At 48.4% G+C, this 70,855-nt stretch overlaps 3 protein-coding genes across 3 annotated transcripts; 1 reads left to right on the plus strand and 2 right to left on the minus strand.

The window, feature by feature from the left end:
• The first annotated feature begins 1,850 nt into the window (after positions 1-1,850).
• Positions 1,851-4,069, plus strand: APOC3 (apolipoprotein C3). The gene is made up of 3 exons (XM_065416900.1): positions 1,851-1,908; positions 2,752-2,878; positions 3,970-4,069. Exons 1-3 carry the CDS (start codon positions 1,851-1,853, stop codon positions 4,067-4,069), a joined length of 285 nt encoding a protein of 94 aa, XP_065272972.1.
• Positions 4,070-6,830: 2,761 nt separating this feature from the next.
• On the minus strand, positions 6,831-8,950 carry APOA1 (apolipoprotein A1). The gene is made up of 3 exons (XM_065417269.1): positions 8,911-8,950; positions 8,130-8,283; positions 6,831-7,425 (listed from the first exon to the last, which is right to left on the minus strand). Exons 1-3 carry the CDS (start codon positions 8,948-8,950, stop codon positions 6,831-6,833), a joined length of 789 nt encoding a protein of 262 aa, XP_065273341.1.
• A 4,307-nt stretch (positions 8,951-13,257) lies between these two features.
• On the minus strand, positions 13,258-60,546 carry SIK3 (SIK family kinase 3). Its single transcript, XM_065417082.1, has 22 exons — positions 60,393-60,546; positions 50,143-50,267; positions 49,004-49,127; positions 39,445-39,563; positions 38,871-38,981; positions 38,540-38,683; positions 37,526-37,603; positions 37,312-37,421; positions 36,283-36,436; positions 35,562-35,717; positions 34,214-34,284; positions 30,555-30,698; positions 26,617-26,767; positions 25,454-25,579; positions 25,067-25,152; positions 24,254-24,363; positions 23,370-23,721; positions 21,694-22,574; positions 16,350-16,513; positions 15,536-15,668; positions 14,479-14,648; positions 13,258-13,695 (listed from the first exon to the last, which is right to left on the minus strand). Exons 1-21 carry the CDS (start codon positions 60,529-60,531, stop codon positions 14,491-14,493), a joined length of 3,636 nt encoding a protein of 1,211 aa, XP_065273154.1. The 5' UTR covers positions 60,532-60,546; the 3' UTR covers positions 13,258-13,695; positions 14,479-14,490.
• Positions 60,547-70,855: the final 10,309 nt, after the last annotated feature.

Consider the following 70,855-nt stretch of genomic DNA (forward strand, 5'->3'; position numbering starts at 1 on the left):
GCACTGCCCCTTCTGCCAGCCAGGACAACGGGGGAGCAGCCAGGCCTCACAGGGCTCTTGGTGCCTTCAGGAGCCGCTGCGCTGAGCACAGGACCAGCGTGCCACCCAGCAGTGCAGTCCTGCCCCAGGCCCTCGAGGCAGCTAGCCCAGACACTGCCTGCCCCCAAAGCCAGAGCAAACCGGAGCTGGATTCAGTGCCCTGCCCACCGATGCAAGCTGGACGCAGGCCACTGGAGGTCACTCTTGTGCCATATACAGAGCTGCAGCCTCCCCTGGGCCCAGCGGATCAGGGAGCTCAGGACAGGCTGGGGTGTGGAGCATCTCTCCTGGCAGCACTCACCTGGGGCCCACCCCAGAGGAGGGGAGAGCCAGATAAGGAGGCAACTGCAGGGAGTTAGAGTCTCTGCAAAGCAGGGAAGGGATCCCTGTCACTGCTCTGCACTGACCACCGCAGGGTGCGTGTGTGTGTGTGTGTGTGTGTGTTACACACACAGCCTTGGCCCCGGTTTGCTGAGGGATTTCTCAACTCCCCGATGGCGCCCTGCAGCCTGACCCTGAGTATGTCTGGCAGCAAGAAAGTGAGCCATAAATGCAACCCCCCGCCTCGGTCCGGCCAAGCCACCCTGCTGACCTTTGCCCAAACGTCCCCTGGAGGCCGCTTGCTGGGGCAGGTATAAAAGCACGAAGCCGGGGCTCTAGCTGGTTAGCAAAGCCCAGGAAGCAACACAGCCCGGTAAGCCTGGCGTTTGACACGTTAGCTCCTGGGGCTGGGGGGGCATGGCTGGGGCTCGCGCCCACCTGGACGTGAGGCAGCTGCATTTCAAGCCGCAGAGCATCACTGCAAAGGAAAAGCAGTGCCCCCGGTGAACCAGCCTCCCGAGTCCCCGTAGGACGCCCTGGGAATGCTGCTCTGTGCACACCATGCGCAGCGGGCGCAGGCGGCTGCCTGGTCTGCCCTGGGCAGGGGCACTCTCCACCCCCGGGGGGGGGGTGCAGCTTAATGGCACGACCCCCCCCCCATCAAACCTTCCTGCATGTGTTCTGAGCCAGCCGCAAGGCGCTGCTCCGGGGCCTGCGCTCGTGGGCCAGGCTGAGGCTGGCAGCAGGGCAGGGGCGGTGAGAACAGCCCACATCACTGGCTCCGAGGCTGGGGAGAGCAGGACAGGACCCAATCTGCCTGAAGGGACTCTGTGTTCTGCCTGCTGTGGCTGGAGAGGACCTGGCCTGGCTGGGGCCGTCAGCCCTCTCTGCCTCTGCTGGGGAAGCTGCCAGACACGCACACGCTGCAGCCTGTGGAGCCAGAGAGCAGGGAGCTGCTGCAGGCGGAGACCCCAGGCCGCGTGCTAGCCCCAGCCCGGCTTAGCAGAGCCAGGGTGCATGTGGGGAGGCAGTGACCTTCCCCCAGCTTGGGGCTGGGGCACAAGTTGGGGGGACAGACGGGGATGCCTGTTTATTCTGAGCCCCCTTGTTTCCAAGCCGTGGAGCTGAACCCTGCCGCCCGCTCTGCCCCCATAGCTCACCTCGCGGGGGCCGCTCGCGTCCTGGCTCCCCACATGCCAGGCTGGAGCGGGGCTGGGGCGTGAGCGCTGGCCCTGACACCGTACAGCCCGCTGGGTTTGCAGCCGCTGGCTCCGGGAGCAGGCTGTGCCTACGTGTCCAGAGGGGCACAGCGAGAGGCCGGGGGGGCTCGGTGCACCACACCCAGCAGGGAGTTGGCTGGCTTTGGATCCAGAGGGCGGCTGGGGTGGGGGGCATGGGAGGGGGGTGCCATTACGCCGGGTGAGGGTGCTGTCACTGGGACGGCCCCTGCAGCCCTTCACCGCTCTGCTGCTCTCTCCTCAGCCCGCACCATGAAGGCCCTGCTCCTCCTCACGCTCCTCGGCCTGGCACTGCTCGCTGCCGTGGCACGTAAGAGCCGCCACCCCTCTGGGGGCGAGGGAAAGGGGGGCAGACTTGGGGGGGGGGAATGGGAGAGGAAGGAATCGGGTATAAGCAAGAGATGGGAAGGGTGGGGGGGGAGCAGGTTGGGGGGTGAGGTGGGGAGGAGGGAAGGGGAATCACGCAGCCATGAAAGTGCTGTTAGTTACGATGCAGCAGGAGGCAGAGAGGGATTCACAGAAATGTGGGGCGGGAAGGGACCTCGAGAGGCCACCTAGCCCATGTCCCTGCGCTGAGGCAGGACCAGAGAACCTGGACCATCCCTGACAGGTGTTTCTCCAACGTGTTCTTAAAAACCTCCAGTGCCGGAGACTCCACAGCCTCCCTTGGGAGCCTGGTCCAGACCTTAACTAGCCTTAGAGTTAGACATTTTTACCTATTCTCTACCCTAAATCTCTCCTGGCTGCAGATTAATCCCATTATTTCTTGTCCTGTCTTCAGTGAACATGGAGAACAACTGATCCCCGCCCTCTTTATAACAGCCCTTAACATATTTGAGGACTGGTGTCAGGTCCCCCGCCCCCCCCATCTTCTTTTCTCAAGACTAAACATTCTGGTTGCTAACCTTGCCTCGTAGATCAGGTTTTCTAAACCTTTGATCGTTTTTGTTGCTCTTCTCTGCACTCTCTCCAGTTTGTCCACATCTCTCCTGAAATGGGGCAGCCAGAACTGGACACAGGACTCTAGCTGAGCTCTCCCCAGTGCCGAGTAGAGCAGGACAGTTATCGCCCAGGGCTTACATACCACAGTCCTGTTAATACCCCCCAGAACCTCCCACCCCCCTTCCCCACACAGCTTGGTTTGTGCTTGCAGAGGCGGAGGCCCCCGGGGAGGAGGAAACCATTGTGAAGAAGGTGCAAGATTATGTCCAGCACGTGGCTCAGACGGCCAAGGACGCCTTAACTAAGGTCCAGGAATCCGAGGTGGCTCAGCAGGCCAGGTGCGCCCCCCCCCATCCCTTCTGGCCCAGGAGTCTCCCCCACCTCTCACCACAAGCCCTTCCCCTTCCCACGCCTGCCCAGGCACAGCCAGCATCCGGAGAACCCTGGCGACCAGGCTAGGGGCCGATACAGGGCTGGAGCTGCAGAGATCTGCCCCAGGGAGCAGCGAGCAGGAACCCTCAGCCCCCTGCTCACCAGTGTGGAACAAGCTGGGGTACAACCCTGGGCCCAGGAAGCCGGTGACAAAGCTCCTGTGACCTTGAGTGTCCCACAGCTGCAGGTGAGGGCCATGGGCGCTGCAGGGTCAGCACCCGAGTTGCACCCGTCCTGGCTGAGGCCCCCGAGCAGCTGGTCTGCTCCCAGTGCCTCTCCCGAGAGGCAAACACCTGGCTGGCTCGTACCCGGCTGCCTTTGCCAGGAGCTGGGGGTGCTCTGCTGGGAGAGGGAGAGGGAGCCGTCACACCTAGGCAATGGGGTGCAGCAAACCCCGAGCACTCTGACTGCCCCAGAATGCAAACTGGTTCATTCAGGGGCTTAGGCATGAGACAGAGCAGGGGGCTCAGTCCAGTCCCTCTGAGGACACAAAATACCCCATGAATCGGTCTTCTAATTGGCAGCTCAGTGCAAGGGCAGGGACTGAATGGGCCATGGACAGATGGTCCCTCTGTGACCCCAGGACAGGATGGGGGAAGCTGGCATTGCTACTACCCCTGCTGCACTTGTTCTGTGGCGAAGTGCACCAGTCCCATTAGTCCAGCACAATCCCCAGCCCACAGGGGGATGCCCTGTGGCCCAGGGGTTTCAAAGAGTTCCAGGCTAGGCAGCGTGATTATAAAAGCCATGCCCCACCCTGCAGCGACCCTGCACTGCTTATTAAAGCAGCATTTTATAGCACAGGGACAGCCCCAGACCCACAACACCCTGTATACGGTCCTTCCCTCTCTGCCCCCGCATGGGTGTAACTCACAGCTTGATTGCACTGAGTCATATTATTAAAGTGGCTCTCTTAGACCTTTGCAGATAGGGCCCCCCTTTTAATATAACCTCCTCCTCTGCTCCCCCTCCCCCTGATGTGTGTTTAATCCTTCAGGGACTGGGTCAATATGCGTGCTGAGGACGTACACCAGTTTTGGGATGTGCTAAAGGACAAGTTCTCTGCGCTCTGGGAGTATCAGCCGCCTGGGCAGTGAGCCCCACATCAGCAGCTCTGGTCGGGTTCTCAGCTGAGTGAGTGCAGGTGCAGGATGTGCAATGCAAATTGTAACCAAATTGACTCCCTGCTCTGGGCAGAGAGCCCAGCATCCTTCCAGCTAAGCGCTGTCCCACCTGCCTGCCTGTCTGTCCAGTAACTCAATCTCCACTCAGCGTGGCGTGTTCATACGCTACTTCCACTGGGGCCCAGGAGTTTTGGTACCAGCTGGTGTGTTGGTTTGGAGGGGCTGGGTTTTTTTTCCTTATAAAACATCATAACTCAAAGTTTGTCATGTATCTTGCAATAAAATTAAGTAAACTTGAGATGCATTTGGTGGCCTTTAATGAAGTGTTGCAGTGAGAGAGTGTACACAGCGCCCAGGAGCAAGCAGGACAGTGTTTGAGAAGCTGTTTGCATTCTCTGTGCAATACCCATCATTAGGTAAAGGCAGTGCTGGATTTTGGCAGTTCGTAGCCCAGGCACCTCTGGGCTTGCTGCATCAGTTATGAATGTAAACAAAATTGCTTGAGCCCCGGCACCTCTTTCATTACCACTTAAACTCTGGGTAAGGGAGAAAGACTCATCGGAACCAACTAGGATTCGGGAACAATTGCCCAGAATGGGATTTACTGGCCAATGAATCACCATCCCCCAGGCTAGGACTCACGTGCGTGCCCTGGCTCCCAGTCCAGCCCCAATCCTCCAGCTATGCAGGCGGACGCCCATGCTTGGCACATCCCAGCTCGCTGCATGGCAATGAATGAAGTCAGCATTAGGCCTTCCGTGCATCCCCCCCCACCACCCCTTGTGCCACCTGCTTCTCGGGTACCTAGGAACCGCAGCTGCGTTTCTAGTGGAAGGAGGACAGGGGAATGGGGTGCTGGTTACCTAGAGGAAGATGCTGCTTTAACAATGGCAGCCTAGAATATGCTTTGAAGTAGAGAACAAGGCCACTGCTGTGGTTGGGGGCTCCCCGCCCGAGACACCAGAAAGGGGGCTGGATTTTCAGAAATTGCTCAGGATCAGGCCCCTTCAGGGTGTCTGAAAATCTTGGGCCAGACCGCAGGGTGGCTGTTCTCCCGGCTAGCGTCAAGATGTGGATTTGGCAAAACCTACAGCCAGCATAGCCGGGTGGGTGGTTATTGTACGCAAACCCCAGAGCTGTGCAACACAGCTGCCCCCCCCACACACACACACCTTGTAGACACACACCTGCTGTGCGGCAGACCCCCACAGTGGGCTCATGGCCTGGCGCTGGCCCCAGCAGGTTGAAAGCAAACGGAAACAAGGCCTACAAGGCCTGTAGCTCAGGCTACAGCCAGCACTGCCGGGCTGCCAGATGCTGTCTCAACAGCAGTGACCAGAGAGCAGTGCACCGAGCCCTTCCGCTTTGCTATAGAGGGGGCAGCTGGCACCAGGGCCCGGCCGGACGCCCCATCTTGGTGTGATGCTGGGATGTGGGCTGGGTGTCACACACACACTAACCACCAAGATGGCTGCAGGAGCATGAGCAGCTGAGTTTGCAGGACCCAGCTCACGCCAAGCTAACCGTCCCACCCTGCTCGGCTCTGGTGAGGCCTCAGCTGGCAAATCAACCCTTTGTGCCTCACCCACTCTGGTCTTAGCCAGCTCCGCTAACGGCCCTCAGCTCTGACCGCTCTGCACCACCCCTGCGACCAGCCAGGACCACATCCTGCCCCCGAGCTGCCAGCCCCGGCCGGCTGCTGCTCCCCTCAGAAGCAGGTTTATAACAGCTCAGCTGAGCCACTCCATGCACAAGGGACACGGCTGAGTCTGAGGGGCTCATTCCCCTGGGGAGCTACAGTGGCCTCACCCCATGTCTGCTGCCCAGCGCCCCCCAGCCCCACATCCGCGTCTCCCTCGGGGCTCCCAGAGCTCTCAGATTGGGCTGGGCGTTGTGCACGGCCCTCTCAGCGGCTGAGTCCTGCAGGAAGGGGATTCCGATCAATGCCCCTTGGAAAGAGCCACCCTGGGGCAACCTCCCGCTCAGCTCAGGGTGCTCTGCAGGCCTGCACTGGGATTGCTAGAGCGTGGGAAAGGGGAGACCTGGGAGGGCTCCCCACAGGATCCCCTCGCCCCGTCGCCTGCAGACCATTCCTCTTCCTGCCCCCCAACCTCCCTCCTGCTGCACAGACACTCCCTTCCCTTCAGTAACCTGCAGCCCATGGACCCCCATGAGCCCCCACGGAGCTATGTCTTCCCTGCCCCACAGTGCCCTCAGCCTCCCATTTGGTGCTCCCTGCCCCGCACAGTGCGTTCCCGGCCCCCCGGGAAATCCCCTGCAAACACAAGCTCCCAGTAACTTAAATCACTTTTATTTGACAAAACAAAGAAACAAGAATGAAGAGTTCTGTGGGGGTGTGGGGAGGGTAGGTGGGGGCAGGTGGGAGCCCCGAGCCGGGGAGGGGGAGCTGGGAGCCCCGAGCCTGGAGCAGGCAGGAGAGCTCTGGGCAGGATGTTCCCAGCAGACTGGCCTTCGCCGTGTGCTGGTTTCCACCCCAGCCCCCGCCCCCCAGCAGAGGGACCCTCGTTCTACAGCGATCGATCAGTAAGTGACAGCCACAAAGGGCCGAGACACTTGGCCCAGCGCTGAGGGCGCCGGGAGGAGGAGGGAGGTGAGCACACCTGGTGCCTTCACCCAGACGCGCATTAGCAGCAGTGGAACGCAAGGCAGTGGCTGATCAATTGGGGGCTCATTGTGGCTAGGGGAGGGGGTGTCAGTCCCTGGCCCAGTGCCACTAGTTGGCCTGGGCCATGTTCTTTCGGAGGTTGTCCAGCAGGGTCAGGAAGCGGGTCTTGAGGCCCTCAGCATAGGGGGTCAGGCGCTCCTTGAAATCCTGCACGAGGGGCGTGACCTTCTCTCGGAAGGCGGTGAGGTGCTGGATCACCTTGGCCTGGTACTCGGCAGCCTGGGGGATGCCCTTCTCCCGAATCTCCTGCAGCTTCTGGGTCAGCTTCTGGCGCAGCTCGTCGCTGTAGGGGGTCAGGTTCTTGCGCAGCTCATCCACGTGCCCGCGCAGCCGGTCCCGGGCCTCCTCAGCCACGGGGGTCAGCTTCTGCTGCAGGACCTCCACCTTCTGCTTGGTCATCTCCTTCAGCTCCTCGCCGATGGGGGCCAGCTTCTGGCGATAGAGCTCCAGCTCCTCTGTCCACTTCTTGTAGAACTGCTCCAGGAAGGGCTGGATCTTCTGTTTCACCTCCTCCATTTCCTTGGTCAGCTCCTTCTTCAGGGCCTCGGTGTCCTTCACCCACAGCTCCCAGGTCTCCTTGTAGTCCTCCTGCAGTTTCTGCGCCGCCACCGTCAGGGAGTCCAGGTTGTCAGACAGCTTCAGGCTGCAGGAGAAGACAACGGGGCCAGGGTTACACACTGCTGCATGGCCTCTCTCCTGGCAAAGCCCAGGGAGGCCCTGGAGATGCAGCCTTGTTCCCAGAAGGGATGGGACGGTACAGCCGGGGCAGATGGGGACTAACTCCCGCGCTCTAATCCCAGCTCTAACACCGCCTCCCTCTGGCCAATCACCCCACCCCGCAGTTTCAGAAGGGTTCACACATTTTGGGTGCCCAGCTTGAGACGCCCGGGGCCTCAGAGTGGCTGACACCCCAGCTCTGGGTCAAGTCAATGGTAGATTTAACCTCTTCCATGCCTCAGTTTCCCCAGACAAAACTGGGGACGACAAGGCTCACTCAGTTTTCTGGTGGTGGAAGGAGGGAGAGTGCTAGATCCACCGCAAAGGTGAGGGGTGTCACAGCTGTCAGCTGCTGTGCAGTGTGGGCCACTGGGCACCCCACCGTGACAGCAGGGACAAAGCCCTCCTTAGCTCCAGGGGAAGGGCTTTGTGGTCACCTTTAGCTGCTGGGTCCTAGGGCCTGACACACAGTTGAGCAGTTCCCATTCCAACCAGCAGAGGGCAGTGGCGCCATGTGGGGGGTGGCTTCAGAACCGGGGGCATCACAGACTGCACGTGTAGGGCCCAAAGCTATAGGGCCTGGTGCTTGACCTCCTAACAGCCCGCTCCTCCCCAGAGTCAGCTACTTACTCAAGCTGTTTGCCAACTGCCGAGGTCTCAAACTGGGTAATGGCTTCCTTGCCACTGGCCTTGACAGTCTCCAGGTAGACCTGGACCATGTCCTTGAGGCGATCCAAGGGTGTCTGCGGGTCGTCATGCTGCCAGAAGTAGCGGGCCTGAGTCCCTGCAAGGAAAGCACAAGAGGGCTCAGGACCAGCTCCCCAGACCCCACTCCGGAGACACTCACCACCTCCTGCCCAGATCCGCCCCAGGGCTGGAGCTGGCAGCTGCTTGTGTTACCAGCCGCAGGCTTGGTGGACGGTGCCCGGCTGTCCCAGCCCCCTAGGCAGGAAGGGTTTCCTGGGGGAGCCTGGCTGATTTTACACATCTCTGGTTTGGAGAGGTTACAGGCTGGGTCCTGCAACTGCAGGCAGTGGGCTTACCTGGCCCAGCCAAGATTATAGCTCCGGAGCTCCTGGCTCCCAAGCCTCTGCCCGCTGGCCCACCCTGCCCCTCTCTCCAACCCGAGCGTGCCCCACGCTCTCCCGGCTGCACATAGCTCGTCTCTGCTCCCTGGCCCAGACAGGTGCTGGTTTACAGCAGGGTAGTCTCCAAACCGCTTTTAGAGTCACTCTAGGCTGGATGCCTTCTGCAGAGGCTGCCTGGGCCTGGCCCCTTGCACAGCAAGGCACACGGGCCTGCCCAGGGCTCTGACTTCTGGGGCATCACATGCTCTGGGCTGAACACAGCTCCTCCGCCCTCCCTGCTCAGGGGTGTCTGGTTCGAGACTCGTGCTGGTTTTTGGCCCTACCTGTGAGGAACAACAGGGCGAGGATCACAGCGGATCTCATCTTCGGCTGCGTCTCTCAACCTGGAGAAGGCAAAAGAGTTTGGGGCTCAAGTGAACAAATAGAAACTGCTTAACAGAGCGAGGAGATGCCAGTCGATGATGAATCACTGGAGGACGGTGACAATCTGGGACAAGCCTGGCTCCTTCTGCCATTATCCCCCCCCCCCCCCCCACTGTCCCCCAGGGGAGAGCCACTTACCCACCTGGCATTGCCCCATTCTGACCCTGCCCATTTAAAGCGTCTCAGGGCTCTGCACCAGCCTGACTGGCGAGACCATGTAACACAGGCCATTGGGTGCCTTTACACTGGGGCGAGCAAGCGCCCAGAGGGAGGCAATGGGCAGAGTAATGGGTCTAGGGCTCATGATCTTTCTGCTTCCCAGCCATGCTGCTGCGGATTTAGTTCTCCCAGGGTGGGGTGAGGATATCGCCTCCCCTCCATCACCTCTCACAGCAGTTACACTCGAGGGCAGGTTTAACCTCCCAGGACAGAGGGAGGCTCCCAGCGCGGCAGGGCCGCACAGAGCAGCACCAATGCCCCAAGACAGGGCAGGACTCCCCAGCTCTCCCCAGGAACGGTTCCCAGCAAATCACACTCCTAGAAGGATTGAGGCGCTTACCAGTTTCACTGCTTCCTGCTGCTGCTGCTGCTCCTCGAGTGTGGCTTGTGCGTCCCCAAGGCTGCTATTTATACCGGAGAGGGGATTTATCACGGAGATAAGCTCGGGAAAGCACTCCCAAGTTCTGATTATGTGGCGCGTAGAGTTCAAGGATCGAACACATCCCCGCTGTGGACGGGCGCGATCAAGGAGCAACTGCCTGGGAGGAGAGGCCAGAACAAACAGGCTCCTGCAGCGGGAGCCTCCAGGCCAGCTAGGCTGTTTACACTTTGGCTGACCCAGATTTTCCACCAGCCACATTGGGACCCCTCCCTACCCCCAGTCCTTCAGAAGCCCCTGAGATTCGATGGGAGCCAGTGGGCAAGATTTGCATCCTCAGGACACCTCAGGCCCCCGTCTGTTTCTTTTGAAACAATGAAACGTGCACTAGCCACCACGTAGTCCCCCCACACCCCAGCTCTAAAATAACCACTCGCAGGTCGCCTCGTGTGCCCAGCGCAGGCCAGGCCAGTGCTCAGGCAAATGGGAACCTGCCAGGCAGATAGCGCTGAGTCCTGTGTGCAATGGGTGGCGTAGGACCACTGGAATGGAGGTGGGGCTCAAAGTCTGCAATACCAAATGCTCTGGCCTCCCAGTACCCTGCCACGGCCTCTGACAAACTCCCTCAATTCCCAGGCTCAGCCCTGAGGACGACCTCCAGAGCCGAGACTATCCTAAACCAAGCCATCTACCTAAGCAATGTCCTGAGGAACAGGGGGCTCGCCCCATAGCACTTCCCCTTTGGCCTGTATGGGGCCAGGGGAAGAGGGCTCAGGCCAGGGAATCAACTCCTTTTTCTGGCCATTTAAATGGACAGGATTCTTCACAGCCATAGCAGGAGGCAGCCCTTCGCCGCCACCCAACCTGTGGAGTGCCCCATGGGCGGCACAACCCAGCGTTCAACTGGCTGCAGGCTGTGTGGTGTGAAGGGGGGATTAGATCGGCCCTGGGCAGCGACCTGGCAATTGGTGCAATCTGGTCCATTGCAAGGGAAACAATTTGCTCTTTGCAGACATGGGCATGAGCTGCTGGGATAATTCAGCAGCAGAGACAAGAGGGCAGAGAATTCACCCCAACTGCACCAAGGGGATCCGATCATGGGGCCAGCAAGGGCTCCTGCTGAAAGACGCCAGCATGCTCTGGATTTACTGCACCAGTTGCTTCATTATCACACGTGGCTGGTCCAGCTGGCTCCCGCCTTTCTGGCCTGGCTCAAAGAGAGAAACGGCACAGGGGTGGGGCGGATCTGGGGCACTCAGGGCAGGAGCTGCCCCAGACAGAGAATGAACAGGCACTACCAGAAGCCAGGGAGCTTCTTAAGTGAGGTCTGTGCTACCTTTAAAAACAATTGGCTGCATGTGGATCACAGTGAAGTCGATCCATTGACAGTCAGTGTATTAACGGTCATCTAGCCTAGGGAAGTGCTTGTCCATTTGGAAAGAACGGGCAAAGACCTCAAAGACCTTCCCACCCCCTGACACGTCCCTACGCCCAGCCCCTGACCACGCACCTTCCAGCAATGTGTTAGTACAGTGGTTTCCAACCTTTTTTCATGTGCAGACCCCTAACAAATGTTGAATGGAGGTGCGGAGCCCTTTGGAAATCTCAGGCATAGTCTGTGGACCAAAGGCTGAAAACCGCTGTGTTAGTAAGTTTCATCCTGAGGCGTTCAGCTCGGGTGGCGCTCAGCAGGTCGAGGGAGTCTGTTTCCACATGTTATGCAGGAGCCCCCATTCTGTCTAGTTCAGCTTTGGAAAGTCAGGAGATCACCACAAGGGAGATTTCATATGGCAGGTTGGATAACAGACTGAAACATGCAGCAACTGGAGAGCAGCCAACCCTGGCACACTGCAGGGACGCTATTCAGAGAATCCAAGTTGGGCTGGCTTCTCCTTTGCATCAGATATTGAGCAACACCACAAACAAGAGATCACAAGATCATAATCATGATTTTATTTGTCATGATCCCACTGTCCAACTAAGTTACTAGTTGCAAGTGACCCACAAAAAATGGACTAAAGATTTACTGAAAGTTGTTTGTTTTTAGTCCAGCATAAACGAGGAAGAAAAAATACTTCGGACATTTCCAAAAAACAGAAATAATAGCAAAGTATATTAATATACATTCAACATATACTGCGCGTATTGATTACTACAATACAAAGCAATGATAAAAAAGTGTGATACTGCGAAATGGCACGGTTAAGCAAGTCCCTGCTTTTCTTTTGGATGGCTACTGTAGGGCGGCTGTCAACTCTCCCAGAAATACAATGTCATGTAAACAAAAGGAAAACAAATCAAAGATACAGAGCAATGTCAAAAAGCCTTTCAGTGTTTCTTGGTACCTTCTCACTGAAGTCCGGCAAGCCCTGTCTGGGTCCCCCACCCCCACCCCAACACACACCGTCTATTTTACATGTTAAAGAAAATGTAACTTGACAACTACACACCAATAAAACCAGAGTGACATTAGGCTTTCTAGAAACATTGAGCTGGGAGGTATGTTTGTCAGTTGCAGATTTCTTCTCTCCCCTCCCCTCTCCTTTTCTTCTCATTGCAGGTCCATTGATGACAATTGCCAGGGGGGGCTTTGGGGAAGAGATGGTGATAGCAAATTAACCTTTGCCATGCTGGTCTCACACTTCCTTCTGTGCAAATTCAGAGGGTTGGATTGATTTTTCCTTTATTTAAAAAAAAAAATTCCAAAAAAGTGTCAATAATAGGAATTTTCAGTTGTAGCTTTTAAAGTTCCAAAGGCAATGATGACACAAAATACTCCCTTAGCCCCAACCACTGGAGGGGGCATTGGTTTCTATCAGTCAAGGAAAGAAATTAAAACGAATGAGAAAGAAGAGATCTATGCACATCTGAATTTGTATAAAGGAGAACACCACTTCTGCCACTGGCACAAGAGAAAAAACCAGTCACAATTACAATGTCATTAAAAAGAAATAAAATACTTTGAACAAAAGGTGCAAGTCACAATTCAAATAGAACAGAATCTAGTTAAAAATTTCTCTCAAACAGAAATTCCTTTTGTCTTTTATTAATAATAATTATAATAATAATAAAAACAACAACAACATTTACCATAAAACAATTCCTACATGATCAGGAGGAAAAGCTAGAAAAACAAAGAGAAACAACCTGTCTTTTTTACTTTAAACTGAGAGGTGGGGAACAAAACAAAACAAAAAATCGGTCGTACATGGGTTTGAAAGGAAAAGGTATTAAAAAAGGGGGGGGGGGGGAAAATGATCCTTTTAGCACAATGACCAAAAAAAAAAAAAAAAGGGAAAGAAAAGCAGACAAAGATGAGAGAGAGAAAGCGTATTGCACCACTGCCGGGTGTTGGAAGAACTAGTGGGGTGGGGGACGTAATCGGATGGGGGTGGGTTGGACAGGCTAGCATTGTGGTAAGGGAGACTGAGTTGCTCTTGCCCCAGAGTAGCTCTGGGCCCTACTATCAGTTCAGATGCAAAGGATATGGAAATAAAACTACAGCGTGGCCTTCTTCTGCCCTTGGAGCTGGGCTTGTGGGGCGTGGTGTGCGCTGGAACCCTGGAAAAACGACTCTGGTTTTGGACTTGGTTTAGAGGAGCTCTGCTTATTGCTTGCCAAAGGACAGAGCTTCAAATTCCCTCCCTACCCCTTGCTTCCCCTATTCAGGCAGGCTCCAGGAAGGCATTTGTCCCATGCTCTCCTCCTTGTCCCCAGAAAAAGAGGATGTTGGACAGGCCTTAAGAGCGGGGTTGGATGAAGGGGAGAACGCCTGAGTCTGCACCATCTGTGATTGCCTGGCCCTTCGCATTTAAAACCCCCTCCAAACCAAATGCAAAACTCAAGTTCCATCAATCCTTTCACACAGGGTGTAGGACTCAGGTTCTCTGGTTAGCTCTATGATAGCTGAAGTTACAGGCAAATATGGCAGAAACGAAAGAAACCAAAGGAACGACACACTGAGGAACTGATTATGGGGAAAGGAGCCATGATATTTCAGTGAGAAATACTATGGCGATTTGGTGCAATGCTGCTAGATACTGTTGGTTTAAAATGGACCTTTTCATTTCAAAGCTGTACACAAAACCTGGAAGAGAGAGAGGAGATGGAGGGGTGTTAAAGGCCAGGACAAGAGACAGACATTTCTCCTTGAACATCCCTCTGCCCGCCCCTTGCTCCAGCCTGACACGGCCAGCTACATGCCTCGAGCGCTCATGCTGCCAATGCCACAAGGGGCTTGAAAGAAAAGGGAAACGTGCACAAGGAGGGGCTGCGCGCCCCATGGAGGTGTGCCCACTGCTCCATGCAGCTAACAGGATCATGGCAGATCGACACACTACCATCTAGAGGTGCCGTGTCCTTCCACCAACAGCAGCAGCGGCTCCTGAAAGCTGCCCCTCCACAGAAAGGGGACGAGCTGAACAGACAGGCCTGAGTCACTGTCCAGCTGTTCAAAGCTGCCTCCTGGCAACCCCAGTGCGGAGCCCACTCTCCCCACACGTCCCAGGACAGACGGGAGATATTGCTGCATGTGCTTGTTCTTGCACAAATGACCGAGGCCTTCCCTCACCAATCCCAGCGCTCCCACCCAGAGACTACACAAAGCAGAAGTGCCGAGTGGCCACTGAAGGTCACCAACAGCAAGTCTATGAGGGCAGCACTGTCAGCAGTGCAAACGACTGAGCTCTGGAAGCTCGGCAATGACATCCTCTATCTTAAACTTCATTCTCAGACCCACAGCTAGGGAGGGGGGGGGGGGGGGAGGAGTTGTCTAGGGATATCTAGCCCCTGGGCTGCTGGTACTGGAGATCTACCCTAGAGGCAGAAAAGGGAAGATCTGAACTTACAGAAACAACAGAAAAATACTCACTCCCTCCTCCTGCTACACCCCAGCCTGCTCCATCCCAAAGGGCACCTCCGGGTGCTTGTAGCTCAGGAGGACGTCTGTAATACACGTAGATGGATAACAAGAGGTGTTTAAATGCTGGCTGACATCAGCTAGATTTGGGTGCTCTTGACCTTCCAAACTTTCCCCACAGTCTGCAAGACCAAAGAGTAACATCAGAGTTTGTAGGCGAAAGGGAGAAAACTCTCACTGCTACTTGGGACGGCTACCAAGGGCCAAGGAGAGCAAAGTTGATTGGAGCTTCTGGCAGAGGGCTCAGGCAGAGCCTGAGGTGCTGAGTGTGGGTCAGGGCTGGCATGCAGGGTTGTCCCTCGTTTTAACGGAAAGTCGTTGCAGTGAGCATGACACCAAACCCTTTGCCGATGTCACATCTACCTAAGAAGCACACTGCGCTCTATGTGCTACAGCCCAGCTGTCTCCCTGCTGCTCAGGGCATACGGGAGAGGAGATGATGACAGACCTTGAGAAGCATGTGTGGAAATTTACCTGGAAAGGACTCCAGCCAGTAGTGTGAGCTTCACAGGAATCCAAGACAAATGTCACTATACAGGGAAGCCACTATGTGCTTAAAACTGCAGCACAACCCAGAATGACAAGCGTCTGTAAGGCCTGCACCAGAAATAAGCACCAGCACACGCTCTGTGGGGAGTTTGGTACCAGTGCTTAGAGTCAATCAGTGCAAGCTTTCAACACATAAAAGGCCAATACACCTCAACTCTGACCTGCAACAACTCCTGATCTTTCACCCTCCACAGCTCTGCCAATGCAGATCTATTATTCCAGCTCTTGGCCACGCTTAAACAGGGAATGCCAATTGTACCATACTCTACAGTATTACAACATGCCTAGTACACTGCTGGCTCTATGCACAGGAATACCACCAAGGGAAGGGACTCTGGTGTGGACCCATATCTGATAGACGAGGATGGCACAAATCAGCGTCCCTTCTGACCCAAACCAGATTGCAGCAGAATTCAATCACCTCTGCAAGATGCCTTTTCAGCCCCAGGGAAGTCCTTACCCTCGCTCTCCCTGGCATGTAGCTGCTGGCTGGCCATGAGCGATGACTGGCTGAGTACTGCATCAGACATCCGAGCAGAGCTTAGTGCTTTTCCAGCCATTAAACTCATTCCAGGCAAGTTATCCAACTGGACCTGAGGAGACGGCAGAAGGAGACAGTCACACCCCAGTGCTCCCCCAGGACCGAAGGAGACAGTCACAAGCGCACATTTTCTTCCAGCACACTAGTAAGTTATAAGGAAAGTTACACCAGGCCTGGACTATGACAGAACTGCGTCCTAACCCCAAAGGGCTGATGTACACGGTACTCAGCACAGCTGTCCTTGCTCCTTTCTCTCAGTGGCTGAGACCGCACTGCTAGGTTGTTCTCCAATATTGCCTGGCTGGAAGTTTGGTTCTTTCGCAGATTATGAGACACTCTGGGCTGTATTCATCCCTGCTGCAACTCAAATGTTTTCCGCAGAGGCACCCTGCAGGAAAATCTCATATGGACTTGGGTATATGTGGGTAAACTAGGCAATACTTGGTTAGCCACAGGTGGGAGATTTCACTTTTGGGTTGGTCTTTGCTAAAAGCCCTTTAAATCCTGCCTGGTACACAACGGACATGCCGTTGAGATGTTCCAAAGGCAGAGGGGGAAGCATGTTATCGCATTGCTCTGCACAGCGCTGGATTCCAAGTTAGCCCCACAGGTTTATAAGCTAGTCTGTATTTGGCTAGTGAATGGCCTATTTGCTCAGCCCTAGAATGAACACTTCATAGAAAGTTTTACATGGTCTATAACGCCTGGCAGCCATGAACCTTCTCAAACCTACATAGGCATCATCGCTGTTCTGTATGGTGTGATGTCTCTGCAAAGTCCTGGGTCTGTGGTGTTCAATGGAAGCTGGTCTTGCAGAATAACCCAATCCATTATGATTGGGCATCTCCATAGCTTGTCCTGGAGAACTTCTGTCCATACAGTTCCCTACAATGGATTCTTGGAAGTTAGACAAAAGAGAAAGGGGATTAGTATAAAGAAGCCAGCGGTTTCCTGAGTGGTACATAACATGAAGTAACTGCCTTAATGAAGAACTCTGGTAGGATCCCAGAAGTCAGGGGGGATGAATTAACAATCCATTAGCCTGTGATGACTGTGCAAAAAGGATCAACTGGACATATACTTCTTGTTCCTGACTGAGGAGCCCAGATTTGTTTTTCCTTGACTCCAAAGACCATGGCTGGGCTGCTCTATTGAAGAGGATCTCACGACTGGCTTGACTACTGATCCCAGTCACAGCTAGCAGTCGACCGGAATCACGCCATGAGAACTCAGAGGGAAGAATGCACAACTTCTGTCTCAATCAGATACACAATATTTGAGGAGAAAGAAACGTTATCACAATGCCTGGAGACACCCACACAACCTCGTTCCTGTCCAGTACTAAGACGGCCTTTTGCTCCCACTTGTTTGAAGGGGTCAGACGTGCCGAAAAAGACCACTCCAGAAAGAGATGCTTATGATTTCCGTATAATGAAGGTCCCAGAAGGGCCATTCTGCATAACCTTGGAAAAGGGAGTTACCAAGACACTAAATCTGTATCAAACCACTGCTCCTTGCCCTTTGCAAACATGTTTGTAGGAAACTGAATATCTGTGCAAGTATCCTGCCTGGCAAAGTCCATCCATAACCTGCTGCAGGAGCTGCTGTGTCTGAGGGCAAGGGTTACGTTTCTATCAAGCAAAAACGAATGTTACTAAAGGTCGCATCGGACTCCGAATGAACGAGGAAACCTCTCCTCGCTCACTTCTGTCACACATTGAGCAGACTGTTCCACTAACCAGCCCTCTCTTTTTTTTCCAGGCAGGCAGAACAAGCCAGCTGCTCTTTACACAAGCTTTACAGCTCTAGGGGCCTGATACTTGGTGAAATCATGGGATCAGTGACATTGAAAGGGGAGCATCCACCTGTTAGATCATCAAGAGAATCTGCTGCAAAGGCAGGATACACAATCTCTGCTGGGGGCCTACCAGGCATTCAGCTGAATGCGTATCACAGCACCATGACGAGGCCCTGGTTCGGTTTTCCTGCTCTCCAGGCCACCAGGTGTTGGGAATACTCAGGGACAATGTGACCGCTCACGGGTCAGAGGAAAGGACCAAGCACAACTCTGGAGCTGCACTGAGTAGCTCCTCCATTTCTCCTTGGGCACAAGGACAGCTGCCTCAGGGCTACAGAGGTCCTACCTCCTTGACTGGGAAAAAAGGAGCTGCCTGGTGCAGTGAATGCAGAGGTGCTGCACTGCTTTGGAGAGGCCCTTTCCAAAGTCAATATTGGACATTCGGGGACAAATCGAACCTGGGTGTAACTCTATTGGTGCCTATGGAGTTATACCAGGGATAGCTGTGGTCTCTTTGCTTTGGCAAGATTTCATGCCTGGCATTTATCGTAAATGATCTATTCACTGTTTCAAGAATGACCCTGTTCCCAATGAAACTTTTAGCAGAACATCCATTCGTTTCAGTGCCATCTGGACTGGGCCCCAAACTGTGCTGCCCCAGGAAACTAACACAATTCAGGCATGCGGGGGGGGACCTGCACCTGTCCAAAGGAAGATACCACATTTTAGCAAAAGCAACAACATGGCCGCCCCATTCCCAGTAGAGAACATCCGTCTCTCACTCTGCAGCCAAACAGCACTTCAGAGTCTGGGATTCCTGCTCAGCGAATGGGTCTAGACTCCAGGTCGCTCTGCATTAACATGTCCTGGCTCGCACGGATGAGGTGTAGGTACAGAATCTGGGTTCAAATCTCCCTCCGCATGAAGAATGGGGTTTGGCAGCCTCTTGCGCCAGCGCTCCCTTTGCCCACAGTCCAATCCCATCTAAGTGGCGTTATCTGTGATCAAACCAGCTTGTGACTCAGCTGCCAGAGACAAGTGTTACATGTGGATCAACTTGACCGTCTCTCCGTACTATTCCTCAGCCGTGCCGGTGTCCCTAGCCCCTCCAGCGGATGGCCTCCCAGCCCACTTGCCAGCCCCAGTATTTTGGGGGGAAAGGAGGGAGTTGAAATGCACTGATCATGCTGCTTTAGATCACAATTACATGGTACTTCACCATGCTGTGGTGTTATGGGAGCAGATTTTGCAATAATACAAGACTGGGTCTTGGCTTTGCCTCCCTCTGCACGGCCACAAGGTTAAGTTCAGTTAAAAGTCTCACTTTCCTGGAAAAACAAAAGAAAACTTGAGTTACCCTGGAAAACAAACTGCTGGAAAGAGGCTGTGAGAAAGAACTGCCACCCACCCACGGCTCCGGCTGCTGCTCCAGCCGTGGGAGCGGTTGTCTGAGTGGGCAGCTCACAAGAGCCTGCAGCTATCAGCAACCGGCCGCCAAGTGCTGCACAAAGAACGTCAGTACAAACCTTGAGTGAGAGAGGCGCACAGTTAGCAGCTCCGGAAGCCCAGCAGCCTGCCTCCACTAGGGCAGCCCATACGCCTGAGGCTCCAGGGAAGGGAGGAGTTCCCTCCGGAACCTCTTGCTCTACACAAACAGCGCACGGAGCAAGAAAACCATTTAGCACGTGCAGCTACCACTGCTGTCAGCACTTCTCATGGTCAGGCCCAGGTTACGCAGAAGCTGGAAGGCTCACATTTGTATCCAGGTTTCATTGCAAACCCCAATCTGAATTCTTTCCTTCCCCCACCTGCTGCCTGAGCAGGGTAAAGCTCCACGGCGGGAGTCAGTTATCCACATCTGCGTAAGACAGACAGTTTGGTTCCCACTTCCCTGCATGGCTTCAACACAACAGATGTGAGACAGCAGTGATCTGTTCCTCCCCCACATTAGTGAGTAACCTCCAGGGCTACTAACGGTGTTTGGGGGCTGGAAACCTGGGCTGGGCAGCGTTTTCGAAGCTGTACGGCATCTGGAGCACAACGATGCCCCGTAAGCGAGTCACTGAAATCCAACCACAGCTGGTGGGAGCCTTCATCGGGATTTAGGTGACAGGCAGCAGTAAGTGGTGGCATGCCCCAAAACTCTACCTAACGTCCCAATACACAATCACACTTCTATGGGGCAAGTACGTGGACCAAAGTACTCACCAGGCATGCCAGAGAACTGTAACCAGGACCAGCATACTCCTCAGTGTATATACCGAAGTGCAAGTGACTGGGAAGTGGCTCATAATCTCTCAAGCGTAAATATCTGCTCTATTGTTTCCACAATACATTTTCCTCTTAAGGGAAATTACAATTTAAAAACCATTCAAACAACATTGTGAATGTAACTAGGGGAGCTCAAAGACAAGGCTGACAGTCTAACCTTTGTGGGAGAGGGGGGTGGGAGGGCAGAAAAATCATTCAAGAGAAACCATCACAGAGTTACACTTGTTTGGGTTAAATATCCCCCAGCAGTACTCCCCCAGTCGCTCTTCAGTGCACATGCACAGAGCTGCTGCTAACATTTGGATTGTTTTGTATGCAACAGAGTGGAAGTGAACTCTTTAGTGTTATTTACATGGAGGTTTTATTTCACTTAATTGTACACAAGTGTGCCTGGGTCGCTTAAATGTTAGCCCAATTGGAGCGGGAAGAGTGTAGGCTAGATTCCAACTGGGTTATTAAACACAAGGAGGAAAATAAAGGTCAGGGGAGCGCCACCTTTGAGTACAATCTACTATATTAACACTCCCAACAGCCACATGCGCACTCCCGCCTCTTTCAGAACGGCTTGCACAATTCCTGGTAAATGTTGACTTCTCTTTACTCATTTACAAAGTCTTGCAGTCTAAAGTCCTGCTCTCCTGTGTATCGTGATAGTAGCAGAGCAATTAGTGGGGCACGAGCATGGCTTTTGGCTTGTTTAGTCATTCGCACCATTTTACATGCAGTTTATTTAGCTGTGTCAATAATAAAAATGACCCAGGTCAGTAAAAAACAGGAACTCGGAAAAGAGGAGTTTCCAGAGCCTGCTTGCACTAGGACAGCGCTCTCCTTTCCCAGGGCCAGGCCTGGAAATTGAAGCCCAGCAGAAAAACTGGGGTCTGACAGGGCCAGCGCGCTAGTGATCTAAATCACCCAACGCACAGCGAATGAAGGCCACTCCTCGCCCTAGTCCTCGCTCTGAAGGATCCCATTCGTCTCACATGCACACCTGCTTGAACACACAACCTGACAAAATACCTGTGGTTATTGTCTCAACATTAAGCAGTGCTTCCTGAGTGGGCAAAGCACCAGTACAGCCAGGGGGTCAAGCGAAAGGTGGTGGCTTCAAATAAGATGCATCTCATTCCTACAGCAGATACAGATCTACCCTGCTCAGGCCTGCCAAGTGGTACTGCTCAGTGCCTTCGACCCTCTTGAATGGGTGGGCAGGAGATTAATTCTAAACACACGGGATGCACGGAACTACAATGCAGGGAGAACAGTCATTTAAAGAGACCGCATGTCATGCTGCTCTGTCTCCACAGTCACAGTGGGTGGGGAGACCAGGAAAGGGGAAAGTAGTTTCCACAGGACCAAAAACAGGCCCGAGCCACTCACTAGGAGCAAGTTTAACAACCAGTTTTCCTAAATCAGATCATTCAAGCTCGTTCTGGGGCTCCCAGTCAGTGCTCTCTGGTACGGTAGTGGAGGGCGCTGGCCCAGGAAAGGACACCGTGCACTACAGGGTACATTTCATTGACCCATGTAGCACTGCCTGGACTTGGGGGCTGCTGGTTAGCGAAGGAGGAACCAGTCACACTTTTGGGCTGTCGGGATAATTTAACACACACATACTCCCTTAATTTGGGACACTAGATTTTTTTTTTAATAAAAAAAACAGATAAACCACCCAACACTTTGCAGCTCATCTCTAAAGGCAAAGCAGGAATCCAGGGTCTTTTTTCATTACCTGCAGGTTATAATCATCAAATTCCAAGTCCTAGGAGTCTGGCAGTGTCCCTTTATTATTTAACAATTCTCCTCCTCGTTGTTTGGTACAAAGTCTGTACGAGTTCACAATTTACTTACAGCCTTAATAGCCAAAAGACTCCAGAAAATTCTGCCCTAAGTTGACTGTCACTGAAACTCCTAGTTCTGTCTGATATACACAGTCATCTCTGCTTGCATGTGGTGTGTATCTGACATTGGAAGAGGCTGTTTCATGTACACAAGTAGCACTAAGTCTTACCTCTGCTGGGCACCTTATTCCTACTGAATCCGGTAGCTGGCTGATGTCTGTAATGATGCGTCCCCAATTCCTGCCCCTGATTAACAGTTCCTAGCAGCGATTCTGGGTCCCCATGCCCTCCTGCATTTAAAAGCAGTGGGTTCTCATGGCCACCTTTGGTCAATGTATTTGAACTCTTAGTGTCCGGAAAGCTGTCCCTGGCACCCTCACATGCACAGTCCTCCTCCATGCTCTCCGAATGGATCAGAGCTGGCTGGTGTACATACCCATGTGGTGCCACTGCTGCAGATACCTGCTGGATACATTCTTGTGCCCTGATTTTTAAGAGATGTTGGGGGCTGTTGTGATGGTACGTGTCAGCATTCTGATAAGGCACAGACAACGACTGACGCTCTGAGAGGTTCTGTCCCATGCTGGTGCTCATATTCCCAGCATCTCCTTGGCTCATATGCCTGAACAACTCTTGAAATTCTTGCTGCTGCTGTTGCTGCTGCTGCTGCCGCCGCTTGATGAGCTGTGCAAATTCTGCTGGGGGCAGTCGCATGTCCGTGTGCCCCGTGAGCGAGTGCCGGGGGGAAAGCAGTCCCTGGAGGATATGCGGTACCTGCTGGTGTCGGCTGTAATCTGGCGGAGTTGGGGACAGCAGTGCCTGCTGTAGTGCCGATGCCGTGTAGTGCTGCGGCTGCTGCTGATGTGCGCTTTGAGGGAAGCTAGGGAACTGATCAAGTTGAGGGACCTTCAGGGCTTGCTGCGTTGTGGGGAATCCCACCCCTACTGATGGGCTGTAGTTGCTGGGGGATGCACGGGCCTGATCGGAGAACAGGTGGGGATGTAAGTGCACCTGGTCATAGTTAGCAGGGGGATACCTGTTCATGTTCAAGCTGCAAGGAAGAAACGACAGTCATTGTGTTGCAGCAACCAAGAGTAAACCCATGAATGCAGAGGAGGCCGCCAACACTCAGGCACTCTGCACAACCTCCCAATCAACTCCAACAGGCTGTACATGTTCAGGGTGGTGGCTTGAGCGCCTAGCTGGAGTGGAACAGAGGGGACCCAGGTTTGCCACCCAGCACCTCTTTCTGGGAGAGCTGAAGAGACCACACACTCCACTCAGACCCTGCAGAAGAGCACATGCCCCAGGTCATCGATGACTCCGCAGGGCCAGGTAAGAAGGAATGTTTCAAGTCTCTGGAGATAGCTGGGGGAGCGTAGATGGAGAAAAGGTGCTGTTAGAGGCAGAGCCCGCCTGTCGGAGCTCTTGAAGCTAGTGTAGGCTCCAGCCAGACCAGGCACGAAGGGGAATTAGTAACGGTCTCTGTACTTCTTTATTTCTCCCCTCTTATTAAAGCACAAGCCTCTACTTGAGCAGCGACCTGCATTCCTAGAGAGAAAGCTGGCTTCCTACCCCGCCTGGCTCAGGAGTTGTGCTGACTTCACACAATCCTCACCCCTCGGCTGTCAGACACCCATCCTACTAACAAAGCCCTGAAGTCTAACGCCCTAACGTGACCAGCGCATGGCTGCTGCTGGCAGCGAGTGCTGTGCTCAGGAGTCTGTAGCCAGCCTTGGCACACGGAGCCATGGTGGCGGTACTCTGACCGGCCCTGGTTCTTTTCTCCTCCCTTCCCCCCTCAACGCCTCCCCAGGTTAGCAGAACAGTTAGAGAATGGCCTTACCTGTGCGACTCTGCACTATCAGCACTGAGCTGCTTGGACAGTGGCCTGTGACCGTACGTGAGAGAAGCCATCAGGTTAGCGCGGTGCTGCATTTGGATCTGATTGGCACTCGGGTTGATAGACATGCCTCGTGGGTGAGGGGACATGCCCTGCCCTGCCACAGCTGCCCCTTGCAGAAGGTTGTTGCTGAGCATCTCTCCGGACTCTTGCACTTGGATGGTGACCGGCTGCGGCTGCTGCGCCATGCCCATGCATGTCAGTGCCACGTTCGGGGGAGGGGAACAGTTACCAGACTGCTGGAAGATCGCACTGTGGGAAGGCATCCCTTGGAACTGGGACTGAGAGGCCGCACCTACGAAGAACAATCCCTTTGAGTAACTGCACTGAGCTGCTGCAAGGCTTGAGAGCACGTTCTGTTTAACAGATACAGCGTCTGATGCTATCAGGGCCAAAGGTAAGATTTTCAGAACCAAGCTGCATTTCAGTGGGTGATGAGGCGTGCGCCTTTCCTGACTATTCAAAGCTAAAGTTTCATCGTACTACAGCCACAGCTAGAAATACTTGCAAGGTAAAAGAAACAATACCAGTATAAAGTTATTTGCATAATCAAAGAATAATATCCCTCCTCCCCGCCCCCAAAAATTATAAGCAAGGACTTCATGACACGTAACAACATATTCCAGCTGGCAAGATCCACTGCAAGTACTGCGATAACACCAGCCCCTTGTGCCAGATGGAGACTTGTTTACATCGGCTATCTGCGCCAGGCACTAGAATTTGGAGAAGACATGAACTGTTTTCCCAAGTGCTTTATAAAACCGTAAGGTTCTGACAAGCGGCCTGCACAATAGGAGGACAGATGGCTTGGTCCACTCAGTGCTTACCATGAGTCTGTAGCATGCTGCTATTCACAGGAGGGGGGCTGCTATTTGGCTGCCTGAAGAGATGATTATTAGGGTGGTTTGGGGGTGGACTAGATGGCTGAATCCGTAACCTACACAAGAAAATAAGCATCTTCGTAAATTGCTCTTCCTGATAAAGACGCTTGTTCAAGTTTTAGAACTGAACTCTAAGTGCTTTAAAAAAAAAAAACAAATAATATAAAAAACTCCTTTAGAATCTTAAAGGCTTTGCAACATAATTTCTATTTTATCTTCATTAGCTAGCTGGATAAGGGAGTATGGCCCAGTGGTTAGAGCACAAGTCAGGAATCCTGAGTTCTATTCCTGACTCACCATGACCTAGGGCAAGGCTCTCCCACTCTGCCTCAGTCTTCCTCATCTGTAAAATGGGATGATATTTGCTAGCCAACAGAGGGACTGGGGGGGAGGAGGAAGGGTCTAAAGAGTGTTTGTAAATGGCTTGGCATTCAAGGTGCTAGAGAAAGTGTTCATACTATTATTGAAACTCATTTGTTTTCAAGTTGGCCAACAAGCAGCAGTTCCATGTCAATTTAAAACAACGTTATGCCATCAGGTTACTTTCAAGGTTCTCTTGGACAGAAATGTTAAGAGCCTGATTGCCAGAGACTTGCTCCTACAGCTCCAGCTGCAGCCTGCACGTGCTTCTAGGAATGAGGCCCAGTTCTCTAAGGTTATATGCTCCCAGCTGGCTCTGGGACAGGCCAGAGTGCATCACTGAGTGACAGCTCCCCCCCTCCCCGCCCGCACTTTACCAAAGCAAACCCCTTTCTTTACCTCTGCAGCTGGTGGGTGAGCAAAGCTGGCTGGTTTTCACAAGGAGCTTGCAAGGGTGGAGATGGCTGAGGTGGGCGAATACAATCCTGAGCCAGGCACCAGAAAGAAGGGGAACAAAAAGTATTTGCAATTAGTCAGTTCCATCTCGATAGAGAGAGTTTGGACCAATAAATTAATCAACCTGAGACAGAAGCTGTCGCTATCCTACCAGCTGTGCATGCATTGCTTTTGAAAAGCCTTCCCCCTTGTTCCTCATTACAGCAGGTCGAGCAATCTAACTTGCCACATATACAGAAGTTTTCCTCCCTAGTCCCATGGGGCCATTCAACACCTCTACTGCAGGAAAACCTGGCTAGGATTCAGGGAGCATGGTCCCGGTTCCAGTACCTGAATCTGCTGATGGAGAATTTGATGATGCTGCTCCTGCTGGTACAACATGTGCTGCTGCTGTGTCTTTTCCAGGGTTCTCTCGTCCATATGCCCACCGTACATCTTCTGTAGTTGCTCACACTCCTGTAATGAATTCAATACACCCACAACATGATCTCTTCCTGTACAGCAACCCTGCTGAGCAAAAAAGGCTTTCACTCTGCAGTCTCCTTGGCAGAAAGAGCCAGAGAAAAAGAAGAAACTGCAGGACAGAAATCCTAATCCATGTAGTTAGCCGCATGTGTGCGCATAATACCAGGGTCATCGCAGCTCTCTCATACAGTGGGAAAGAAATAGATGCTCATGGAACTAAACTCATGGGCTATTTAGTCTCCTTACACTGCAATTGCAAGGAGTGCAAGTGAAAAGCATCAGACATGAAAACCCCAAGATTAAATTAGCATCTCGTGCTCCTGCTGTGCTGCACAGGGAAATTCCTCTCTTAGGGCCCAATCCAACTCCAACTGAAATCAACGACAAGACTCCCCCGGAGGTCAAAGAGAGGACTATGCAATTTATGCCACAGCAGAGCAAAATGGCCTTTCAATGACCGCTACGGCATGCGATGGGACTTCACTGCCATTAAACACTGGTGAAAGCACCAGTGGCTTTTAGCAGCCATGGCTAAGAGGATTTTCAAGAGTGTTCTTCAGTCTGGTTACTCTGTGCAACACCACGGATTGTTATTCAAACCAATCAAACAAGCAGGCCAGGCCCAAGAACCAACCATTTCAACTTTGAAATGGGATTCTGGGGACTGGTTTCACTGCGTGCGAGTCTTGGGAAGAAACTCAATGACAGTTTCTAGGGAGCACAGGTATCAGGGCCCACGTTCCTCACTTGAGCCTGACTTCTCGGACCTTACATGTGTTTCTACAGTGATATGTCAAGTCCCCAGAAAAGGGGAAGCCCCCAAGGTCCCCAGGCTGCAGCTGAGATGAAGAGGAGGATGGCAATTCTACAAAGCACACTCAAATACCCAGAAGGAGGGAGAGGCTATGCTCCCCAGCTGCAGCTCTGAAGAATGTTTACATCCAGGAGACAAAGCAGTAGGAAAGGTTTCCTCTACCAGTAAGTCAGTGACCTAAGCTAATTCATTGCATCCCTCTTCCTTCCTTTACCTGCTGAAGCTGTTTGATGCTGCTGTTATTGCCCATTTTCTCCAGGTGGGCTTTGAACGCCTGGATGCTGGCAGCACCGTCAGAAAAGCGGCGAACCGGGGAGAAGCGCTCAGTGGGGAGGTGCAGGGTGTTTGAGTCCTTGTAAACAGAGCTGAACACATGGGGAAGTGGGTTAGTGAGGCCAGCTGAAAAACAAACTCAGCTACAGAGACATTTCATTTACATCAGCTCTGCCAAGTTCTGCCTGCCCAGAAGTTCTGTTTCTGGGTGAGAAGTAAAGTGCCATTAGTTTATTCATCACCCGCATGGTACAGGGTTAGCAAGTCCATTTTGTGCTAGGGTAGGTACATTTTCTCTAAGATTTTGTCAGTCTGATTTATATCCTAACTAGATTATAAAAGGGACACCAGTCTGTAACTGGCCATACGACTTGGCCTGGCACTTGGTTCCACCGACCTGCAGAAACCATTCAACTGCTAAGAACTGAAAGGCGTTTCTCCATTTGAGAGCCTTTTTCATTCACCGTACTTCGGAGTTTACACAGTGACATTTTTGCTAAGCTGGAGCATCCCTATATTCCAGTGGGATGGGAATACTTTGTGCTGTGAAAAATTGTTGCATGTTCATCTATCTGAATTGGGGAAGTAGGAGCCAGTCAGGAGTGCTGCTGCCTTCGACGAGGTGATTCTGCTGCTGAGAACAGTTGTCTCTCTATGGCAAGGCCTGATCGCTAAAAGGAGACCCTAACAAGCACAGCTGGAGCTTGCCTGCTCAGTCTAATTCTAAAATACAGTCGGCCAGCACCTTAGGAATTCTAATTTAAACAAGCCCAGGAGCAGGACAGGACAGGACCAGCATAACAACCTCCCCCCCAGTCCTACCCCAGACGCTTTACTTGCAGGTACACCTAGAGAGAGACGTCACTGAGAGAAGAGCAATCCACGGGATTTCCAGGAAAGGAGGAAAACTGGAAAATACTCATTTGTGCATCAAAAGGGGCACCAGTAACCCTGACATCTGTGGGGAATGGAGGCTTCCCATTCGAATGCCAATAAAGCTTAGACCACCACCTAGCAGTAAGACCTGCCCTCTCTCAGCACACACACAGGCTTCCAGGATCTTCCATTTCCTAGATGACACATGCTGGTGAACCCATCAGACTGGTTTATTCCAAGCACTAACACACATCAGGCCTTGAAGATGAGGGAGTTTTAATCTGAACATGTTCTGCCAAATGTTGCATCTCATGTGACTACAGAGGGATGGACCTGGAGCAGGGGGGGGGGGGTGTCAAACAAGGAAGCTGCACTTGTAGGGGGCCCTCAAGACAAAACCAATAATGGCAAAACAAAAGTTTTAGAAACATTTCTAAGTCTCCAGTACGTGCAGATAAAAACAGCCGTGTCACAGCACCAGTGGATGGGGGTGGATAAGATTCACACCCCAAGGGTAGGAAAGACACTGCTGACTACAAGAGCTATCAGGTCTATCCTGCAGCCACTCTGAGACAGAGGAGAGGCTGGCATCCACGTTCAGAGAGGCACTAAACCCATTGTGGGGGGGGGATGTGATGACTGTTTCCAGGAACAAACTTCCCTTTCAATCTGGGTTCCCATATATGAGTCAAACCCAAGCACACTCATCCTCAAGACTACATCTTTAAGAGTATTACAAAGCACTGCTCTCTTTCCACCCACAAAGCAAACACTAACACATGAGCACCCAGTTAGTTTTCTGCCCAGACGGGTTTAGCTTTGTACCAATTCAATCCATACAGAAAACGAGTGGACAACAGTTTGGCTGCAGCAATGGTCTTTGTCTGTGAAAGGCCCTTAGGGAACAAGTCTTTAGAGCATCCCTGCGGATGGTTTGGTTGTAAAACAAACAGAAGATAATCGAGCTCCATATAGTAGTGCTTCAAACTGAATTACGTTAGACAGACAAATTGGTACTTTAAATATTTGATGTATGCACAGAGTTCTCTGCTGAAGCCTGCTCTGAAAGACCAAATGGAATCTCTGCGGGAGAAGCTACCCCTAGCAGCAGGAAAATTCTCATTCATGTTGTAACATTTCCGGGACGTCAGTTCCAGTTATTTTCACATATTCAGCCCTGCTTGGTAAAATGTATTTTAATTCATTACAATTTTAGATATGTTCCAGCTAAGGTTAGAGATGGCTGGCTGTCACGTTCCCTTTCTGCCAGTCAGCAAGCCGAATCTGTCCGTCTGACCTTCCAACTCGGTAACGGGCAGCAGCAGCAAGCGAGGAACGTGAGCATTGTGCATCAGGTTCCCAAGCATGCTAGGGTGATGCACAGTAACGCTGCCCCTGGCTCTCCAGACTGGCTTTCTAGACTAACAATTGTTGAGACCTTTTTAAGTACAAACCAGTTTCAAACAGACTAAATTAAACACCAGAATAAAAGCTGACAGCTGTTCAATAGCCAGTACTTTGTGGCTTTCTGCAGGTTTTGCCACACTACACGACACAGCCTTCCACTAGCTCTGTCTGAGGTGTACAGAGACTTCCAGGTGCTTGGTCTGGGGCCAGATGTGATTTTCAAGCTCCTCGCTTTTGATCTCATGCAGGTCTGTAGTCCCACAGGCTTACAGGCCTCTGCTGTGACATGTAAAATGCTCATCATTGTGAATCTGGAATGAGCCAATGCTCTCCTGTGCATGTGCAAACAGAGGAGCAGACACATGATGAGAGCTGAGAGCCAGTGGGGGCCGGGTAGGCTCATTCTAAAGCGCCTTACAACAATCTCTCAGTGGTTTCATTTAAACCTCCATTCTGAAGTGACCCTGGAAGCAGGACATACAGTATTTTCTGTTTATTTACTTTGCAACTGTTTTTCTTCTCTTCCTATAAAGCACTCGGTGACCCAAGAAATCTTACTCCTCCTCTCCTGCCTCCCTACAAGTGTTTCTACCCAGGAGTAACTCAGGGTTTATCTTTTGTCTTCCAGAGTTCCAGCGTGGCACCAATGCCGACTCAGTCTGCTCAGAGTTCACCTGATTACACCAGCGCTCAGCTCAGCAGGTATCTGGCTACAATAAAGAGTGCTTTCACAAGCTTGCCAGTGTGAGCTGGCTAGAGGATTTAACATGAGCACAAATCTGGTCTTCTCGGTAACTACTTTCTCAATTGTTCAGCAACTGAAATCAAAGAAATGAGCATGACAGTTTACACTTATGTTACACCCTCTGCTTTGGGGTCGGGGTGCAGTTTTTAAGCTGTCTCTGTGGCAGCAGGGTCTCCAATTTGCTGCAGCATCAAAGGACTCTGTAGAAATAATAGTTCTCAAAGTCAGGAGGGCCCTTCCTCCAGAATTTTAGCTCACTTGGATCCAGTTTTGCAGCAGTTCCCTCAGTCACAAAAGTTATAATTGTTCTCCCCCAAATTAGAAACAAAAAGACAAACAGGGAGCTTTGCACGGAGACTCTGCAGTGGAAACACACAACTCTGGTGCAGTGAGGTATCTAAACCTACGTATAGTTTACTCATGGTGCAGCCTCTCATACAGCATTCCACTACTGAATATTCCATAGCAGATTTACTACTCACTACAGGATTGAGCCTTCTAGTATATTAACAAAGCTTTCCACTAAACTGGATCGTTTAATCTTAATCCCAGCCCCGGGGCAAAGGCAGCCATCCTGGCAAATCATCTCCAGCCACAGAAGTGGGACTGGAGGGGAAGAGCCAACTGATCCCTGCCCGTGAGTGCACCATGCATTTAGCAGGTGAGGAGCCAATATCTGCTCAAAAATGAAGCATGTCCAACATGGCCAGCCAGCTTCTGCTTTGGGGGTCTGCTGCTTTCTTCTTTTAACCCCTTTATGCCAAGCTGGATTTTTTCTGCACTCCATTCAGACGACATCTGAGCGGGTTCCCTGGCACAGAGCTGCCCGAACGGCCGGTGCCATTACTCACCGGTGCTGATCGGGTACCAGGTGTGGAGCCCAAGCCCGGGATCGAAAAGACTGCTGTCCTAGCTGCCTCTGCAAGTCTGGAGGGATTTCAGCTGTAGGGTTGGTCATTGCCAGAGTGTGCCTTTTTGACCTATTTGCCAAGTATCTGCAACAAGCAGGAGCATATTTTATAAATGGAAGAGACTGACGGGAATACTCCAAAAGAAGGGAGCAGAAGCAGATAATCCAGAGTAATTAGGAAAGAAAAATGCTCGCTGCAGTGCTCAGAGCCTGCTGTGAGTTGTAGAACACCCATGAAAGAGCAAACCGTACTGCCAATGTCTGTCAGGTTAAAGGGATGTTAACTGCTTAGTGGAAGACTGAAGTCATAGCCAGCTTTATTCCAATGCCAACCTTGGTAAGAAACAGAATGACCATTCATCATCTCAGGAGAAAAGCCCTACTTCATCTCATGGGGAATTCTGAAGCACATTCATTTAGATCTAGTGACTAGTTAGTTTCTGTAGGGATTCTTTCTCCTAAAGTGGTGCTAGTCTGAAGGGTAATAGCACTGTCTGCCTTACATCATATGCACTATGCCCATGGGACTGTTTGCGTGAGTAATGCTTACAGCTCAGCACCGTGCAGACAGACGCTGTGCACGTTTCCCTGCGTGGCTCAGCCTGCGCACTTCAGTCCTCACCTGCAACGTGCTCAGTCTGGAGTCTGAGCAGAGAGCAGCACGCTGAATGGTCCCACATCAGATGATGGCATTTACGACATCGCTACCACCGCTGGAGATTAGGCTGCCCTTTGCACTGTGTGTGTGATCTAACCTGGATCTGAACGTAGGTTCAGAGAGAGGAACAGCGTGTGTGTAAAGTGCGCCATCTAGTCCCCACTCTTGGACACTTCGAGCAGAGCCTGGGAATCAGTGTATGGAGGCTGCACCAATGATGCCTAAAGCAAAAAGGGCAAGGGACAGTGAGGAGCTAATTCAGCCCATTCCCTTCCTGGAGCAGCAGCCCTCTGAGAGCTTCCACCTTCAGCTGTAGACAAGTTCAGGGCTGGTTTGGGGATTTTTAGCCCTATTGTTCCCTTTGTGTTTTTGTTGGATGCTAAGGCAGGAAGGGCCTGATTCAGTGAGATGGCAAAGGGTGCAGCTATCCTCGGATATTCTTCACTCTTGGGCAAGCACCAGGACAGCTCTCTCAGGTGCTAGCAATGGTGGAAACACTGACAAGGTTTGAGGACAGAGTGGAATCAATGCCTGTACCTGGACTAACCCTCCCATCATTGCTAACTCAAGTGAAGCTGCATTGGTGATGAGTTATGGCTACAAAGATTCCCGGCCCCCACAAAGCCAGAGGGTAAAATGGGAGTTTACAAATACTTCGATTTGATTTCTTTTTAATGTCTGTAACTAAAACCTGTACAGTAGGGGAAACAGCGGCACTTAAAACTATGGCTCTGCAAAAAGCATTATCCACTGACACAAAAAGCAGCCAGTTAACAGAATGACGAGTACTTAGTGGTGTGGTGACTTGCCAAAATCTGAGCCATTAAATGTTTGAGATCCATTAGATGGAGACAGGGAGAGTTTCCCAAAGAGCTTCACAATTGTGGTTTGCTACAATCACTTTATTTCATGGCTCCAGGGAACAATCCAATCATGAACTGCAAGTGTTTGGCTGAAAAAAAAAGTTTTGCAAGCTCCGAAGAGATGTGATTGTGCCCTGGGCACGGGGAATGGAATGCACACTATTTCAAGGTCAGGCAACCTAAAGCAAACAAGGGCAAAAGTTGCTCTGCGGTCATTGCAGAGGGCATTCAAACCAGTGTTCTGAAAAGATAAATATTAGCTCCTGTCCCTGGTGTTAATCCTGTTTACTCTTCTGCTGGTGATTAGTGGCATGTCACAGCGTAAGAGCGTGGGGAGATGGAGGGTTAATGTGCACCCATTAAGCACAGTTGAAGCCTGGTCCCGTCCAGCGGCTATGGAGAATGTGGCATAAGCGCACACAAGAAGGATTTGGGGGTAATAGTTTCAAAAGTAGCTAAGCCCCATTTTCAAAGGTGACTTAGGTACCTCAGAAACTGCATCCCATGGACTTACATTGAGACTTAGGTTCCTAAGTCCTGCACACATTTTTGGAAGTTTTACCCTTGGTCTCAAAACCCTACCTGCCAAGCCTGACTCTTGGAACCTTAAAGGATTCGGCTGAAAGCAGAGATTTTAAAATGTGGGCACTCTAAGCTTGGCCAGATGAGGACACATTGGCAATTTGCCAAGAGCCGCAGGGCTGCATCTTATTTGCCCCAAATGGAAAAGGCTGCAGGTATGTTCAGCTTTACAGTCTGAAGCAGTGGCCCATGGAGACTGCAGGTCCCAGCTTGCAACTTCTGCACAGATCTGAGCAGCGCCGTCACTGGAGAGTTCTGATGCCAAGAGACAACGTTCACTATCGACTGAGGGCAAGACTTTTGTCACGACAGAGCATGGCATGCTGGGGCCTGCAGTGTCTGCGGGCCATGCCTCCATAATAAAGATGAGAATGACCATGGGTGGGACTGTATAGCTTCTTGGGCCACACTTTGGCTACCCAGAATGTGTAGACTCCTAGCCACTGGAAGCACAGGGCATTTTTTAATGTGTACCATGTTTGGCTGTTTTCTAAGGTCAAGTAGCCAAGGGAATCTTGGCACATGCCCTGGACAAGCCACTGTTGTACCCAACTGTCCATCGCCATTAGAACCCTTCTGTTTTACAGCACTGAGACCAGTGGAGTTTACAAGGGATCTAGGAATATTATAGGGAATTAAATGGCTTTAGCAGCAACTCCCTCACTTCTATACCTGCCTGCTGCCCACCCGGCAGCTATTTGCATCCTTCTTGGAAGGACAATATCCATAAAAGTTGAGAAAGAGCCTGTTCTCGCCAAGTTCCTGCCCACCAGAACTGGGGAGAATCCATGGAACTTAATAAGGAGGATCATCTGCACCAGTTGCTTAGCAGAAAAACTAGCTAAACAAAAGCTACACTGGAAGTATTAGCAAGGACAGTGTTAGTGTTTTCGGTACATACTTTGGCTGGGGAGAGAAGTGAAGTTTCGGAGTCGATATTGGACCACCTCTCACATGTCGGAGCAGACTGTTTCAGGACCTACTGCTATGGCTAGAAGTCTAAATGACTACAGATACCCAAGTTTTTATCAAACTCACTTCAAGGCATCAGAGTTGGATGTTTACTGCAGGTCTTGGTCCAAAAGCTGCACAGATAAAATGAGACCACTTCCCCAGTCACTCAGCAGGGATGAGGGAGGGTGCAGTGTCTTAGCACTAACTATTCAGGTTAGTTTGCTTTGCATGCTGACACACCCTCAGCAAGGGAGTTTAGTGCTCAGAGAGATTCTGGATACCCTATTGTTCAAATAGCCTGCAGAATTTCAGGTGATGTCAGGTTGTTTTACCGAGTTATTCATTTGCCTGTTAGCGTCAGGTAGAGTAATTGCCTGGTGTAAACAGGCACCCATAAAGGAAAAGTTGAAACCTTCACCATAATCAACACCTGCAGCTTGGGATGAGGTTGATTAGTTGGGTTTTTTATAAATCAGCTTTAGGGCACCACAGGGTGAGCCTCTCCAGCAGCACAAGGGGAAAGGCCAACGGATGGGATGTTACCTCTGCACAGCTTCCTGATCCGGCTCCCCATCGGAGCTCTCCTCATCCACAGGGGTAACTGCTGGCACGGCCTGAGGAGAGAGGAAAGGGGAACCATGGGCTCCAGAAGGTGGCTTATTCAACACTATCTTGGGCTGCAGAAACCTGACTTTCTGGAAGAACATTTAAGTACCAGACATTTGGGGGCACTCAGAAACCTCCTCCAAAACACACCCTCACCATCGCACCCTTACATAGTGCAACCTATATAGGGGCAGCTTCTTGTGGTGCTAGCAGGAAATTCAGTAATACACATACCTCCAGGGGGAAGCACTGCCGACATTAACACCGGCAGATTTTCCTTTCTCTCATCAAATAAAGCAAGAGAGTTGCAAAGCAACCTTAGCAAGAAAGTTACAAACATCATGCTCTTCTCAGCACTTCTGAAGAGGAGAAATATTTCAATTACTACTACTAAATGAGAAATAAAAAGGCCCATTCAGCATCAGCACGTGACATTTCTCAGAGCAGCAAGATGACTGGCCTCTAGTGCTAGCAATTTTGTGCAGGTCATTAATGGAAGGAGGAAGATACTCAACTGGACAGTGAAAATAACATTCACCTTTGAAAACATACAGCTATGCCCCAGACACAGACACTTCCAATGGGAAGGAGACAATCAAATAGGGGGCTGGCTTGAGGAACACATGTGCCCCGAACGGTCAGCACTACTCAGATAGGGGCTATAGCCAGACAGCCAGGCATGCCAATTCCAAACGCGGGGCTCCCTGGCAGTGGTGTCACGAAGGAGGAGACCAAAAGCCAGACACTAAGCAAGCAGCAATGTCGAAGGATCTTGTGAGACAGGGAAGGGCTGCCGGGAAAGGAGAGGCGCTTGTGATGCACATGGTAACTGAAGGGCCAAAGCAGTTTAAGTGCCAGGAGCACAGACATCGTGGGAGAGGGAGGCTACCAGCCATTCTATACACTGCTCTGAGGAGACGAGACCAGTCACAGCATGGCCAGGAACTTGCTGATACTGGCAGTGAAGCCACCATCTGTTTTAAAAGGTTCCTTTGAATGCTGCTTCAGCTTTGCCTCTGGAGAGCAGGTAGGTAGAGAGGGCCAAGGGAAAGAGTGAGGAAACCCTCCCAAAAGGGAACATTATTGTAGGATGAACGTCCCTGAGGAAGGAAAGCAAAAGCAAATGGCAGGTGGCGAGTCCCTGCCAATGTTGGGAATCTGGCATTTCATTCCCTGTCCGCCCCCGCAGTTCTTTCGCACACGCCACTCCCCCCCCGCTTTCACTGCCAGCAAGAGGACGGGTTTGTAAACACGCCACCAACTCTGTTCTTCCTTTGCTACTTACTGGCGTCATAGTGACGAGTGGGGAAGGGCCTCGAGGACGCTTCAGCAGTTGTTGTGCGTGCAGCTGGATGTTGGCTCCACCGTCTGAAGCCCGCCGCCCCAGAGGGCCCATTCCATTCAACAACTGCAGAGTGGGGGGCTGCAGCAAGGACTGCTCCTAGGAAGAACACAGGGGAGTTATCACAGAATACTCCTCCTCTAGTGCCTCCCGATGGAGGATCTCAGAGCACTGTATAAATACCAAGGAAACAGCCTCACTGGCCTTGGGTGAGGGGAAGGATGTTCAGCACCTTACTCCTGGGGAAACTGAGGCACAGTGGTGGAATGACCTGCCTGAACTCGGTCAGTGGCAGAGCTGGGAGTAGAACCCAGATCTTCCAACTTCCAGCCCTGAGTTTCAGCCACAAGGCAGGCTGGGCTTCTGGGTTTCACACACTTGGAAGCCAAGGACCACGGCGTGATCTGTTACTAAAATCACTGATCTCCCGTCCCCATCAAACGAGTTTCTGAATTTCAAATTGTGGGGTGTTTGTTTGTACTCAGAACGACACGAGGGACAATCCCAGGCGGTAAGCGACATCCAATAGAACTAAGGTCCAGGCTCAGCGATCAAATCCATCATTAAACCTATGGAGCAGACTCGGGGCATCTCCAAGAGCACCAGCCTGTATCTCTGCGAGGCACTGGCTGCAGTTGTGGGGAACATACATAGCAGTTGGTACCTTGTACTCCAGCTGGCCAGTCGGCTGCAGGTTCTGCATAGGCAGCATATTGTGCATGAAGTTCATGTTTGGAGTCACCTGCAGGAACGGTGCCTGGGGAGTGACACGAGGGAAGCCTGGCAGGAGCTTCTGGAGATCTTCCATCACTTCCGTGCTGTGCAATCACATTCAGAAACATGGGACTTAGAAATAACCCAAGCAAACCAACCTATATGCTTGCTACCGTCAGCTCTACTTCTCGCTGGCTTTCCCCGTGGATTTCTCCAGCTCAGGAGTGGGGCCTGCACCTTAAATGTAGCAAGTTCTTCCCTTAGGTTCTCAGAATTGGGATTTTCCAGCGCTAACCATTCATGTAAAATACAATTGCACTTGGCATCATGACAGTCTCTAGACACGAAGACATTAAAAATAAAGTGGCTCATAGCTTTCCGACCTCCTTTGCCTCCCAGGCCAACACGGCCCCCAATTAAACAAAGCTAGCCAGAAATAGCAACTGATTCATTGGGGTAAGGAGGAAATTGTGTCCCTGCCTGAGAGGCCTGCCAAACAGGTCACTGGGAAAATGGATTTTTCAAGTGAAAAGACATGGATTTCTGCTATTCAAGTGGCACCCGATTCCCTTCCCCACCCAGCCAAGATCATGCTTTCAAGCAAGAATCCCACCCTGCCATTCCATTCACCGCAGAGCTAGATATGCCGGGAGCAGGAAAGCAAAGGGATTTCACTCCTAGATATTGAAGGGTGGGGTTTTTGACGTGTGTTTTTCCCATTAAGATATGAATCCATCATTTTAGTAGATTATATAAAACCTCTGACCTTTCAACAGGAGCAACCCAAAGGTGTAAGAGCTTCTTACAACCTCCAAATCAAAGCACTGTACCGTACCCAGGTGCCTCCAAGAGGCCATTAAAAGCCAGAGAAACATCATCCATGAATTTATAGAGAATGCCATGGGGGTGGAGAGGGACCCTTAAAAAGGCAGGAGTGGGTTCCTTTGCTCCCACTCAGGAGAAAGAGCCTGATACTAACCGTGGGTCTGCGACTCCAACAGTGTGCCTTCTCATTGAGAGATAGCGGACCAGGGCTTCAGGGGATGGCTCTTCCCCTTCGTCACTGTCCAAGTTCATTGTTCCATCAGTCTAGGGTGGGGAAAAATACAAGAGGTTTTGAAATCAGGTGCCAGAAGCCCAGCGTGTCACTAAGAAAGGGTGCTCACAGGAGTCAGCAATGGAAAGCAACTTGCCTCTATGATCTGGTTCTCAGGGTTGATGAGCTGGACTTGTGGCACATTGATACTCACGGGGTTGCCTGCCTGTTCCGCCTGCAAAGCAGAAGGAATCAAAACCATGAACTGGGGGGTTTCTTTTCCATTTTAAAACCTGCAGCAAAGTCCTTCAGGTTGTGACTCTTCCTACTGGTCAGCCACTAACAGCCCAGTGCTCTTCAGGGGGGGGGTCGCCTTCTTCCGAACACATTAGCCACTTGCAGAAGGGATCCCAACTCTACGTTCAACTACATCTTCCTCCACCTCTCCCACCCATGCTCCCTTCTCAGACTCCTGCTATTGAAACTCAGCTGCATTCCCAGATGCTGCACAGCAGAAATTGGAGCATTTTCATGAAAAGCAAAACAGGGTTAGGCTCCAGCAGCACGTTGGTACAGCCACTTGGGGATGAGGGGGGAGATCCAGGAGCCAGTTCTAAACTGTTCTTTTCAGCCCACCCCAGGAACTCCTCTCTCTACTCCCTGCATCTCGACTCCGCAGCTTGTGCGCCCCTTCTCACAGCCTGACCTCTGTTAAAGCAAGAGTCTGCTCCTCAGCAGCTCCTGCTGCCAACGGAAACAGCTTCCTCACACCAATCCCAGGTCACGGACTCTGCGCTTCTTAACCCAGAACATCCCCCTCTCCGCCCTTTGGCTATACGGACGTCTGCCACTGCATTACAAGGTAACTAGGTACAGTGGGTTGGGGCAGGCTTTGCATGAAAGACACTAGACTGAATTAAGTTGCAGTCTCATGGCCAGAAAGTTGCAAATCCCAAGAGTACAGTAACACTGACACACATGAAAACCTACCACTCAGACAAAGACTCTTCTCATCTCTCCTTACCAGGGTGAGGACGTTCACGAAGGAACTCAAGTTATTTTACTTACCCAGCTAAACAAACAAGCTCTGACCAAGTTGAGCTTTGCAAAGCTGGGGGAAGTAATGACTAACCCTCCAGCGATGAAACGACCCCATCTATGTGGAACCCACCTGGATGTTAGCTGGTGTGGGGAAGGCCATGGTCCGTGGCACACTGGGAGGTGCTGTAATGCGCAGATTCTTGTGTCTCTTTAACCGGTCGCACAGCAGGCTATAGATTGCACTGTAGTGATCATAGGCATCTGTCCTTAGTGACTAGCAAGGGAAGGATAAGAAGAGATCAATTTTTTTGTTCTAGTAATGAAAATAAATCCCCCCCCCCTCAGACCCACTCTGCAGAAGAAAGTGTTAATTGGCAGGTGTGATCAGCCACCAACATGACATTTACCAGCTGCAGGCGACAGCCCAGTAACAGAGGCACTTGCAAGCTGGTTGGAGTTACCTGTAGCGTGCGCTCTTTGTCCAGCCCCATCTCTACCATTGCTAAGAGCACGTCTTCATTCAGTGGTTCCATCTGCCTTTCAATCTTCAGGTGCTGACATTCTGCTATTAACTGCAAGGGCACAGAAAGACGGTCAGTGCTCAGCACCCCAAGGGCGGCAAATGTTCACTAGGTGGAGCACACCATAAACCACCAGTGCCACAAGCCTACAGCTGAAGCGCCCGCGACCCACGCTGCAGCTCGGCACAGTATCTAAACACTGAGGGTACAGTGGCCTGCCTGGGCAAAGCAAGAGCAGAAACAGCATCTCACTTCACACTAGCATGTGATCTTGGGGGCCAGCTATGTCCCATAGCCAATGTGACTGGAACCAGGATCCCAGTGGCCTGGAGCTACCAAGACTAAGAGAAAGATGTAAGATGATGAACGATCTAGAGCCCAAGAGAGGAGAGGGTACGAAGACAAGGACGACAGCGAGTAAGCTGCATGGCCCAGCGGGGAGAAAGAAATACCAGCATACTTGCCCTTGGGAAGCCCGCCTACTGGACTCCCCACACCCTTTCTGCCTGCTCACCCTGTCAAACTCTGCATCAGCTTCCCCAAGCTTCATCCACTTGTGTTTGCAGATCTGGTCCATTGACAGTCGCTTACTTGGGTCCAGCACCAGCATGTGGCGGATCAAGTGCTCACATTCTGCAAGAGAGCAACAAGAAAATGAGTAATTCAGCAGCAAAGGGCAACACCTCCCCAGGGACACAGCTTTACACTGTGTCGGGAACAAGGGTAGATTTTCAAAGTGACAGACAAACACACTACTCCGTCTACAGGGTCATTGACAAACATGCCTTGTGTCAGGCCTGATTCAGTCTTGGACACAAGTGTGGGATTAAATTCCAGACATTTGTTGTCTGAGTTTAGCATCTACAAGGACTAGGCACATGCTCTGCCCAAAGCAAAATTAAAACAAGATCTCCAGCTCAGCATAGTTAAAGGGACCCCATATGCGGCACTGTGCACCAACAGCCCTCAGCTGACCAGAAGTTAGTGACTGCAAGAGGTTTTGCAAGGCACAAGGGCAGAAAGACCCCCAACTCCCAAGGGTCATCAATGGCTTCTGCCACTCAAGAGCATTGGTTTTCTTTTCCTTATGGTGATGTGCAAGACAATGTTGGTGCAGACCCTGGGTTAGTACAGCAAAAAAATCAACTTTCGAAGTCTGTGGTAACATTTTCATTGGATTTCGGTTTTGCAGAAGCTTCCTTTGAAAGCATTGATATTTGGGGCCAAATCTGTCTGTCTGTAGATCTTTAGACCTGAAGAGCTCTGTGTAAGCGCAAAAGCTTGTCTCTCTCACTAACAAACAATTGGTCCAATTATCTCACCACCTTGTCTCTCAAATATCCTGAGACCACCTGGCTACACCACCACTGCATATATACCTTTAATTCAGTATACTTCCCCCCTATAAACCACCCAATACCAAAGTCCAGTTTTTGAATGAAATACGAACTCACTCTTTCATCCAACAAGCAACCATCAGAATCAACCCTGTGATGTTCGTTACAGCCTGTAGGTGGCACACGTCTACTCTCCACCTACTTGTTTACTCTGGCAATGCAATACGGCCCATATTTCAGGGTTGAAGGGCAAACCACAATCACCATCTAACAGGCTGCCAAGGCAGGATTACCAAATGCAGGCTTAATGCAGGAAAACACATTTCCCCAACTTCCTTACAATAACAAGCACCACCACCACACCTGACCTAAGCTTACACCATGTAAACTGATGACAAGTTCAACCTGAAGCCAGAGAAAGTGTCTTATTTTCAAATTAAATTTTCCATTAAAGCATGCTATAAAATATGAGCTGGAGTCTCCCCCAATAAAGATGGAGGCTTGTCTGTAGTTAACAACAAATTATACATTTTCATGAACATTATTTTTGCTATTTACAACACAAGAATCTCTTAAAAAAAAAAAAAAAAAGAACGAACACAGTATAAAATTAAGATGCAAATTCACAGTGCAGATGTTTTAAAAAAAACTATCAAACTGGTTCAATAAATTAAGCGGCAATTTAGATGTAAAGGAATAAAACACAAGTTGTTCCTTTCACATCAGGCCTAGCCATAAGCTGCTTAGTTTTCAAATACTGAATCTCTCTTATCTCAGCCATTAAAAATGCCCAAACACCACACTGAATCCCCCTTGTGCAGCCACTGCCAACTGCAGCAGCTACCGCTCACACCACTTATCTAGCTCGCACACTATGCCAACTGAGCCTTCAGGGCAAGAAAAACCTCAGCGTATTTCGGTGAAAGAAGATACACAGGGATCATTTTCAGTGGCGAATGCAAGGCACCAGCCCTTCGACAGCAGAAGTATGAAGTTATGAATGAATCCGGGGGTGGAAGGGCGTGGTCTTACTGTGTCTCATCTCTAAGTGAGGAGCATTGTGGCTGTCCCAGAGGTTGGACAGATCTAGGAGTGCTTTAGAGGCTCTACACATTTTAGTACAACATTTCTGCCTCAGTGGAAGTATTCAATTTCTTTCACTGAAGTCTCAAGGACTCAGGATGGAAGCATAGCAGTTTACAGCTAAGCCAAGTGACTGCACATCACAGGGCACGTACAGGGCAAGGAGTGATCAGCACATCAGGAGATAAGGTGGGTTTTCATGTGGCTGATGCATGCCAGTTGTCACATGGTACCCCAAACCAGTTTGCCTAGGGGTCTGTTTCCAAGTCTGCTACTGACTCTGCCTAGGCAAGTCACCACAGCTGTCTGGGCTTGTCTCCTCATGTGTAAAATGGAGAGGACATCCCCTCCTTTGTAAAGCACTTTGTGAGGAAGACTGCTATTGAAATGCTAGGAATTACTGATATATTACCATTGTTCTAAGAATCCCTAAGGCACACAGAGCTTCTACAGCTTGTGAGCACAATGGAGGGGGACAGGAGGAGCCTTACTTCTGCATTTGGACAACATACAAGTGCAAGAGGACATTCAATGAAGATGAAAAACAAGCAATTTAAAACTGATAAAATAATGTTTTACAGAATCCATAATTAACCTGTGGAATTCTCTGCCTCAAGGTATCAAAGCTGAGGAGCTTGGGATGATTTACAATAAAGGATTAGGCATTTATAAGGACAATGGGAACACCTGGGATAAGAGAGAACATTTTTTTAAAGGGAAATAAACCCTCATTCCTTAGGGCCTGAGCCACTGTGTAATGAAGGTTAGGAAAAAGCTGCCTCTGTGGGCAAGTTATTCCATAACTGCCCCCTTGGGAGTTTCTTGCACCATCTTTAAAATCAGCTGGTGCTAGTCACTGTTCGATACAGGATGCTAGAAGGGATGGACCGCTTGTCTGATCTAGTCTTGCAAGTCCTGTTCCCATGATACACTTTTTACAGCTTTAGTGGGTTTAAAGAGAATTTGTATCTGAATGGGGCTTTGTTGGAGTTTAATAGAGACACAAACGGGCATTCCACAGACACGAAATGAATGAAACTGAAGAGCAGCCAAGGGAAGCGCAGTCACCACTGCCATCCGCATTACAAGACCTTGCAAATACAGCCATCATGGGACTGTTCCAAGGAGAACTCCTAGGACTCCTAAAGCAAGGCACCGAGGAGAGGCAGAGGGTGAAATTAACTCTTTAAACCCTTCATTGTCAAACTAATAGGAGACAGCTGGTGTGGCTGAACTGTCGCTTCAAGTGTTGCAGGCTGAGGGCAGAGAATGCCATGAATTCTTCATGGTCACATGAAGTTGCACAGTGCTTAGCAAAAGCACAAGGCCCTTGTTAACAGGAGGCTCAGAAGGGATCTGCTGGAGAGTGAGAAACCAGGGCGGTTTAAGCACCTGTAAAGCAATCCTAGCTACACACAGCTCTTCAGCTACTTCTGTTCTCCTACTCCTGGAGCTGCTCAACATGCCTTTTCAAATGGCTCAGCCCACCCCTCCAGGCATTCCCGCCCTCCCCCTTTCTGCAATGTGTCACTCATGAGCTAAGACTTCAAAGACGGCCTCAGTCTGGAGAAAGCCCAGAAGGAAGAGGAAATAAAGCCTCTATTAAATCTCTAGAACATCTGCTTCTGGCAAAGGGGTTTATTTTTCATGAAACAAAAACACTGAAACAACATTAAGGCTCTAACTTAAATCAACCAGAGCAAGGACATATAGTGAAGGGTGCCACTCTGTCCCTTCCTCGCCCAGTTGTGCACTGCAAAGATCTCAGACCATCAGATGCTCCTGCATCTGACATAAAAGTGGCTTTGCACTTTCTTTTATGCCACTCCCTATGCAAGAGCCAGGTTTCTTTCCCAAATCCACATCTTTGGTGAACCCTCCCTACAGAGGTCCCTTGACTGACTAGCTCTCCATGGCATCTTGCCTTGGCAGTGATGTCCTATGCATCATTCCTGGATTAGACTAATTTCTCTGCCTTCCCTTGTTTTTGTGACATACCATGTAAGTGGGCCACAAGGAATAACTGAAGAAGTCATTGATTAGTACATGCCAAGGAATCAAGAGCGTGTGTGGGGTGGGGTGGGGTGGGGGATATAAACGGCAGTGACATTTAGAATTCACTGGCTTATCTTTGGTTTGGTGGCAGTTAAGCTCTGGAAACTCAAAGCTTCAGGCTGGGAAGCCTCAGATTTAGTAGGCAAGCTAAACTGTATGGGACACAGAGATCATCCTGCAGAGATATTGCACCAGAACAGGGAGAAGGGTCTTTTGTTTAAGAGAATTAATGAGAAAGCCATTCACATAGAGCTAAGATCAACGGCTTCCCTGCCTCCAGCCACAGGCTCTTCAGAGCACAACTCCAGTGTATTATGGCTTAAGAGCCTAGCAGAAAACTTCTTTAGGAAACCAACCTAAACAAAGGAAGGTACCATAATCATCTGTGGCTGTTGGATTAACCCAGGGACTCTGACTTCCCAAAGGGGTTGCTGTGCTCCTGTACTCTGCCACAATTACTTTGGATCTGACAGCTGCTATCTTGACATTGGAAAGTTGCAAGCCACACCACTTTGCAAAACTGGCTTGGGAGAGAGATCACAATATATTAGGAGATAGATATTAAATGCTGTGCCAATTAATCCCCCTCATCATCTAGCCTGAAGCCCTGAAAGGAATTGAACTAGGCCCAGCACATCGAAGATGGGCCTTTTGGCTGGCTTCTGTTTCTGTCTCTAACACACAGCTCTGTTCTTGATTACCTGAACTCAGGGCTGAGTGGTGTCTCCACACATAGAATCATAGAATATCAGGGTTGGAAGGGACCTCAGGAGGTATCTAGTCCAACCCCCTGCTCAAAGCAGGGCCAACCCCAGCTAAATCATCCCAGCCAGGGCTTTGTCAAGCCAGGCCTTAGCAGTTTTAGCATGCAGCTTTAGCAGTAGCCGTGCATGCTGCATTCGCCAAACACATTACAAATGATGCTACTTGCAGCCCCAGTGATAAAATGTTTATGTTGTGTTGCTTGTAGTTAAGTCACAATGAAGTCTAATCAAGAATGATTCAGCCATACTGTCCACTGGAGATCTCTATTCTCTCTGGCAGCGCAATTATTCACTGAAAATTAATTTTCCTTTAGTTAAACACATGCCCTTTAATGTTGCAACTACAAGGTGGGTGATCTGCTCTTAGAGGCTGAGTACAGTACCATGCTGTGCCTTCGCAATCAGATGGTTTGTGTGCGCACACAAGTATATCAAGAAGGCTGGTCTGAGACAGGCACAGTGCCGGCAGGAACTGGGAAAGCTTCCCCCTCCACAACTCTGCCAATCCATTTTGCTCCTGCACTAAAGCAGCCCCTGCTGGGCTTATTCCTACCCACACACAGACCTGCAGTCCAGCCCAGGCTGTCCCTCCGGTGCACCTTCCACCTCTCCCAGCCCTGACCTGCAGCTGGTCTGCTGTTCCTGAGCGTCTCTCCTAAATTCTGACAGTGCTCCTGAGTCTGGATTTGCAGCACCCGCTGCTATTCCAGGCTTAACCCTCTTACACGCAGTCACTGTGAATTATGCCTCGCAATGAGATGTTTTGGAAAAATGGGGAACTCGGATGAGATCAGCAAACCTCCCTCAATTGGAATCTAAGTCAGGGTTTGGACCCAGGTCTCCAGAAGTGATAGACAACATCATTGCGTTGCTAAAATCAGCCCAACCAAAACGCAGACATTAAATTCTACTTTTCCTCCTGGAGAGCAAAGCAATCTGAAACCACATGCCCTAATCCCCCAGTCCAGCCCCCTTTTTAGGCAGATCTGTTGATGGGAACTGCCTAGCACAAGTGGCTATGAAAGAGCGCTTAGCCTGAGAGCCGCTTATAACTAACGTTGGTTTCAATAAACTCCAAAAAGTCTAAAGCTAAGTGAAACATTTGGATTGACGTGAAGGGGCTTTGGTAACATGCCTTCCCACAGCACACATGTAAAAATGGATGCTGCTTTCCTGGAAACTGAAGCAGTTATGTAAAGCTAGTGACCTGTATAAAACCTTCCCCCATGTTCCCGAATGAGAGAGGCTAGGGAATTGCATCATCATCATCTTCTGAAGAGCCAGGACCACAGCGAAGTTATCTATCCACCTATGCTACAATGGCAAAGAATCATGAAGCAACAGACTAGAAGAAGCAACATGCTTCTCCTCCTCAGTTGTACTCCCTACAGCAGCATTTCAGTGTGGTCGCACAAGGACACTAAAGCCTCACCAGCACCCGAGCATTAGCTAAGGCACATGTAAGTTACAGGAGATGCTGAACACTTCACTTTACATCCCCTCCTTCTTTGCACTACTTAAGTCAAACAGTTTTCTATGCTGCTCTTATGCCCCTAAGGCGACTGTCCTGACCTCTGCAGTGTCTAGCGCATTCTAGTGGAACTAAACGGAGAACAATTAGTGGGTTTTTTAAGAATTTCCTCCCCCGTTCTGGCTAGCTGTGAGAGTCTAGCATTCCCTTTCCCTGCCCCTTACACTAAACCCAGGTGGCCCAAGAACTGCCTGAGATTTAACTAACTGTGATTAAGGCTGCAGCCTTCTGAAAGGGTAAGCCTGCTTCATTTCCAGCCAATTTGTCAGCTCTCTCTTGTTCACAGATAGGGCTGAATGGATGTTCGTCTCTCAATGCCCATAACACAGCTCAGAACTACAGGATTAATGTCCAAGGTAAGGTGACTCGCTTTACCTGCTTCTCTGGAGGTATGTGTCTATGAGGGGGTTCATTTAGTGTTATTTTGAAGTCTCTCTCCACATTAGGGGCCAGATTCTGGCCCCGTAGTTGTGATGAGCAGCGCCATGAAGTTATCACTCAAGAGCTTGTCTAGACAGGGAGGCTGCTGTGCAATAAACCAGGGTGTGAATAAGTGTCCACACAGGGAGCTTATTCCACACCAACTCCCCGTGTAGACACTCTTATCCCACACTAAGAGTGCCTTTGTGTGGGTCAGCTTAATCCAGTTCCTAAATGGACTAACCTAACCTGCTCAAAGGCAGGCAGTGCAGAGTAAGGGTGGCCACATGGGAGCAGGTGCAGAATAGCTACCGTGCTTTAAATTCACACCTTCGTTTATTCAAAAATAGCTTCCCCGTGTAGACAAATCCTCAGTGTAGGAGGGCAAAACGTGGCTCCCAGTGGCACAGCTACCATGCCAAGAAGGGATTACTCCTTCTTTGTTATAGGAAGGTTTGGGAGTGATACAAAAGTTTGGGAGAGTTTCCCAGCTGCAACATGGATCTGACCATTAGTTCCAAACTTCTGCTATCGATTAGTTGGGGATTCTGGTGGAAATAAAATTCAGTATCAGCCAATCTAAAATACAAGGTACAAGAAAGGAAGCATGCGCATGTGCACACGCAGCTAAGTGTCAACTTAAAAACTGGGGTCAACTTGTGAAAGAGAGATTAAATTAGAGCTGAGTATACTGTAGACAAGCATGGTACAAGCTGCCTACAATTTAGCACAAACATATCTGCCCTAATCTCCTCCACAACTCTGACTGTGCAGTCCTGGCTTCCGTGTAAGCAGCAACTGCCAATGGTGTCAAACTATACAGGGAAGATGTGAGATAAGCAAATATGTACACAGGAGTAGGACAAGGCCTCTCAACTCATCTTTGGACCCCAGATTCCCCGAAGATTAGAGCCTGGTGAAGTAACTCACCCACTTGGTTTTCAAAGTATTTTGTGCATACAGATAAGAGAAGGATTCAGGGTGTGCAGGAAGTATGCATGTCTTTCCCTTTGTCTCCTCCCAATGTGTATCCAAATGACTTCTCTGGTACTTGAAAAGCAACCAGTGTATTTGAGATAATTAGTCATGAATGTGAACTAGCATGCCCTGCCAAGGTGAAAACACTGATGGAAACAGCATAGCACTTCAGTATTTTTATGTCCTGTCTAGTACCGTGGGAAGATCAGGAGTGACCTCAAGATGACATGCATTAAAAACAAAATACTTAAAATGCACTCAGAGCAACTAACATTAAGAATTTACGGCAGACAGAACTGTGGTAATCTGCAAACCAGTCTCCTGAGGGCGTCTTTGAGAAGGAACATTCAACCCTAAATTAACACACTAAACGCCACAGCTTTATTAAGGAAGCACTGCTTATTAATAATGAAAGCTCATGTCTAAGTCATCTGTGTACTGTACAAGTGTCATTTACAGGACTGATGTATGCGAAAGGCTCACTTAGACACTATCTTGCAGACTTGCTAAGACAACAAGCCGCTCTGGACATATTCCAGCAGACGCACGACACTCCTCCAGCTTTCACGATGCCAGGGATATTTCAGCTCTTGAGAACCAGGTCACTAGTGGTCACTGAAATGCAGTGAGAAAGAGAACCAGATGAGGCCAGTCCTGAGACAGATGGGAGTTATGCACAAGAATGTGCTGCCCTAGCAGCAATCCTTGAAGAAGGCTGCACAGAGCACTGTCCCTAGCTGCAAGCAGGATACTGTAGTTTCACACAGCTAATGTGTATGTGTGGAGAGAAAGGTGGGGGGGAAGGAGGAGAAGGAAAGAAAACACTATCCGCAAACTCCTGCTCAGCACTTCAGTCCCATCTACCTAGTGAAGAAATGGATTTTTCAAAAATCCCTGCAGCCTCCCACCGCTTGGCAAAGGAAGTGGAGATCAATTTACAGATATCTCCCGGTTCCCAATAGCTATATTGGCATGTACATAAAGTCAGCAACATATTTAATTAGATCTAACTGACTTTTAAAGGTTAAATGTTTGAGCACAGAGAAAGACTGGAGCCCTTTTACACATTCACAGGTGAGGCTCTTCGAGGAATGCAATGCAGCTCAGCTTTATGGCAATGTGGCTCTGGACTAGCCCTATACTACGTTTAACTACTAACCTACCCTAAAGGAACGAGAATAGAAAAAAATCAAGCTGATCAGTAACTAGCCATCGGGAAAGCAGGTGTGTGTCTACTCACAGAGCTGTAGACAAGGAGATCCAACACACAGCCATTTTCAGAGAGAACTTGGTTTTATTTTAAATGGAATCAAGCTAATCTTTCAGGAGAATTTCTTTCTGTTGAGCCTCGAACACGCTCCAGTCCAGCAGCCCACGTATCGATGTCCAGTAAGTGGACATGTACCCAAGGCAGTTCTCACAGACAATGAAGACAAATTCAGGATTATTAATAGTACTTACCAGAGGGCCCGCAAAATTCTCCTGCCTTAGGGAGAAATGGTAAAAGGTTCCAGATTCCTAGGGCCTGGTGTGTTTTCAGACTTTTCACCTTACAAGAGTTACTAAAAACCTGCCCTCACTAATATTTTAGTCATGTATTGACAGCAGTCTATGATATGCAAGGTTAGATATATGGGAGCTGAAATTTTCCAAAAGAAAATTGATTTAGAAGTTCTCAGGAATTCAGAAATCAATACAGCTTACATGTTAGATATTAGTGCTCAACCCATACAGCTACTTGATGGGTAGAAACGTCCTTTATCTGAAGATAGAAACAAAATAAATGAATTCAGCCAGCTGGTATTGAAGCTCAACTGTTCCAAAGACACTCAGAGCAGGAAGCCTCGGATAGTGCCTGCGAATGAACAGTTTTAGAAACCTCAGTGCAAACAAATCTGGCCTTACCTGTGGACATAAAAAATGGAATGCGAAATTTCCCACTAAGCACCCTTGCCCGCAGATTCTGCAGAGTACTCCCATCGAAGGGCAGAGCACCACAGACCAGCACATACAGGACCACACCAAGACTCTGTGTTCAAAACAAAGATTTGACACACATTAGCAACGTCAAAGGGGACATGAGAGGCTCGGCAGCGTAGCTTTTGGAAGAATGCAAACACAATTAGGATATTGTCATGGTTTAGCAGCCCCAAACTGATCCTAGCTCAACCTCCCAAAGACATCTGTTCAAATGATAAGCCTGAGACAGGCCTGCTCTTAGGCCTCAAAAACAAAGGCTGCAACAATCCTAAAATCCCAGCCCTTCATCACCACAACGGGAGACTCTGGGTAACTATCATCCCCAGTGTAAATCCACTTGGTTCAATAGAGTTACACAGTTTGTTAAATTCAGTTGTGGCTCTGTGGCAACTGTGCATCCACATAGAACACGCAGAGCTTAACTCATGCCGTGCTTCTCGCCCACCCTCCTGGGCCCCTTCTTAAAGCGCACAGACGATCCGGCCAGGAAAACGGAGGGATGGCAGGAACTGCACAGCCACCCCATGGCAACAAACCTCATGCCCAGTTTCGAACCAGGCCTGTAAGGCTGCTATAGCCCTGCTTTGGCAGAGCTGTTACCAAACAGCTCATGCCTGTAAGGGTGACTGTTTCCAACTACTAATTGATGTGGGATGGGAAGGCAGCTGCTAGCATTCTTCTTTTGGGCCTTTTGCCTTCATTGTGCCCCTTTAAATGCTCTGTTCTGAGGGATACGATCTTTACTTGCTACAAATAACTACACCAGGTCAAACCAGGTACCAGTGAGAAGTTGGCTATTCTGCTTAAGGGAATCTAACTCTTTTAAGAGCAAATCAAAATGTACATATATTTCTAGACAACTCCTAAAATATTAAGTACAGTGCCTTATAACAAGAAGTATGCAATTTAATAGCTGGAATAAAAAGTTACATTTCTTTGAACAACAATATTCCCACAAATGGGGCCTTCCTACAAGAAGTGAATTCAGTGCTTTGGAAGCAAAGCCACATGTAAAGAGCAGGGATATGAGATCAAAGCAAAATACAGATATGTTCACCGCATACCCAAATGTCAACCTTCGGCCCATCATATTCCTTCCCTTCAAAGAGCTCGGGGGCCGCGTAGGGGGGACTCCCACACCAGGTTTTAAGCAGCTGGCCAGGTGTGAAGATGTTACTGAACCCAAAATCTGAAAGAACAATGAGAGAATCGATTAAACGAGGAGTACATGACCCATTCCAACTACTGTAAGCATCAGATGGTGTTTGTGTAAGCAAACTGCTGAGAGATACAGTCCAGTGAAGTCATGTGCAATCCCACAATGGCTGATTGCCACTTGGACCCAAGACAGGGAAAAAGAGCTGCAGATGATCTGTGCACTAAAGTGAAGCTGAACCCAACCAGCAAATTTGCAGCTTCTAATAGGGGGTATAGGGCACAAACTAACAATAGAGGCAGAAAGCTGACAATAGCATCTATTTGCCTCATAAAATATACACACCATCTACTTAACCTCCTTAAAAATACCAGGAACTTAGCACGATTAGGACTGTGTAAGAATCTGCAAATACAGTCATCTCGCTTATTATATACACAGTTCTTACAAGAGGTGTTTTTCTTCCATTTATCAGATACACGTATCTGCTCTTGCAGAAGAGACATGTTCTAGCAATTAGACTTAGCATTAGGATTTCAATTTACATTCAAAAGACTCTACATGAAGATTTTACATCAGTTTCTGGCCTCCATCCTTCCAGCTGTCAGTTTCAAAAATCTCACTCTCATGATCAGAGCAGGTGTTACAGCTAGAGCAGTTGAAACCAAGATAAGCTGAAGCTATAAAGCAAAGAAAATGGGAAAACTGGGTTTTTCATTTGCCAGAAAGTGCTTGATTCTTCTCTGGCAACCTGAAAGCCCCAGTTATAGGGCACGTCTTCACTGGCAACATTAAAGTGTTGGCCGCAGCCAGGACCGGCTCCAGGGCTTTTGCCGCCCCAAGCGGCGGGAAAAAAAAAAAAAAAAGCAAGCCGTGATCGCAATCGCGATCGGCAGCACTCCAGCGGCAGCTCAACCGCGCCGCTTTCTTCTTCGGCGGGAATTCGGCGGCAGGTGCTTTCCTCCGAGAGGGACCCGCCGCCGAACAGCCTGACGTGTTGCCCCTTCCTCTTGGCCGCCCCAAGCACCTGCTTGCTGGGCTGGTGCCTGGAGCCGGCCCTGGCCACAGCAGCGCTTTAATATGGCTTGTGTAGTCGCGGCACAGCGCTGGGAGAGAGCACCTCCATGAGGGGAATAGCTCCCAGCGCTGGTGCACTGTCTACACTGGCACTTTACAGCGCTGAAACTTGCAGCACTCGGGGGGCGGGGTTCACTCCCCTGAGCGAGAAAGATGCAGCGCTGTAAAGTGCCAGTGTAGACAAGACCATAGAGGACAGCTCTGCAAACTGATCCAGTCATTCAGAAACAGCAAACAGTAAACCCTGAGACTGAAGTTAAGAGAAAAGTCTTGGTAACCAAACAGCAAGATGTGGCCAGCCAGCCAATCATTCAAACAGCATTTGTGCTCTGGGGTGATGACAGCATTCCACACGGATTGCTTTGCCACCTCCAGTGTACTGTCCAAATCCCAAAGGTGGTTTTTGCGTGTGTCTGCACATGTGTGGAGAAAGGGGTAGAATTTGGGAGACAAAGGTCTGCATCTCATACATACAACACTGTTTCAGCTCAGTGGATATTAAGGGTTCCCCTCCCGCATTGCATCAGCAAAAAGAGCTTTGCCCAGAACATGGCATCATTAACCGTTTCTTCCCTTTTTCTCTCTCCAGTCAAGGAAAAGAAAACAAAATAGTATGATGCTGTTTACATGCCACATAAACAGCAACACCTTACAAGCGGAATTCTATCAAAGATTATTTGCAAATTGCTTTGCCTTTGGATGTTTATGCTAATAATGCCCCAGTATGAGCAAGAATGACATTAATGCATACCAACCAGGGCCCACGTCAGTAACACACTGTTTTCATAGGATTTGCATGAGAAGCAAATCTCCATATAGGGCTTTTGAGAGAGATGGTGTAAAAGCAGGGAAGCCAGTGAGGAAATAACCTGTCTCACAAATTTGATGTGAATAAAAAAAGCAGGGCACCAAAGTGCAAGAGAGAGAGTACAGCTGGTAAAAATAAAAATGTCTTATGAAGAATTTAGTAAGATTCACTTTGACCCCCTAACTGCAATACATGGGGGATAACCTTAACTTCTTTGGCCAAAGCACCAACGAAACACAGGCTCCAAGCTTTGTACTTCAAGCAGAATTAGTCTCAACCTAGCACTTTGCTAGGTTAAAATCTGCTCTCCAACAGACCAGTAGAAATATGGAGAAATGGAAATGAAACTGGCCTTTGGTATTTATGGAAGTAGTAAGGTGTATTCAAGATGCAGAGATACCAAGAGATGAGCTCAGTCCTTTACACTGTGAAGATTTTTTTCCCCTACTTTCATTCTGCAAAACTGTCACGAACATTTCCCCACCCCAGCACATAATCTACTTACCCATGCTTAAAAATCGTGATTGATAATGGAAAAAAAAAAAAGTTTTATTTTACTTGTTCATCAAAAAAGTTACTTCCTGGGGGCAAGCAGAATTATGCAGGTCTGGCTTATAACACTGAAAGCGCTGGCATCTGGATAGACACACACAACTGCCGAGCGTATCAGACAAGACCTCCATATTTCAAAGAGGGAACTATGAGAAGAACCAACAATGGCAAGCAGCCATCTTAGGGATTCCCATAGCTCCCATCGCCAGAAACTGCACAAGACGCCTATTTAACTTTGATGGTAACATGTTATTCCATACCCTCCAACCCAGTGCCAACCTTCCTCCCCATCCCCATCCCAATCCACATGTTTCCGCTTCTCCAGTGATCTTTGCCTTTTTCCGTGCTGACCCTTATTCGGAAAGCTCTCTCCAGGATGTGCTCCATGAGACTACCACCCTCTTCTCTTTCAAATGCCTACAATGACATCTACAAAAATATTAGCCAGCTAACTGATGGGGGCTGGTCATGGTAGGGGATAGTTGACGATAGTTTAAACAAACTTAAAAAGAAAGAATACGTTCGCTTTATCCTCATCCCACCCTTCAGTAAACTGCTCGTCATCTTACAGAGAATAAAAACACCAGGGCTGTATTTCTATTAACGGAGGGGGCCCGGCACATTGTGGTTGCTACTGTAGTACATCACACCACATGAACAGTACAGTTCAAGACCAAAAACTACTTCAAAAATCAGCCAACAGATTAATATAATAAACGCAAATTAATTTCAAACCCACCACTTGCCAACTCCTTGGGTTTTGCACAATGTTGGGAACCAAATAAATTACTCTGGCTTGGCAAATACAACAACATTCAGCCTAAGGGGGCTGATTCACAGAAACAGCACACAGCTTGGAGTTTCTCTAGTCCACCTCTGCAAACCTTTGAAGTGTGCTCTCATGCTTACAGTGGGACGCTTGGCAAGTCACTGAATTCCAACTGCCAGGCAAGCACTAAAGCCTACAAAAGTAGGCTGCACCTTTAACAACAAACCATGTGCAATCAAGCTTAAATGCAAGGTTTTTCCTCAAATGAACTGGCATGTGCTGAAACTTCGGTAGCTAGCCGACATGGTTTGGTTTTTTATCCCTAACATTCTGCAGGAAGGCAATGTGTTCCAAAGAGCTTTAGAGCATTCTTGGGAACCATTACCATTATTAATAGTGAGCTCTTTGCAGCTTGAGAATCGGGGGGAGGGGGGCAGAGAGGAGAAAGGATGACACACAGAGGAAATGAAAGAACAAGACAGGCAACAAAACCACAGCTCCTGTCTCAAAGTGTTAAAGGCAGAACTTAAACAAGCTCCTCCCCACCCAATTGTTAACATGAGCAAGTCTATAATCTTCACCACGAGCTGCAGCAAGCCTCAATGGCAAGTAACCAGAACTACAACCAAGTCCAAGCTGAGATTTTTTTGGGAAACCATCCTGGCTGGGATTGTCCAAATGGCCTTGGGAACTCAGCTCTGACCCCTGTGGGTCCTCTGACAATCCGAGCCTAGATGCAGAACATGCACATTGCTATGTGGCACATACAGGCTATTGGCAAGTCTAAAAGACTCAGGCCATGTATGCGAGTGACAGGTGGGTGCAGAACTCAGACGTGGAAAAGCTCAGACACAAACAATAGGTATGAACATCTCAGAGTACCAGCTGTTTCAGTACTCCACCCAGTACTGATAGCAGATTTTAAATGCCTGCACCTCTCTGCTCACAGTCCATTTTTAATACATTTTCCCCACAAAGACATCTTAAATCCGAGCATCTCATTTGACAGATGAAACACTTGTTGAATAACTTAGGTCTGGTAGGACGTTTAGGTGGCTTTAAATAGCTTTGGTCCTAGTTGAACACCGAACCAGTTATTGTAGAAACAGTGATCCTAACTGTCACTTCTACCAAGGATATAGTCCCAGGCATATATGTAACGGGGGCTAAAACAACAAATGCCTCCTTGCTTCAACAGCATGATCAGAAAGCTCATGGTTGCTAGCCTTCGCTGCTACTCTTGAACCAAAATTATCCGTACAGCAAACAGAAGAAATGTCTCAGGACTCTGGAATCAGACATGTCGGGAAGGCAGCCAGTGGAGCCTAAGAGCACTGCTGTTCATTTTGCATTGTGGCTGGGCTTCGGTGGGGAAAATAACTCACTTTGAAGAACTTCCTCTTTGCACAGCATTTCAGACTCCACAATGATTCATGCCTTTCAGCTCTACAGTGAGCTAGAATCAGATGGCTCTCTTTGATATGAAGTCCTGCTGAACGGCTGGAAATAGTTTTCCAGAACCCACCTGTGCTTAATGAACTGAGGTCAAATGTGGGGAGGAAACAGACTTCTTAAAGCTGTGTGGAGCAAGGAGGGAATAAGTGTGTGAGAGAGGATTTTAAAAGCAAAACTCTGCTTTTTAAACAAACATACTTAGTCTATGAGCACTGCCACAGACTAAGGAAAAATACCAGTTTGCCTACAGATCCACCTACCAGAGCGCAACCAGGACGTTGTCCACAAACAGAAGAAATGGGAAAACCCCTACAGAGCACTCTTACCACTGGTTAGGACTGAATGTAGCCACAGCAGCTGGGAGAAGGGGTCTTAGGAAAGCCATTTTTATTATCTGAATCAGCTAGAAGTTGTTAACTAATCCAATGGCTGGCACTGCAGTGGAAGCCCTGCAATAGGCTAGGAGGAGGAACTCCGAGATGGACTAGCTGTGGTATATTCTAGCTCTATTTCCATAGAGCACTAGAACCAGAAGGGGACATAACATATGTACAGTAACTGGCTTTTGCCTTCAGAAGGTGGAAGAGGTTGAGAAGCATTCTTGTTAAGCGATGGCCTTACAGATGAGATCCTCTTCTGAAAGTGGCTCCCAGGAAGGCCCTGGTATTTACCAAGTGTCGCAAGCCCTGGATGAACTTTCTGACTGCAAGCAAAGAGAAGCACATTGCCAAAAACTTCTGACTCTCATCCTTTGAGAAGATACCCTGGAGAAAAACCCTCCACAGGAAGAAGAAAGCTAGGCAGCAAGGCAGAAACAACATTTGCAGGCTTAAGAAAGTGCTTTCTGTTCACCTGCAAGTGAAAATAGCAGCACTGCCAACTTCCAGTCATTGTTACTGCATTTTACTTAATGGCAGTTACTCAACAGTATTGCACTTACCAATATTCAACCATAAAAAGAACACAAAGCCACATACAAAAGCCCATTACAGAATCAAAGTACTGGAAGGTACCTCGAGAGGTCATCTAGTCCAGTCCCCTGCATTCATGGCAGGACTAAGTATTATCGGACCATCCCTGTCAGGTGTTTGTCTAACCTGTTCTTAAAACTCACCAAGGATGGAGATTCCACAACCTCCCTAGCAATTTATTCCAGTGCTTAACCACCTTGACAGTTAGGAAGTTTTTCCTAATGTCCAACCTAAACCTCCCTTGCTGCAATTTAAGCCCATTGCTTCTTGTCCTATCTTCAGAAGTTAAGAACAATAATTTTTCCTCCCTCCTCCTTGTAACAACCTTTTATGTACTTGAAAACTGTTATCCTGTCCCCTCTCAGTCTTCTCTTTTCCAGGCTAAACAAACCCACTTTTTTCAATCTTCCCTCATTAATCATTTTTGTTGCTCTTCTCTAGACTTTGTCCAATTTGTCAACATCTTTCCTCAAATGTGGCACCCAGAACTGGACACAATACCCCAGTTGAGGTCTAATCAGCGCTGAGTAGAGCGGAAGAATTACTTCTATTGTCTTGCTTACAACACTCCTGCTAATACATCCCAGAATGATGTTCGTTTTTTTGCAACAGTATTACACTGTTGACTCATATTAACTTGTGGTCCACTATGACCCCCAGATCCCTTTCCGCAGTACTCCTTCCTAGGCAGTCATTTCCCATTTTGTATGCGTGCAACTGATTGTTCCTTCCTAAGTGGAGTACTTTGCATTTGTCCTTATTGAATTTCATCCTATTTACTTCAGACCATTTCTCCAGTTTGTCCAGATCATTTTGAATTATAATCCTTATCCTCCAAAGCACTTGCAACCCCTCCCAGCTTGGTAGCGTCCACAAACTTTGTAAGTGTACTCTCTATGCCATTATCTAAATCCTTGATGAAGATATTGAACAGAACTGGACCCAGAACGGATCCCCGCGGGACCCCACTCGTTATGCCCTTTCAGCTTGACTGTGAACCACTGATAACTACTCTCTGGGAATGGTTTTCCAACCAGTTACGCACCCACCTTATAGTAGCTCCATCTAAGTTGCATTTCCCTAGTTTGTTTATGAGAAGGTCATGCGAGACAGTATCAAAAGCTTTACTAAAGCCAAGATATACCACATCTACCACTTCCCCCATCCACAAGGTTTGTTACCTTGTCAAAGAAAGCGATCAGGTTGGTTTGACAAGATTTGTTCTTGACAAATCCATGCTGACTGTTACTTATCACCTTATTATCTTCTAGATGTTTGCAAATTGATTGCTTAATTATTTGCTCCATTATCTTTCTGGGTATATTCTGCTTATAGAGCAATAGGAGCTCCCTGGGAAGTTCACACTGGCAGGAATTGGGGAGTTTCCCATTACCCTCCAATGGGTGATTTGCAAGTTCCTGTAAAACTGCAGAAGCTGGAGAGCGCTTTGCACATAATGCCAAAGATCAGACATAATGCACTTCGACAATACTAACCATCTCACAGCACGCTACTTCCCACAGAGCTACACATGCAGTGCAAAAGGAACTACACAAAACATCAACCCTTTGCCTCCTTTTTATCTTGTATACTTTGAGAGGCAGTGTAGCCTGGTACTCAGAACAGGGGACTGGGCAACAGGATTTCTAGATTCTATTTCCAGCTCTGCCAGTGACGCTGTGTCCCTGGAGAGGTCACTTCACCTTTCTGTGCCTCGGTCCCACTCTGTGAAATGAATAAAGAATAGACCTACCACATGGGGGCTTGTGAAGCCCTTTGAAACACTCAGTTGAGGGGAGCTATAGAAGTAATATCACCTGCCTCACAGGGAAAAGGTTTTTAATTTAGAGATGGTTAAAGGGCTTGGAAGTAAGGTTCTGCTTATCTTTCATCCTGTCTGTACAGTTCTATGTATTTCTCAAGTATTCATTCTGGGGGGTCCTGCAAGAAAAAAAAAAAATCAGCTGCTACCACTTTGTTCTTGACATAACAGAATCACCGGTGTCCAATTATAATTGATGGGATCTAGGGACAAAACTAAATACTTGGAAAATCCTGTACTCTAAATCAGCTTTTCCAGGCTGTTCTTCAATCACTACCAAGTCTCCCTGCCAAGTAAAACAACACTACCACATGGGTGGGAACTATCTTCTAGAGACCATTCTGGGAGCAGAGATTGGGAAGGAGAATAGTTTCCAGCTTCCTTAGGTTAAAAAAAAAAAAAAAGTTTCCACAATTTTCAAACATTCACATAACTTGTCAGCATGTTCATATGGACATTTCTTCAGGGAATCCAGCCGCATTTCAGATTCTGCCAAAGTTATTTCTGAAGAGTTTTTTTTTTTTAAAAGAATTGTACATGCAGGAATTTTTCCCACTCATCATAAAAGAGAAAGCCTAAAATTATTTGTAAGTGTATTTGCATACGGCAGACATAAGAATATACATTAATCATAAATAAGGCTATGATTTTGTCACGCATTTTTAGTTAATTTCGTGGCAGAGGTGCAGGGGGACCCTCTAGTCATGGAAAGGCCGCCACCCAGAGGAGTGTTGGAACATGAGCCCAGCCCTGCAGCAGCACCTCTGGCTCCCTGCTCCAAGCATTGTGACCTATGCAGGTTTGGGCTGTTCACCTTTCCATCTCCATCAGCCTGCCACTCGCATGCCACTGTCTGCTCTAAGAATATCTTAATTCTAAAAAGTGATAAGCAAAAAGACTAGGAACAACATATTTGTAAAGAAAGTTAAATTCCTCTGCCAGACTTGTGACCAAAATACTGCGATTTAAACCTAGAAAATGTACATCTCGAGATGCTGGCTCACTAAAAAAGTTCCTAAACTTGGTAAATCAGGTCAGTATTAAAATTGCTCCCAGACTGAGTAGTTCTGTGCCAAGTCACAGCCTGAAGCAAGTTTCAGTCAAGTTATAAATCCTTCTAAAAGGGGTTCTATAATTAAAATGCTGACAAACCTTTCACTATTTCAGCTCTGCCAGGTACTACAATATGGATATTCACCTAACCATTGAAAAGGAAAATGCACACACATTATAGAGGGGAAAAATAAATACACAGGGAGGCAGAGAAAGGAATCATTCACATCGGACATCAATCATATGTGCCACCACCGGAGCAGCTGTTAGCATTACACTCCGGCCACTGGGCTAGGAGAGAAAGATGAATCTGAGGCGCTCTCCATGGATGCCTATTTATCAGGACAGCATGGAGCTCTTTCCACAGCTTTGGCATTTGCTGGGATCCATGCATCAATGGAATTAAATGGATTGCTATTCGCCATCCCAAAGGGAAAACCTGTATGGTGAGGTGGCCAAATGGATACAAGACCTGCCTTTGTTTTGAGCAGACATTCACCATTCGTATGTATCTAAGTGACATTAAGGACTAGCTGGTGTATCCTGATCTAAGCCCAGAGAGTTTAGGTGGTAGACTGACAGCCTCTCTGGTAGCAAGTCTGTGGAGCCAGGGCCGGTTCCAGGGTTTTGGCCGCCCCAAGCAGCCAAGAAAAAAAAAAAAAAAAAGCCGCAATCGTGATCTGCGGCGGCAATTCGGCGGAAGGTCCTTCGCTCCGAGCGGGAGCTGGAGTGGCCGCCTCAAGCACCTGCTTGCCAGGCTGGTGCCGGCCCTGTGTGGAGCTGGACAGATCAGACACATTTTCATACTGGGAAGCAACACAGACACGAAGGTCTGTGCGACAACAGTTTAGAGAGTGCCTGTAACATGGGCTTTACTAGAAGGCACGCTAGCTGAAAAATATCCACCCATTCCACCAGGACTTACTGACGCATGCCAGAACAACAGAGGCTCCTATCATTGTGCAAAGAGCCCGTTGCTGAAAATGTGTACGTGGCCTTGTTGGATTGTCTTCAGCTTTCCGCTCCGTTCTTGATATACTGCTAAGTGAGACGCTACTGTGGTGATTTTCTCTCTTCAACACGAAGAGAACGGAATTGATCAAAATCTCTTTACTTTCTCTCAGCCTCTCTACCACTAAACTTTGTCGTCTTTATTTTTCCACACTCCCTACCTCTCATTCACCCTGCCCCACTTCTGAGAAACCCTAAACTGAGAACAGGACTCAGCCTCGAGGTCAGCCTCTAGTTGTGTCTCGCACATTGGAAAGGGGATTGGAACACCATAGCTTTTGTAACACCAATACTGCCTGCAGAGTAAAAGCCCAGTCTTTAGCACCATGAAGGGGGATATAAATCAACACTCTATAATTTATCAGAGCGGTAGCCGTGTTTGTCTGTATGCATAAAAACAACGAGGAGTCTGGTGGCACCTTAAAGACTAACAGATTTATCTGTTAGTCTTTAAGGTGCCACCGGACTCCTCATTACTCTATAATTTGTCATTTGCTGGCTTTGGGCCACACAGAAATTTTAAGTTTCCTTTAACTGAACTGTGCTTCCTTCTTTCTGAATAGCATAAACAGCGAGTGCCTCCATTTATCAACTTCTAACAGCGGTTGCCTTCCTTCCCCTCCGCTAGCTCCCAGCTCACCTGCTATTTTGATGTTAAGGTTAGCATCCAGCAGCAGATTCTCTGCCTTCAAGTCTCTGTGAACTATGTTACAACAGTGACAAAAGTGGACAGCAGCTACAATCTGCTTGAACTTTCTCCGAGCTTCTTTCTCAGCCATCCGTCCATGGGCTACCAGGTGATCTGTAGGGGACCCAGAACAGAACAAACGGTTATTGGCACAGGAAAGACAGGCAGGAAATGGGCATCTGGGGTACTGCTAACAAGAAATGTAGAGGGATAAAAAATAAAACGAGCAGTATTTCACCATGACATAATCTCCCTCCATTAAGAAGTACAAGCTTCAGTCCAATTAATGCTTAGGTTACTGGAGAGTGCTAAAAACTCACTCTGAGAATAGAAGGGCATTTTTCAGTTACAAGGGGCACGTTTTCATGGGGACAGACGATACTCAGAACTAAAGACTAACTCCTGCACTTTCACACACACATTCATCAGAGGAGGAAAGGAAGAAACCACCCAGCAAGGGGTCGGGCCTACTCTGGGGTCCTCCTGACTCAACGGGTGCAAGATTGGGAGTTATGTTAGGGCTAATAAATGGTGTCACTACAACAATTACTCATGCTGTCTGCAAGCCAGGCTGGAGGCTGGTCTGCATTTAGAGAATAACTACACTCAGCTGTACAAGTAAAGATACATTTTGGAAATATTAAACCTTCTGTGCAAGGCTCAATCCAATCTCTATTAGAGACCAAGATACCATCTAACGTGTGTGGGGGGTAGACTGGCAGACTATCCCACATCTCCCTACAGAACCACCCGGTGCTGGCCAGCATCAGAAACAGGATCCTAAACTGCATGGCCCTTAGGAACTGCCAGAGTGGATCAGACCCATGTTCCCAGGGCTTTGGAGTGGAGCCTGGAGCTGGAGCGCGGCGCAGCTCCGGGGCAGTGGAGCTGCAGGTTTTTGCCTGGAGCTGGAGCGGAGCTGGAGCACAGCTCCAAAGCCCTGCATGTTCCTACAATATAAAGGCTCATATTTTATCAACAGAATTCTAGTGACTAAACCCTACAACACAGAGGAAGACTAGGAGTACAACTCCCTAATGTATGCCCAGATGTATTTCATTTTTGCAACACTTCCTGAAGTGAGGAACATTTTAAAATGTGCATCCAGGAATTTGCCACCCTGTGCCTTTATGCTTGCTCAAATTTCTAGGTGTTTGCTGTTTTAATAAGTGACATTCATGTTTTTATATATCTGCACAAGTGTCATGGAGTGAGACTTTCTGCATAACTAATTCATCATTGCAAAAGTCAGGCAAATACTTTTCCTGGAGAAAGTCTGGGTACTTAGATATTTTGTTGGAATATTACCTTAATTTTTTTTTAAAAAGCATTTCATTTCAATGTAACATCTGCTGAAGCTGGGCTTGTTGTTGGAAATGTCCTGTCCAAGTACTGACCCAATTTGACCCTACTTTGCTGATAAGATCAGAATGGGAGGTGGCATGACTGCAAACCAAGATAAATTAATACACTTTACATTTAAACATCTTTACAAGGATAAAGCTTTAAAAAGACAGGATTCATCCCAAGAGGAATTGTGTCAAACTACTTAGCTTCCAGTTTTGGAGAGAGAATTTCAACCGGCAGAAATACAAACCCAAATCCACAGGCCTAGCCAAGTACCCTGATGCGTCTCTGCAAGTGTGCACAAGGGCAGGAAAGGTGGACAACAAGATAGGGAAAGCAGCTAGATTATTGTAGGCAACTGAGACTGTCAAGGGGAAGCATCTCTCAAGAGCCTAAGAGAGATTTCCTTGAGGCTGTGCCAAGCAAAGTAGCATTCAAAAATCTACCTCTCCTATTTTATTACAGCAGAGGTTCTCAGTCTGTGACCCATGGATCATTCAATGTCCACAGAGCACTTGGGGACAGTCTGAACAACTGACAGGTTAAACTATAGTGGCTCCACCTCCTTGCTTCTATCTTCTACTACAGGCATTCCATGCTCATCTAGGTAATTGAGGAGACAGAGAGGAAACAAGAGCCAGAGACTCCATCAGAATTATTAGAAAAAACAAAGCAGTTTCCTAATATTTCTTTGCTCTGTAAGGAACCACCCTAGGTGTTGCATGATTTGCAAATGGGGTAGGAGGCGTTTCCCACAAGGGGACCACACTGAAAAAGCATGAGGAAGCATCCTGGTTTAAGGCACACTAACCAAATATCCCAATAATTACAAATTGTCATGTTTCCCTTACAAATGGGAAGAGCAACTTCATACACAACCCTATACCATTATCCTAACTTGGGCCCGTTCTCTATCTACAATAGCATGCATCAGGAACAACTACACAATAGTACATTTGTTTCATGTGTTTCAGAGAGCCTCATCAGATTTAAAAAGCTGGAAGATCGCTACTGCTTGAGATATGAAAAAGCTACTGTAAATACAGTTCATGGCACCTACTGACTTTTTTGTTCAAAGCAATAAGAAAAAAGTTAAGGACACGCCCATTATCTTTCATATCCTCCAGGTTAGCTACACAGCACTTTGTGCCATAGTGGGGTTAAAAATCAAGCTATGGAACAGATTAACCAAGCACCAAACAAAACGCATGGGTACTTTTTCTTCTTACTCCTGTCTCTATATACTTCAGAGAACATATAACTGTTAACGCCTAGACACCTTGAGAAGGAGTTCAGAAAGAAAGTGTGTTAGGCTACTGGAATGCTCTCCAACCCCCCACTCCCATGAAGGATGCCAGAATCACACAAGCTTTGAAAGCAGACAGAAATCACTGACCCCTTGTAATGATTCTTTATGAATGTACACTGCAAAGAAATGTAACAAATGAAGGCTCGACATCACATCCTCCCACATTTTGAGAGGCCATTTATTTTAAGTGAACTGTTGATTTGACCTCAAAAGGCCCCAAGTCCAAGGCCTGCTTGCTTCGATATATTTTACCTCATGAACTGCATTAATTAGAAAGCTTGAAAGAGAAGTCCGTTCTGGAGAATAAATACAAACCACTTCTGAAGGTTTCCCATCAGGTGGCTGCTTTGCCAAACCACCCATTAATTAAAATACCAGAGACATAATTGTCTTGCAATAAATACTAATTACAAAGATACATCAAAGCACTTCTACTTGCTTCTGATGAAGAGTAATTCATTTCTTTGGGGGCTGATTTCTAATGCAGTTGGATAGAGTCTGATTAATTTCCCCCCAAAACTTGCCATTTAAGTTTAATTTATTCCTACAGCCATGTATGTAGTAAGCACATCTGCAGCGAGTCTTGGAAGGGGATACATCCCCTATTATGATGTGACCCTTCAAACATTTCCTGCCAAGTGCAGTGCCTATTACCACAAGTAGTCCCAACAGAGCCAATTAAGCACTATGCTTTACCGTAGGTTCTTTACTCATGTGAGTTGTCGCATTGACAAATGGAGCATGGTTCAGTGTAAACACTCCCATAGATTTCAACAGGCGATGGAGCATGTCCCAAGCAAATCAAATCACTCGTGTGCTTCAGTCTTTGCAGGATTGGGAACATCATTTGCAAATGTAGTAAACACACCTGATAATGCAAAATTCCAGATTCTGGTCTCTCAACACTGAAAATCCACATGTGCATTTTAAAAGGGTTCTCAAGCGTCAGTACTGAAGGCAAGAAATCAAACTAACTATTCAATAAGGAATATTTCTGGAAGGTTCCCATGAGCGTATTATGCTCTATCCAGATTCAAATACCAATGAGGATGAAAACATGCAAGAATAGAAACTGTACTTTGGTCATTGTTAAAACCACATTTCACAACCTAGAAAGCAATTGCCATTTCAGGACTTCCGTTTGTACAGATTTCAGCTCTTCTAATCAGGTTCTAAGAAATTGAATCAATCTTAACTATGTCAACCAGATATCACCACTTACAAACAGACTGGAGGGATGACATGACTTGTAATTTAAGACCATAGTTTGTTTATTAACACAAACAGATTTGGGGACGGAGTTTGGGATTGCGTAAGAGACAATCTCCTGTCACCCCACACTCAGGTCAGCTTCTGCTATGACAACTGCCATTTTTACCATTTGTTTTTCAGCTTCCTTAGGCATCATTTCTCAGAACTCTACCCTAACATTCAGATTTACACAAACATTTTGTTTTAATAAACACTTCAGAGTTTGATTCTTAAATGAAACTCTCCCAGACCTGTCTGCACACATAGCACTGTCTCCTCTTTCAGCACGTACGGCTTCATTAGACTGCAAAAATTCCTTTAAACTTAGATGTGAAATTTCACTTCCATGAAGAAAGCCAGAGTGGAGGCCCGTCCCTGAGCTTTGCACGTAGGCACCACACTTGCAAAATGCTGACATTTCTGTACAGGCTCTAGAAGGATAAAAACAATGAAGCTACAGAATACTTCACATACCACTGAAGGCAACTGTATTCTGAAATTAACCATTACCAGCTTAGTCTGAAGAACATCTCTTGTGCAAGGCAGGTCACACATGGCCTGAATGTTGAACTGGGGGCCTAGCCACCTTAGTCCCAAGTGCATCAAATCCAGAAGCACAGGCTCTTGCTGCTGAGTCCCAGGCATTCAGTGTTATCCTCAAGTGTTGTCTTCTGACCAGAAAGCCACGTGTGACTCCACTTCAGGTTCTTTTCTAAAAGGATCAGTCACTGCTCTCCATAGATCTAATATCAAGAGACCAATCCTGCTCCTGCTGACTTAAACAGAAACAGGATCAGGCCCAAAGGGAAAAGGCATAAGGCACAGGATGGGAATTCAGCAGATTCCATTCCCGGTTCAACAATACACTCCTTGTGCGTGACCTAGGCAAGAAGCTTCCCTATCTGTAAAATGAGGATAATACTGATCTATCACACGGAGGACATGTGACACTTTAATAAAGTCTGCAGGGTACTTCGAGACCCTGTGATAAAAAGGTCTTAGAGCCTGACATTCTAGCCAACCCCCTTTCAGTGACTGGCACATCAGGAGTGTCATCTTACGTTTCTATAATGGTAGCACCTAAAGCTCAGGGTTCACTTATGCTGGATGATGTACATTTAGTGAGAGAGTCTCTGCCCCGAAGAGCTCACAATCTCAACAAACCAGATAGACACAGGACAGGAGCAGAGACAGAGGCACAGAGGTCAAGTGACTCACACAAGGTCACACAGCAGTTCGGTGCCAGGGCCACAAACAGAACCCAAGCCTCCTCACTCCCTGTCCAGTATCCTGCCCACTGATCACGCTGCCTCAGAGAGTTTTCCCTTAAAAGTACAAAACACCACTACACGGACTCACCAGTGTGTCACTTTTATTTGTGGCGCGTATTACTGTTACATCAGCTAAAATTCCTTTCAATTAAGATTAGGGATGGAAATACTCTCCCTCTCCGCTCCCCCCCACCACCCCCGTTTGCTTACTCTATGCATTGACAGCAATTTGAGTAATCCGTTTCATCCTTTCTCCTGCATAGCCAGTCCATTTCCTGTTTTGTGGTTGGTCTGAGAGAGAACCTTTCTGAAGTGTGATTGCAAACATCCCAGCCCCTGGCAGGGAGACTCAGGAACAGGTGGGATCTGAGACTAACTCACCCATTCAAACCAAATTGATTCCAAGTGGATAGTATGCATTTAAACACCTGAACATCTTTATTATTATTTTGAAACATGAATGCCCTGCCCTTCCAACTTGCACTTGCTCTCACGGACCTCTTGTTGCATTTCTAGAGCAAAAGGCTGGGAATGTTTTTAACTGAGCCCGTTTAGATAGTTTTCAGAGTCGCAGCCGTGTTAGTCTGTATCCGCAAAAAGAACAGGAGTACTTGTGGCACCTTAGAGACTAACACATTTATTTATTTATAGTAAGGAGATATATATACATACAGAACATGAAAAGGTGGAAGTAGCCATATCAACTCTAAGAGGCTAATTAATTAAGAGCCACAAGTACTCCTGTTCTTTTTAGTTTAGACAGTAGGTGTGTGAGACTCCATGCAACACAGGAATCCGGTAGTTCTGACCACCATGTTCTCTTACAAGAACTGCAGGTCTAGCAGCACTCAAGCACAGGGATTCCCTCAGAATGGAGAGCCTTTGGCAATGTGCCCCACACAGCTTCGTACCATGCCTCAATAGCCCCCTTCTTCTGGACGCTCCTTCTGCACCTTGGTTCCCTTAAGTAAAGACAGGTTCCCTTTCCTGCCCTTTTGCTTTTGAGGGCATTAAAGAGGTGAACCACGTTCGGATGATTTTCTGCACAGCGGAACATGTGCTAAGTGAATTATATTAATGTGTAAAATTATATTGTCAAGCAGTGCTTGTTAGAGTAACTGTCATCGGTTATGGTGCCCCTCAATGGGATTTTACAAGGCAGACTGAATAATTCTATATGAGTGTAATGAGTCCGATGGAGGGGCATTCTGAATCAGAGCAAAAAAGAGAAGCAGAGGCAATCTAGATGCCAAATTATGTTTTATCTGAAATCCACTGGGGTACAGTACAAATCAACAAAGTGGGGAATAGTCACCAGTAAATCCGAGTTAATTGGTTTAGCAGGAACTACTATTTAGGTTGATCATAAACTACTGTAAATTATTGCTGTTATCTCCTGTATACTAACTACTATCATCTTAATCCAACTCACTTTGTAGGTACAAATTTGTATTTATGAAATAACAGATTTCTGAATGAGAAGATACAATGCATTAGAATATAACCCCCCGAGTTATATGCTCCCTATTCAGTTTCTCAGTTTTCAGCCTCTGTAAACCCAGAGTTTGGAGGACAAACTCTTAGGCTGTTTAGTTATAGCTTGGGCAATCATCTGGTGCAATTTTTATTTACTGTTGAGAGTTCCAGCTTAAATAAAGACATGTATGCTTTGATACAATGTGTTGGCTTCTTGACTCCACATTTATCCTTCGCTCCTTTCTGTCTTATAGTCCCCTCTCTGACAAATTTCTCTATTCCTGTCACTTCACCTTGTATGCCTTACGATACCATCTGTGCGTTTTGTTTTACAGTCCTTACAGTTTTCTTACTTCTGCTACAGCTCACTTCCTCCTTATTTCTTCTCCGTTTCTCTTTCATTACAGTTTCTCTTTTATTATAGCTTATTTCCTTCACATTTCATTCTTGCTTTATCTTTCTCACTGTTTTCGGTTTTTCTAATAATTTCTTAGATAACTGAAGAGTCTCCAAGTATTTGTTCTTCTTGTTTAACTACACTGTTCTTCCTTTAAGTTTTCCTCTTTTCCCCTTATAGCACTGTCTTCTCTCCTTCTAGGTACTGTCCCTACTATTCCTACTATCTGTCTTTCCTGTCCCTCCTGAACTGGACTCTCTCCCTTTCAGCTCTGTTCCTGGCATTCCAGGGACACAATTCGGCCCCGCTGTCCCTAGCCTCTGGCTCCCCACTTCCTGCATCCCTTCTTTTCCGATGCCAGTTGCTGCCTCACTGGCTACTGGCCTCTCTCCCCCAACTCTAGGGGGCCTTCCTCCGGACTCCACTACTGTGCTGCCTGTCTGCAGCTGCGTTGGGCTGGGGGGCAGGAAGGCACTCTGCCACCTACTTTCTGCCATGGATTTTTTCTTTTCCCCCAAAAAACAGCCCCGGGCTCAAGCTCACCCCGCTTCCACTGCCCAGAAATCCTTGGCGCTCTCTAGGCCGACCCTGAACCCACCCAGAGCAGCTGTTTTGGGCTCCCTTTTTTAAAAAAAGGAAACCAATTTGAGGCTGTTTCTGAGCAGTCAACTTGTGCCGCTCTCATTGCGTGTTTGGCCCAAACAGCCTCCAGTACAGGTGGGGCATTCACTAGCACTTGTGAGCTTTTTGAAGATGCTCAGAATCCTTCTGGGACAGCCTGGGTCGCTCTTGTGTGTGCCAACTGCAGGCTCATTCCATGGAGGGAGCAGCTTGCATCACTCAACAGCTACCTCTGGATGGGTTGACGGGCACAGACAGGCTCTCATAGAATCCTAGAATATCAGGGTTGGAAGGGACCTCACGAGGTCATCTAGTCCAACCCCCCACTCAAAGCAGGACCAATCCCCAGGCAGATTTTTTCCCCAGTTCCCTAAATGGCCCTCAAGGATTGAACTCACAACCCTGGGTTTAGCAGGCCAATGCTCAAACCACTGGGCTATCCCCTCTCCCCTCCCGAACTGTCAGTGGTTCACCCAGGAGAACTGTAGCTTACACGTTACTGCCCTCCCCATACTCAGCAGCTCTCTTCCCCCGTGGCTGTCGGTCCCTTATCCATTGCGCTCTCTCTCCCAGGCTAAATGAGCATCCTTCCCCTGGCCAAGGTATCTCTGCATTCCAGTGCTTATTAGACAATAACCCATGCGCCTTCAATCACTGCCCTAGAGTTTCCATTTTTTCACTAATTCCATATTTTTTTCCAATCTCGTTCATTTCCTACATGATTTATCAACGCTCAGTATCCAACTTGTCATAATGACCAATTAGAAACAAAATGTCCTCAGATAGATGTAGCTAATTCCCGCCATGTGATCACTCTGAAGGAGTGTAACAATCTGGATCAAAAAAACCCTTTCAGGAAAACAAATCAGTTGCAAAAATGTTTTTCATAGAAAATTGTAGTGACTGATATTTACTCTTCTGAGATAAATCCACAAGCTAATAACTGGAAAATCAGACAGTCCCTAGGTATTCCGCCATATTATCCACCTATCTTACGTCAACGAATAAGATGACAATGGATAAGGGCACTGGACCCAGGGAGCTTGGGTTTTAGCCATGGTTCTGTCGATGACATGCTGAGAGACCTGGGAAAGTCACTTCTCTCTGTGTGCCTCAGTTTCTCTATTTGTAGAGTAGGGATAATGATACTTCCCCAGCTATAGAAAGTGCTGTGGAGATCTACTGATGACAACCCCTATATAAGAGCTAGGTATTAATAATAAATATTTGAAGAAAAAGAATCTTGTGAGTTATTTTAAATTAATCTCTTAATTTCATTTTTGTAATTGAGGGTTGAAGAGTATTTTTTGTTGTTGTTAATATTAATGAGTAAATAACTGAAACAGAAACATGCGTTTAGCCTATTTTCTGTTTGACCTCTCGGATAAAGGAATGCTGTCAAGACAGGTGGAACAAAAACATGACCTACCTTTAAGAGGTACATGTATTTGTTCACACTGTCAAACTGCCAGCTTGTGTGCATACGGAACATGTATGGGGCACAGAACACAATGATGTGCTCTGCAGTGCTTTGACCCTACAACCAACCACAAGCAGCTCTCCATCATTCCCGCTCACTGTTGTGCCTGGCTGCTTTCATTCTTCAAATGAATGATCACATCAATGGCAGCTGAGTCAAAGACCTCGTTTACATGTGGGCCATTTGGAGGGCTTCTGAGCACACACTGAGCCTGTCTAATGAAAGCTCAAGTACACAAGTACAGCAGCTCTGGCTGGGGCTAGCCAGGACTACAGTTCAGAAGAGCTAACAAGGGACAAAAACAGCTAAGCTTTGAATTTTAACATTCTTGAATACTGATACCCTTCACAGCCACACCCATTTACAGACATTATCATCCCTTTTCCAGTTCAAGAATTGAATCCTATGCTCACTTTGTGTAAAATGTTACATTTTGAAAAACTTCTGAAAATCTATTTAAACGCTTCAAAAATCACTTCAAGTCACATTACATACAGAAAAGTTTACAGTATGCAGAAATGTATAATGCAATACCTCACACATGATACAACAGAAATGATCCTTATACAGGAGCAATGTTTCTCTTTCTTGATATTTTCTGAACACAGAACATTATGGTTGCACTTTCCCCCCCCTTATTTGGGGGTTCAGTGCAATGGTTTCACTTTAAAACTTAGCTTGTACGGCCACAGATACTCAGAGAGCATTAAACGAGCAACCAAAACTCTCAACACAGACATTTAGCACAGAGGGGATCTCCCTGGTGTTCCAGAACAGTAGATAATGGGATTCTTGATGAGGCTGTTCCACCAATGCACCCTGTACCAAGCTGTGATTTTTGCCATGTTACGTGCATGGAAAAATATTCTCCTCATACAGCTGTAGGAAGGGAAGCATAGCTCTTGAGATGATGTTAGGTGCAAGCATGCAGCCTACTCCAAGCCTGCTTACCCACATATTTAGGCTGGATTACCAACGGAAATTAAAAGTCACTTTAAACACTGAATATGTTAAACCTTTCCCCTTCTCCAAAAACACCTTCGTCTTTTTACAGTAGCTGCACTGTAAATGAATAGCAGGGAGTTATCACTACAGCTGTTGTGAGAAGGAAGACTCCTCCAAAGACATTCACAGTAAATCCAGTGACTCCAAAAATGGTAGATACTTGAATGAAGGGAAACTTGGTAAGCAAATTTTACCTACAAAAAGATCTGTCGTACACCTTCTGATTTCCAACCTTAGAATGACCCAAAGCACAGAGCA

Source organism: Emys orbicularis, chromosome 15, assembly GCF_028017835.1.
Source record: "Emys orbicularis isolate rEmyOrb1 chromosome 15, rEmyOrb1.hap1, whole genome shotgun sequence".
Lineage (NCBI taxonomy): Eukaryota > Metazoa > Chordata > Testudines > Emydidae > Emys > Emys orbicularis.

Coding starts and splice junctions, on each gene's coding strand:
- APOC3 (XM_065416900.1), top strand. CDS start 1,851: ATGAAGGCCCTGCTCCTCCTCACGCTCCTCGGCCTGGCACTGCTCGCT. Junction 1,909..2,751: donor ACTGCTCGCTGCCGTGGCAC/GTAAGAGCCGCC, acceptor TTGTGCTTGCAG/AGGCGGAGGCCCCCGGGGAG. Junction 2,879..3,969: donor GAGGTGGCTCAGCAGGCCAG/GTGCGCCCCCCC, acceptor TTAATCCTTCAG/GGACTGGGTCAATATGCGTG.
- SIK3 (XM_065417082.1), bottom strand. CDS start 60,531: ATGGCTGAGAAAGAAGCTCGGAGAAAGTTCAAGCAGATTGTAGCTGCT. Junction 22,575..23,369: donor GATAGTGCAGAGTCGCACAG/GTAAGGCCATTC, acceptor TCTTCCTTGCAG/CTTGAACATGAACAGGTATC. Junction 16,514..21,693: donor GAATAAGGTGCCCAGCAGAG/GTAAGACTTAGT, acceptor CTAACTTCCAAG/AATCCATTGTAGGGAACTGT.
- APOA1 (XM_065417269.1), bottom strand. CDS start 8,950: ATGAGATCCGCTGTGATCCTCGCCCTGTTGTTCCTCACAG. Junction 8,284..8,910: donor CGCCCTGTTGTTCCTCACAG/GTAGGGCCAAAA, acceptor CTTTCCTTGCAG/GGACTCAGGCCCGCTACTTC. Junction 7,426..8,129: donor GCAGTTGGCAAACAGCTTGA/GTAAGTAGCTGA, acceptor CTTCTCCTGCAG/CCTGAAGCTGTCTGACAACC.